The following is a 72,089-nucleotide window of genomic DNA, read 5'->3' on the forward strand; positions in this document are numbered from 1 at the left end:
TCTTACGGTAATAATTATACAAGCCATACACTGACGTATTTTTCCGCCGTAGCCATAAAATTTCATGCGCTAGTCTTGTTAGCAGCTGTCAATACGTTAGTGTATGGGGTCTGGCGTACGTTTACGTACCGAATTTTTATACGCTGGAAAAGTCTGGCTGCTTTTAACTTCGAGCGTAAATACGGTGTAATGTACCATTACAGTTGAAAGTAATGGCAATTTTTTTTACGCACCCTGTACCTAGTAATTTTTTTTAATTCAATCTCGGTTTAGTTACACAATTTATTTACTTTCTTTACTTCGAATTAAATATAATGAATCGAAAGGTTTCATTAGTAACCATATTCCCAACTGAATAATATATTTATTTATATTTTGATTAAGTGTAAATCCCATTTTCGCATATATAAGTTGAATAGTTACAAGGTTTACCATTCTGACGTCATACCGAAACATAGTTCCGTCATTGGATATAAATTTTCTTAATTTCAGACCAATGTAGAATTTAGTCAGGTACCTAAACTTTCCCTCACCCCCTCTCACTAGTCCATAGTCACTTTCAGATCCGGTTATATCTGGATTTGCCAAATTTCTATTTGTTTTGTAATTTCCGCGGCTAAAGTTTTCGTTCTGATTGGAGGAATTCTCCTACCTCTGGCTTTTTCGGCGCAATGTTATCAGAATAATAAAAGACGATTCTACGAGCACAGCCGTGAACAGCATCTACTCTATATTTGCTGGTAAGGACTTAAATTTTTAGTGAAAATCCATTAAAAATCAGATTAAATGCCGTAGTAAACGCCATAAGATTATATAGGAGCCTGTAAACCTATACTTTAGCTGAAAGAACTGCAAAACCAAGGAGAAATAACAAATTCCGGATTTCTGTTTACTAGGAAGCCATGTTTGCTGCCCAGCTAGAATAGACAGAGTGAAATAGTGACTTTACTTTTTTTTTTCTTTCAAACCATAGATTCAGTTAGGGATTAGGGGAAATACGACCTGGTTTCGTATATTCTATAGTGTATATTTTAAATGTGATTTTTTTTTTTAGTAAGTGTCTGTATGTAGTAGGTTTTGTAACACTAACTATCATAATGGCAGCTTAAGCTAGCGTAAAAGGGCTCCTATCCCCTTTTCCAAATTGAACCATTTCTAGCGGGGGAATGGGTTAGTTATTGTTTGTTTTAGGGCCTTTTCCCCTTTCAGGGGAAGGGTCCCTTAATAAATCTCGTTAAGGTGCCCCCAGGGCATCAATCTTTAGCAATCATTATGTAAACAATTGGTCAGGTCAATCGGACCTAGGGTTACCTTTCTCATTTTGCCCCCCTAAATTAAATAGAGCCAACTCTATATACCAGAAAGGAGTACTTTTCTTCAATATGCATGTAATTCAATGGTGTTTGTTTAGTTAATAGTATTTATGTGTAGTATTTATAGTGGTGTGTAGTTCGTAGTTCTGTATGAGTGCGTGATTTTACCGTATGGACAGTGTATAAATATGCAGTAGCTTAATACCATTTGTCTAACTCAAAGCACACTAAACCAGAGTAAATATTATAGATTTGATTAGCAAGTGTAAGGCTATATTTTAGTACACGGTAAATTATGCCTCCACTACAGCGCCATTGCGTCCGGTTTCGGTAATCAGTTGTTTGTTGACATTACGACATCGCATGACTTAGTGATCTAGATTGTTTGATTTTGGCCATTTATTTCTAAATTACATCCCGTGGACATAGTTTTCGGTTCAGATGAGTATACCTTCATATGAGATAGCATGAGATCTTACTGTTCTGAAAATTTCAGCTTGCTAGGTCCAGTAGTAATTGAAATATCCACTGAAACAAAGAATGCCTATTTTCTTAATAGAAGTAAAGCCCATATGGTGTTACTGTTTGTTTCAAAATGTAGTATTAAATTCTCTTTTCCCGTGGCTGTAGAAAAATTCCATTGTCGCTTTAGTTTTATCAACAAATCAGAAATAGATTAATCGTTGACAATTTAACCTTCAGTGAATACGCACGTATGATTTTTTTTTAACTGCGAAGTAAATACAATTTGGGTGTTTCGAAACAAAGAGTACATGGTTCGATGAATGTTGTCGTGTAGTAGTTTGAGCGTGATAGATTGTGATAATTATATATTTATTAGTGTGTAATATAAATATGTGTATGGCCTGCGTGTAAAATGTATGAAATAGGGTGTCTGTAAAATATTTCTTCGTGTGGAAATGAGTAAATAATAATTAAATGTAACGATATAATAATAATACGATTATAATGTGAAGTGAATGAGATGATATGACACCTATATTTAAATGGATAGGCCTAGTGTATGTTATATAGTGAAAATATGAATACGTTTACTAAAAAAAAAATCTCTCGCGTTTTGACTTCTACACCAGTACATTCATCCAACCGAGTTTGCTACTTGGATAGTAAATTGTAGTTGGAAATTGTGTGTTACTTCGCATTTAAGTACCTCATAATAACAGCCCCGGATCTTAAGCCTTTCAATAGATAGGGTAGCATCATGTGGGAATTACTCCTAAAGGTTGACAGAAATGATAATTAAGAAAACTAACTGCTATATTCTGTGATCTTCGAAAAGTACAGGTTCGGTCATTTGTACCTTTAACATTCATTACCTCTCCGAGATTTTTTTTTCTTCGTTGCTTACCTTATTTATTTATTATGCAGTGCTCATATAACTCAGTTCGGACTATCCGATTAAATCAACTGCTACTAGATTAATATTTATGTCATTTCCGTACCCGGGCATCGACCCCTCCCCCCTTGAATATTTTCGTTTTCTTTTCTTAGTTTTTTAACTAGATAGTGATGGAAATTAATCGATGCCTCAGAATTTAGCGCATTCTGCGAAGGGGAGCTATCGGTGAAGTTTGGCAATAGAAATCACCGATCCAAAATTCAGTTTATTTAATATTTTTTTTTATTTTGGCAAATTCTCATTAGGGATATCTTAGCTATTACTCTAATTTCATTACTATTCTGGAATCTTCTAGTTTCTTAGAAGTCGGATGATTTTTTTTCTCTTGAAATTCTAAATTAACGCCGTCTCTAACCTTCCGGAGGATTCTGGAATCTGCAAGGGTGTTGACCGGATACGGTGAGTGGTGGGATTTCCCTAAAGCCTTTGTCTTTCCGAAAATCCCATCGGGGACACAGACTTGTCTCATTTTTGCAGAGATCTTTTATCGGCTATTTATTTGGTAAGCCGAACCCTTTTTGGCATAAAAGAGAATATTTGGTTCTAGTATGTTGTATACGTAAATTCGACCACTTATCTTTCGTAGTTGTAGTGTTCTGTCTTCTCTCTCTTTACCTATTCTTCTTCTACTTCTCCTCTAGATTTATTTTTTTTAATTTCAACCTCACCCCCCCCGGTTTCTGAAACTCATTAAAAACATACAATATTCATATCACTTATTTCGATCGTATGTACTAACTGAGACATCGAGGGATGCAATTCGTGGAGGTATTGCAGCACAACTCAGGACCATTTTTGCGATATTCAATCCACCACGGGAGAAACTGACGAGAAGGTACACTATGCTTTCAGATTCCTAGAAACTTATTTGTTATTCATTGATCGAACAAATTATATCCATTGATTACTGACTTCTGGTTTTTCTTTCTATTGATTGGTCATATAGTGTGTATGTATTAGTAGTTTGGGCCCACTAGTTTCGAATAACATTGATTTTTTTCCCTTTCTCTGTATATACATCTATATATATGTACTTACATAGTTTGAAAAGTTACGTGCCTGCTCTATTTGTTGTATTTCCACCTCTTATGTCAACTTATTAAATAACACCAACTATTTCTTTATACGCGGATCTTTAGTAAATTGAGAATGATTATTGATTATCGGGTTTACATATAAAGTACAATGTTGCAACCTTATGAGGGAAAAAAGTGAATTTTGATAGTCAGGGTTTTTGTTTATTTTGAGCCAATAAAATATGAATACTTATCGAATATAAAAAGGTTATGTAGAATTTAAATGTCGACGAAATACTAAGATGGATATTAAAGTGAAATTTATTATATTGAGTAATATGAATATATATATATATGCGAGTATGTATGTGAAGGGCTCGGTATTTACCCTGGTTGTGTTAGGTTGCCATAGACTTTTGACACCCGATATTGACCAACTATTTGTGATATATAGTATTACCGCGTAAATTGTAATAAATGACATTTTGTTGAGTTGTTATTGATGTTTGTGACTATTAAAGTTGAATATCATATTAAATACTGCATGTAAATAAAACAAGTAGCAGGTCGTAAGAAAAGTAAAACTAACCCTAATCCTTATCCAAATTTATTTTGCGAGATCATAGTGAAATTAGTAAGCTACGAAACAGTGTGCCCCACCAACGAATCTTCTATCAGTAAACTATGAAACAAATCCTTCCCCTACGATCGGAAACCTAACTATTCAGTGACTAGAATCTTTTGACTACAAGATCTATACTATAAAAAAAAATAGTGATCTTAAATTCAATGAACTGAAATTTGGTTAATAATTTAATGTGAATACATGAATATGGAAATATGTTCCCAATGTTTGGGACTGGACTCGATATTTTAAATCTCGATAAACTTTGAAATTTTATATCAAGTGCGTCAAGTGACGAAATGAGAAAAATATATATATATATATATATATAATTTGAAGCAACTATTTGTCTGTAATTAAAACCAAAACGACTAAATACTCTCATGGACACAAATCATAGTGAATAAAGAGAGTTGAAAAAGGAGTTATTATCGACGTGAGAACAAAGACTCATAAAATTGTCGAAATGTCTCCTCTTGGGACAGAGACTCAATAAAATGCTACTAAAGTGTTTTTTTTTTTTAAAAAGGATGATTAACCAATTATAATTTTTTCTTTCTTTTTTCCGCAATGATATGTATTCATTGCACTGAATCTTAAATATATTGACCTTTGAATTTTCTTCTTTTTTTCTTTTATTTTTGTCTTTCGTCTTTTGTCGAATTTTTTTTATGTAATCCAACTTTTAATATCTCTAGAAAGAGAAATGTGTTATTTGATCTTGTTGAAAGTAGCGGATTTCTGTGCATGCTTATGAAACATTCTTTTCATGTATTAAATTTTTTCCTGTTATGTCAAACTAAGTTTTCTTTTATTGAAATGTAATAAATGTCTATAGAAATGTAGTTAGGTTAGTTTAATTCAACTAAATACAACCTGAAGTATACATTGTCCTGTATGAATGTGTGTGTGAGTGAAATGTAGGTTTAGTATTAAGTGCACCGATTATTTTGACATATATGTGTGACTTATTATAATTAATGGTAGTTGGCAATTAAAGTCATTGAATGTCAATACTAACTTAATATAAGTTGGCTCTATGAAGGAAGCAAAAAGGACGGAAATAGCCGGAACGAATGATCATCATGGGAAAACTGTGAAAGTCAAAATCTTCGACAAATATGTGATACTCTGATTTTTTTTTCCTCTGTGGTCGATTCTAACATGCCATCAACTTCGTCGTTTTGTTTTTTCAAATATTGGATATTAGTCTAGAACTTCTGGAAATATTGAATAAACGGTTAAATTAAACTTTCTCATCTATCTCAGAGCTAGATTGGGATAATTCGGTAGTTGGGGTTAAATGGATCTAGGTCTGGGATGTATGGGTTAACATGTGTCTACCTTTGATCACCTTAATACCAAACATTCACCCAATAGCTATCGGAAATAATCCCCATTCGATAATTATTCACTTTCCCTTTACCATATTTCTCAAAATATCCAGTAACAGTTTCCTCTTTATCACTTTCTTACTTTACCTCTTTCCTCTTCTATCTTCCTTTTCCTTTCTTCATCTTCTTCTTCTATTTTTAATAAAGCTGAAAAGGGGGTCGTGACTGAGAATTCTATATGTAATAAACACGGTCATGTATTTATTTTTATTTTCTTTAGAAGTCCGATAAAAAGTTTTCTCATTTCGATCGAACCTAGTATGTTCGAAATTAAGAAATGGATATTATATTCCAATATAATTAGACATAAGCTGATAGCTTCATGAATATCCCCACCAGGGGTGAAGGGTTCCCACTCACGACTTATTCCATGCATCTCATTTGTTACAGAGCTTTCTTTCTTTTCTTCTTTCTTGCCCTTTATCAGTTTTAGATTGGAAAACGTGACAGGATTCGTTGTTATGGAAACGGTGGTTTCTATGGCAACGGCCTCTCTTTTCAACGGCGCGTAAAAACGGCTCAGATGAAAGGGTTTTCGAGCAGCAGGTGGTCTCTTGCCCTTTTCACGGCCTTCTCCCTGGTCTGGTCTTATTGTTTTCAGAAGAGAAAACCTGTTCTTGTGTTGTCCTCGCGAATCGTTGCTGAGGTTTGCTGGTAGACTCACCAGAAATCATCATTCCAATCTAGTTTCAGTCTTTCCATACAAGATACGATTTCGGCTAAACTAATATTTCCTATTGCACAAAACGAGACATTATTTCCTAATTAAAATTCATAATTAATTTTGAGTGCACAGAGAAAAAGGTATTTAAATCCAATACTTCCTAATCTGAATTCGCAAATTATGAGAGCTCCTCCGTGGCTATGTAGTCAGCGTACCCGTCCTCTGTGCGGGGCGCCCTGTTCGATTCTAGGCGGGAGCTCATGCAGTTCGGGTTCTACTTCTCATATAGGCTCGCTAAACTTATCGAACCTCATGCTTTCGACTAGGAATTTAAGATTTAATTTAATATTTGGACATTAGATTTTTTTTTCACACAGGTAAAGGCGCATATAAAGATGAAGTCACACCTTCAGAGTTACCCACGTTGTGATACTGAAATGAAATCTTTGAGTTTAACTTCCCACGATTATGCCATTTAGAATAAAGAATACAATAATTAAGGCAAGTGAATGATGATGAGAGAATTGGTGGAATGAAATTTGGGAGGAAACGAGAGTACCCTGAAGAAAACCCACGGACATGATGTTGCCCACACAAAGTTATTTGCACGGGGATTGAACCAGGGACCCCACGCACCAGAGATAAGTGCTTTAGCACTGAGCCGCTGTGGCCTCTGAGCCGTTGTGATATTAAAGAAAAAAAAGCATGACTGTCAATAGCATTTGGCCAATTCTTGCCGAATTGAAAATTATCTATAAATCATATGTTGCTCCCACTATTGAGTATTGTTCCCCTATCTGGTCTATGGCCTGCCCTACTCATTTAAAAAATTAAATTCCGTAATTAATTTCTTTTTAGCTATTGTATCCTACCGAGTACCTCACCTCGGGAACATTCCAAAAAATAACGTTTTAAAATCCCTCAATATCAAACCTCCCCTAGTGAGAAACAAAATTTCTGACCTAATATTTTTCCAAAAAATTATAAATGGCCACATATCATATGAACAGTTTTTAAGTCAGATCAATTTTCGCGTACCCGCGAGAACAACACGGTCTAGTGATCTCTTTTACACTCGAGCTGTGAGAGTTAATATTATCCAAAGGTCTCTTCTAAACAAAATTAGACCAGTACCTATAATCAATTACCAGAAACTGTAGACGTTTTTTCAAGTGAGTATTATTTCAGATCATCTATAAATAAGCTATTTTTGTAATGTCGCTGTTGTCTTGTACCATCTTGACCTCAAATTGTTATTAAATTGTTATCAAATTGTTAAAATGTTTCAGGGTAAAATGGTCTAGTGCTGTATCTGTAAGTTTAAATAGTAGTAATCCTTACCTTGAACAAGATACTATCCGATATTTCCCTGATAACACGGAGCAAATAATTGAGTTTGAATATCGAAATTCGATGACGATTCTTGCTATTTTGACAATGTGCTGCTTGTTATTTTAAATACTTTCTCAACTTTACAAGAATTTATAGCGAAATAGGTTCAGAAAGTAACTATTTTTTCACGCGATGTTGATATTACTCGTAAAAAAATTCAATAAACCACGATATATAATGTTTCTTTCTTCGTATATTGTTCCAAACCTCAGTTTGTGCAAATATTTAAATCTAATAATAATCCTATTTCATCATTAATGCTTATATACTAAGTCAAATAGCAAATCGTTGTACAGTTTTTTTTTCTGTATGGTTGCTTCCCAGCCGTAAAAGTTCTGGTTCAATTCGAGGTGCCGGCCATGTTGAATATTTTTCAACATTGTATTATATCTCATCATGATGGGGATATGTTTACGAACACTTACCTGAAAAGTACAATAGATGTAAGCCCAAAAGAGATAATAACAAAGACCACAATTGAAAATTACACCCATTTACAGGAAATACACTCATAAATTTATATTAACTTATTAAAGCATTTCTCAATCTCAGTGTTGGGAGTACTATCAAACCTTCCTAGATAAAGTCAACTTAAGGTATAGTGCCATAAAATATTATGTAACACTCAATACTTGTCATTTAAATAATTTATTTCACGAACAACTCAATCGTTTTACCATGTTTGTAAGTAGTATATGCATCATTATTAGGATAATTGACATAATTGACGCAATCTGCTACTTAATAGTGTATATTTTTCATAGACATTACATATTGAACATAGTAGAAACTCGTCTTCAAGACTGCTTCGTGTGGATGTTTCCATATTGATTAAACATTTATTTATGAAATATGAACTATCACCTAAGGCGTTTTTCAGAAATTCGAAAAAAATTCTCCCTCAAGAGTAAACTACCCGTTGTGGATCTTTTCAGGGAAAATTAGTTACGTCATATTGTCCGGTTATTAATAAACCATTTATTTATCAATTACGAACAAAATTAACTGACTCGTGCTTGAGAAAATATCTCGAAAAAACTCATAGGCATGAGTAAACTAACCTTTTTGTATTTTTACCACAGAAATAACTTATGCCAAATAGTAAAAGTGGTAATGAAATATTGATGTACGAGAAGAATCGTTAGTCATTTTCGATAAAATCGTGTTTATCTTTTTATTTTCATCTATCAGTGAACTTCCTTTATTTTGGGGGATAGGAAGAAAATTCGAAAACCTTCCCTTGGAAATCTGATAAAGGTATTAAGTTTAGAAATTTATCACTCGAATTTAAAGAAAATTGTCCGATGTTGAGTTCGCCCTTACTACGCTCAATTGATTTGTATGTATATGTGGAAACCCTCAAGTTCGGGTGGATTTTACCCTCATGTCACATACCCGACAGCAAGAACGAAGAAAAAAGTCATTAAGTTTAAAACATTTTTTTTAATACAGTAAATTACTAAAGACTACATTTAAAGAAACCATGAAAATAAACAGTGATAAACTGGCAATAAACGAAAACCAGAGTAGAACTGAATTTAACCTGACCCCGCATGCTAACACCGGGCGACGGTAATTTTGTCACAGGAAAATTCGTCACAGTAATTTCGTCACCGAAAATAATGTCACGATAATTTCATCACCAGTGTCTTTTAGAACATAATACAAGTACAATGAATGAACTCGAAAAAGTTTTTGAAATTGTTTTCTTTAATCTTCAACTGCCAAAACTATGCAGCATAATCAAAATATATTATTATTATTAAATAAAGAGTTACATATTTTAGATATTGTATTTGAGACAAGATATAAAAGTTTCCAGTAATTCTATCACAGAAATATTGTCATATAGGAAATTTTGTCACGGTTATTTCTTCACCTTTGTTGAATTAAATAGAGACAAAGCAAACGATCAAACAGCTTACGTTATTTTAATAAACTTAGAAAACAATTCAGTTGGTGTTGAACTCTGCAAAATTGAAGTTTCTGTTACTCGAAGCAAGAACAAACACCAGTAGAAGAAAATAATGTCTGCTTGAGCAAATGTTAAAAGCACAGGCAACATGGGGCACTAATGGGTTCATTATTCACTATTTAGAAATATTAAATTTCGCGAATATCAAAATTTCAGAACAGAAAATAATAAACAAATATGGGAAGATACGCCAATCTGTTAATTTTCCCGCAGAATAGACGAAAATTTTCATCGTTCTAGTACCGTTCTCTGAGCCCAAACTCTTGGACCTTCCAAGTTAACAGAGTCATTTGAAAAGAGTGGCTTTTTTTTAGGAGCTATTAAAAGAATTATATTATATTTCAACTCTGAGTAAACATTAGCAAATTGTTATTGGATATAACTTATGTGGAGTTCAAATTTCTATAAAGGAAGAAAAACGTATAAATATTTCCGGATGTTTCCTTTAAATATAGCCTTATGAAGCTATTAAAAAGTGAAACATGGATGGTGAACGCCAACTTTTCAATGGCGAAAAAAAAAAAGTATATGTTATTTGAGGTGAGACTTCCTTTACTAGGTATACGCCCTAATGTAAACCAAGACACAAAATTCATATAAAGAACTGTTTCGTGCGGTGGTGCATCAGTGCAGTGAATTTAGTGAATATCCGGACCTGTAACTATGGTAATGGATTTTGATATAGCGTAAATGCTGGCTGTAAATGCAACTTTTGGAGATTCAACTCGTTTATAGCGTTACTTTTTTCACCTGACTCAGTCAACATGGAGGAAGGTCCAAGAGCTTGGACTCTTAGAACGGTACAAAAGCAATGAAAATTTTCGTCTATTTTGCGAGAAAATAAACAGATTTGCATTTCTTCCAATAGCAGATGTGCATCGATTAATACAAGTGACTTCGTAGGAAAAGCTGGAACTTCTGGACTATTTTGATAGCACTTAGGTGTCAAACACGTATCGCCCTGTTAAAGCTCGGTCTGGGAATATTTGTTTGCGTAATGTGCCCCGTCTATATCCCCCAGACAATTGGAACGTTCACCAGGCTACCTTTAGCAGCAATTCTAGGATAATTAATATTTGTGAATTGTGGAACTAGAAGTTTCATCATCTAGTAGGAATGTCCCACGCAACTATTTGGAAGCTTATTCATGAAATTCAACAAGTTGAAGCAACGGTTTCAGCTGTGCTTCATCAAGATGCTGTGGGGCAACCACCCAAACAGCAAACTAGAAGAGTGTTTCAGATCTTTTAGAAACGGCTCTAGTCTTTGTGCTTAACGTATAACACTGGAACTAAATGTTTCAACAAAAAATTGCTTGTTGTTTCCTATAGTAGAATGAACATGTAAACCATTTATTGCATTAATACAAGTTATATTTTGTTTGCTAATTTTCTGTTCTGAAATTTTAATATTGCCAAAACTTATATTTGTAAATAGTGATATATAAATCCATTACTGGCCCATTTTGCCTGTGCTTTTAACATTTGCTGAAACTGACATTATGCTATTTTACTGCTGTTTGTTCTTGCTTCGAGTATCCGAAACTTTGATTTTCCAGAGTCGAACACTAACTGAATTGTTTTCCAACTTTGATTAAAATAAGGTCAGCTGTTTCGGTCGTTTACTTTGTCTCTACTTAGTTCAACAAAGATGAAAAAATGACCATGATAAAATTTCCTGCATGCTAATATTTTGGTGACAAAATTACAAGTGACGAAATTACTATGTCGAAATTTCCGGTAACGAAATAGCCTACATGCTAATATTTTGGTGACAAAATTACCGGTGACGAAAATTCCGGTGATGAAATTACCCAAGTCCGCTAACACCCAACCTTTCAATAAATAAATATTTAAATGATTTTTAACAACTAGATAAAAACTAAATGGCAAGATAAACTTTGAAATAAAAAAAAGGTAGGTGGAAGCAGCGGGGAGGATCCCTTCAACTTACAAAAGCCGAGGTAACAAGGATCAAACTATTTCTAAGGAATGGGGCTGGACAGCGGCGTAGCGAGCGTTACAAGATTTGGAAGGGGGGGGGTAAGAAATGAAACTTGAAATTGCCAAGTCTTGATAAAAAAAATGCCACACTTACCAACCCTGTGGAAAACTTTACAGCAACCTTATTTTCATATTCGTCCCATTTCATGCCCCATCTGAGATATGAATACGAATAACCCCCCGGTTTCGAGTCCAATTTCACAGCTCAATTCAGGATCATTATCATCACCCATGATGCACAACTGTTAATTTGACAACTCATGGTTATCATAGTTTAGGTAATCCCCGCCAGCCAATCCTTACGAGAAGTGCGCAGAGCTTTTTTTTCTGTCCTCCAGTCTCCTCCCACTTCGATATCATGATTTCGCATTCTGATGAAAAGTATTAAATACCGGCAGGAAAAATACTAATATTTAACCTCCCTTTTAGGCGCCCCACCAGTCACACGCCCGGGGCACGTGAATTGCTTTCTTCCCCATAGTTGCGGCCCTGTGAACTACGTAACATGCAATGGTTACGTAATGCTTTGACTTATAAATACGTACTATAAAGAAAGGAAGAACTTCAATTTTTGTTTAACTTTCCGAAAGAAGCAACTACGGGATTAAAAATAAGGTAGGAATGACAACTCATCTGTATGAAAATAAAGTGAAAGACACGCCGGTCTATGCTTTCACCCAGCAGACGTATTGTTTGGCCCTCCAGAATGTGACTTTTGGAATCATGCACTTAGGTTTACAAAATGACTCGACTCATCCATTGTAGCTTCCCCCCATCGAACGCCTGAGAAACCTACTGTGGCCCCCCAGTGCCGTGCCATGGAAATCAGCGCCTGGGGCGAGGGTATACGACGGCGCCCACGTACAATATGAGTGAGGTCGAAATAGCAACCGCGAAGCGCCATCATGGTTTGCGCGAAGCGTAAGAAAATTTTCAAAACTAAACCTTGCTTTTCCTTGATTTTGAGCACTTTTTATTACTTTTTCCTTCCATTTTATACATGTGCGCATATATTTTCCTCGGGGCGAGAGTACACGATGGCGCCCCCGTACATATGAGTGAGATCGACATACCAACCGCGAAGCGCCATCATGGTTGCTAGGGATGGTACCGAGACCGAGACTAGTCTCGGTCTCGTCTCGGTATTGTCTCGAATTATCGAGACGAGACCGAGACCGAGACGGCCTTTTATATACCGAGACGAGACCAAGACCGAGACGGTCTTTTATCTACCGAGACGAGACCGAGTACAACGACTCACCAAAGGTAGTCGTCAACCTGGTTCGGCTAATAATATAAGTAGATCTTGAGTGGTAGTATTTGTTTACACATTAAAATATCTTCCGTGATTACATTTACTAGTATTCTCACCTTTTATATTGAAATTACAAAACGATGATACGTTTTAAACAATTTTATTCGTTGATTCTCTTTGAACGAATATGTACATAGACTGTATTGCAATCGTACATGTTTGTTAGGTATCTATCAACAACTACATAGCAACTAATTATACAATAATGTATATATCTTATATATTTTGAAAACATTCTTCTTTTGTTATTTTTAAATTAACATTATATTTGGTATAGTGCTTATGTAGAAGCACTTTCTGCCCGATAAATACAAGTAATTATCAATTTATACAAAGTATCTCGTTGTACGAGACCGAGACGGAGCTCTATAAATCGAGACGAGACCGAGACGAGACTTAGGTCAGTCTCGAAAGTCTCGGTCTCGTCTCGAATATTGATATAGACAACTATTAAGATTGACCTTTACTCAAAATTTCTTTCGTTGCTGTATTACGTAATATGGGAACGGTTGACTAATGTTCAGTGGCGTATTTAGGGGACGGCTATCGGACTGAAGCCCCTCCCGAAATAGAATTGTCATCATTTTTTCGCATTGCACGTACAATACAAATATTTCTTACTCGTTCTCAAGCCTCTCCCGAAACAAAATCCACTGCTGATGTGTATAGTCATCTCTGTCTCTCTCTCCCTCTCTCAACACACACACACACACACACACACATATATATATATATATATATATATATATATATATATATATATATATATATATATATATATACCAGCGGATCCAGGATATGATCGAGGGAGGGGCTAAACCATAGTTTGACATTTTATCCAGTGTAAAGAAAGAAGTAGGATTGAAGCCCAATTTATAGTGTGTAGCTGAGCGTCAAGAGGAGGTATAACTCCTTTAACACTCCCCTTGGATCCTCGCCTGTATATCATATCTAATATAAGTAAAAGGAAGAGTTTGTTTGTCTCTGTGTGTCTACGTGACTGTCTTTCTGATTGCCTGTGTGCGGCCTGGGGACCAGACGAGAGTACAAGAGTTATGAAATTTGGGTGACAAGTATCATGTCCCAGGCCTCAGACCAAGAAGAAGCCTTTAAAAAAAAAATTGAATCAGGAGAGGCGTTTACCGGGACATGTAAAAGTAGTAGAAAATGACCGATATTAGTGTCGAATACATAGTTTTTGCAGTCGGTGATATCAATGGTGTCACTTCCATTAGCGATGACTTTCAAATTCAGCTACCAGTGCATGCGGGCCGGGGTTCACCTGCTGGGGACGGGGTACCGAGACGTAAAAATAATACAAAATGACCGATATTAGTGTCAAATACATTAATTTCGCGGTTGCTGAGATAGTGATACTCCCACAGGCCTTGACTTCCAAATACTGGTCCCATGCGAAAAATGGGTATTTCATCTAGTTATATATAATAGTTATATATATTTAAAATGCTGAATTTTTATAACATGCTGTGTGAAATATGGAAGGGAAAATTCTTCTAGATATTCTGCAATACCACTAGATAAACAAGCAATGTTGCCAACGCAACATAAAGTTGTAATTTCTCAAATTGCACTACGTTTGATATTACATATTTCTGTTCAGTTAATTTAGTTTAGTGCGTGGGTTTTCTCGGGGTTCTCCCGTTTCCTCCTACTTTCTTCAATACACCATTTCATTCATCTCTCATCATCACAGTCTCCTTTAGCCTAACTGGCATAACCATGGGATGTAAAACTCAAAAATTTCATTTCATTTTTTAATTGAGTTTAACGCCTCTTTCAGCAGCGAGGTTATGAGACTGAACCTACTGATTAACGTTGAATCTAAACCACATGAGCTCCCGCCGGGAACCTAACCCGGGTCTCTCACGCCATAGGCTAACTGCTTAGCCACGAAAGAGCTCTACATATTTCTAATTTAGATATTAAATTAAACCACAAAAGCACATATATTATTCAGTGTAACAAAAGACAATACATATCACTAACACCAACATTTTGGAGATCTCTAATAACTCAAATGGCAGGAACATTATAACATTAGTGTTCAGTAGTTTTAATTATAAGTCGCAGTTACATTATTTTAAGCAGTGTTGCGAACTTAAATAAATTGCTAAATATTATTATAAATATAGTGCAAATAACGTAGCTAAAGTGCAAAATATTTTAAAATTACTCGTAATTTGTTTTATGGTGCAAGAATGTTTCCAAAACACGATGTTTTTCATAGTCTTTGGGCTACTTACAATGTTAATGTCAAAGTTTTCGTTCCAGAATACATGTAAAAGCAAATTGTAACTGAAATTAAACGTAACTGACAACTTTTCAGTAGCACTAGTTGTTCTCCCTAAGCCTTAGGCCTGGTGTATTTTTTTTTTTTAGATTAAAACACTGCTTTATTAAAATTTTAATTACACCCTAACTGCATTTCATTTGTTATATTTGACCACCGACCACCTCAAACTCGATCCATACCATATAGCTATATGCAATTATTCAAAGACTTACTGTTAGTAATATACATTGTGTTGATTTTTGGTTTGTTTTGTTTTAGTTTAACGTCTCACGATTATGCTAGGGCGGCTAAAGGAGACGTGGAGTTACTGATCATAGTGGAATCCGATAAACTTCGGTCGTTGAAAATTACCACCACCAAGAATCGAACTCGGGACCATGCGAACCAAAATCAAGCGTACTAGCCATTACAGCAAATGGAGGTTCTTACATTGTGTTGATTTAAATAATTGAGTCAGTGTTGCCAGATCCGAAGATCAAAAAGTAGCGTGTCTGTGCTCCAAAAGCAGAGGATATGAACTATTTGTAGCCCAAATATATAGAAATGAATTATTTGGCAACTAACGACTGGTACTAATGAAATAATGTTTAAAATAGACCGGAAAATGTGATGGACATATTGCAAGACGAAATTATGATCGATAGACGAAAACAATTTTAGATTGGATACCACGTGACAAAAACAGCCTAGGAAATATCCGCGTACAAGAAATTGTGACAAAATCAGGAACCACTTGGGAGTAACCTGGAAAGGAATTACCCAAGATAGATAGTTGTAGAGAAAACTTGGGAAAACTTCATTCAGCAATGGATTGATAATGCTTGATTATGATGATGATTATGATTTTATATCGAGACCTCAGAGGTAAATTAAACCAAGTCGTAATTTCGTAATTTTACAGGAGAAGCGAAAAACCGGTTCCTTAACTAAGATTTATAATACTGTTTTTCAAACTATACTAAGTAGTTACAAAGTAATAAGATGGCTTTAGACTTACATTATTACATTACTAGAAAGAACATAGTCTATTAAAAAAAAGTATTCTAACTCAATTTGACCAAAAAGTGACTTAACATAGTCTACCACTAATGTTCAGATATATATATATATATATATATATATATATATATATAAGGATAAAATTGGATCTAAAATTTAACGAAAGTCATACAGCGAAAATATATATATATAGGCCTATATATATTTTTGACTATTTAATACTTCATGTTGCTGCAAAACTACGAAAATGAGTACCGGTACAAAAGAAAACTAGAAAGTTAAGAATTACTTGTTTTGGCGAGAGAGAGAAAATAGATACAGCTAGCTCGAATTACCTATATACTTATATAATATGTATGTTCATGTTTCGCAAGTAATTTTCAATCAATATAAAATTTCAACGTAATGAACGCACGATTGGTTTTCTCGAATAAAGATCACATGCACCGGTAAGAGCTCAGGAATAAGCTTAATCTATGTTACCGCAGTGGATATACGTATGCGTATGTAATGCATTACAACTTTAGGAACTAGTATAAGAAACAGAATGTACTTAAATTTAGACGCGAACTATGCGAAATATCTGACTTTGAATTTAATTTGTTTCGTGATGCAACCCGAGGCCACACATAGCAAAGATGAGTGCTATAGCTCCCACCACAAAGTTCAGGAATTTCAAGGTGTCAAATAAACACGTAGCTGTGAAACGGTAATAAATCATTTGATCAATTTTAAACAAAATATATTGTAGTAATAATTTACCCTATTTGTTCAGATAATGAACGTTATATTATGTTTTTTAAAATGACAGTCAAAACAGAATGTATTGGATAATAAATGAGAAATTGTAAAATTTCAATTTCGGTACGATTAAATACATTTATGCTGCTATGTGTTGGGTTATCCGTTAGAATGTATTGAATAATTCTTATTCTAAGAAAGGAAATAAACTACTGTATAGTACTGAAGTTAATTTAATAGAGTTTAATTGTATAGGCAGTACTGAGGCCATATGAGAAAGTTTTTTGCTGAAAGTAAATATGGGTTACTATTAGAATTTTATCCCAGATATGATATACCCACTGATGATTGAAACTGGAACACACGCATGGAAGGCATCAGCGCTAGCAAATTAGCTCTGAAGAAGTACACCATACTATAATTCTAAGTCAAGAATAAGGCCAAAAATAAGAAGCAGAAACGACAGACTTTACAATAATAATACTTTTACAATTTTAATTACATCTATTTATTTCGAGACTTTCGAGACTAGACCGAGACGAGACCGAGATTTCGCCCTCGAGACCGAGACCGAGATCGAGACAAGCATATGTTAACCGAGACGAGACCGAGACCGAGACGGCGATTTTTGACTCGAGACGAGACCGAGACCGAGACAGCTATTTTTAAACCGAGACGAGACAGAGACTGTACAAAGTCTCGTCTCGTCTCGTCTCGATACCATCCCTATGGTTGACACGAAGCGTAAGAAAATTTTCAGAAATAAACCCTGATTTTCCTTGATTTTGAGCAAATTTTGTTACTTTTTCCCTTCCATTTTATATATGTGCACATATATTTTCCTAACATGAGTAACATTATAGGACCACCTCCTAAAGCAGAAAGAGGATTTAAGTACATACTAGTAATATTCCTCTAATTTTTCATTTCTTTCTTTTTTCTTTCGTTCTCTTCTTTTTCTATCCCAATTTTGCGCCCCCTTACTTCGGCGCCCGGGGCTATCGCCCCGCTCTCCCCCTTATACAAGGCACTGGCTATACCATTCCCAAAACACACTTCTGTTCAGTTCTCCCTACTAGATAAGCCCTGTGAATAGAAAGTCTTACTGCAAAACAGAACTGAAATAAAAAGTTTATACTAACCAGTCACTGCCTTGTTCTTGTTTTATTAATATCAATTCTTATTAGTTTCATTAATCTCCACAATATGCCTGTTGTCTTGTATACGCTCTTGTATCAAATGCTTTTGTCTCCAATATAACTGCCACCGAAAAGCCTCTTCTATCTGTCTTTGTTTTAATTTTGTACGCCACCTCTATTGTGCTTTTGTCAGTGGTACAATTTCTCGATTTTTTTATTGAAGATTCTTCAAAATGTTTAGGAATATAAAATGAACAAAAGTGAAGTGTGATCACATGCAATAAGTAAAGGAGCTTTAAACGAATATATCAATTTATTTCAAGATAGGAAACTACACAAAATTTATGCCAAATCTATAAAAGAACTGATAAGTTACAGCAACTGGGTATCTAAGAAAATGTTAAACCAAATAAGTCAATTGAACAAAACGGCATTCTTCAAGTTGCCAACTAGGTATTTTAATTTGCCAACTTGTCAAGAAATTGGAAACTTTGAGGGGGGAGGCTCCCCCCTTAACAACGCCCCTGGGGCTGGAGGTAGTTGTATAAGTCATGTTTTTCCTTTCTGGCCTATTTTGAGCTGTGGACAACATAATAAAAATTGGTATCCCGTGAGGGGATAATTTATTCTATTTGTTACTACTATATTCTTCGTTAATTTTGTAAGAAAAAAAAACGAAAGCTGCAACCATTAATAAATCATATTTTCTTTAAATTGAATTTATCATTCAGTAGCCCACTTTTTAACCACCAAAGTCAACAGTCTAAAACATTGTATAACAAAAAAATCAATCAATTATTCAACTATCGGAACACTCCTTTACTCCCTTATTCTTTGTAAACTGCAGTTCCAAACAATAGGCTTATTTCGGAAGGTAAGAGGAAACCACACATCAAGCTCGTTCAGATTGTATTAAATCATCATTGTGTCTGTTTAGAAATTTAAATGTTTGCAATTTACATCGTAAAAAAATGAATATAACTTTTTCCCTGTCCTGTGTCCTCCTCCTTCGAAGTACGATTTATATAAATATTTAGTGATCTCAGATCACTAAGTACAATGATGTAAGATTGTACCAACACTAGGCCAAGTGGATTGAGCTGCTTGGACGTAATATAGATAAATGTGAATTTTTAATCCCCTTCGGCGTGGCTCCCAGTCTGTTTCTTCTATGCTTTCTTTTTATTTTTTTTACTTAACAACACAATGTTTATAGCTCCTGCACTTAAAGCCATGGCCTCAGATAGATCCATCTTGTTCAAGCAACTTGAGTAAACTGGAAAACGACCATGTGCTCAAACAACAGGCAAGAGGAAGAGCGAAAAATGACCGCTTCTTTTTCTTCTTCTTTTACGCGCCTATTTTTACGCTAGGTGTATGGGCCAACTTACGGACCGAAATTTACGACATCATTTTACGGACCGAAAATGCGCGCTGAAAATACGCTAGTGTATGTTGGCCTTTAGAGATTTTAACATTAATCAATTCGCGATTCAGCTACCTAATATAAACATAAGCACATGTCTGAAGAACCTTGTCATTAGCTGCTGAGCCTAATTAGCTTTCTTATCTTCTGTCGTAGAGGAAAATACAGTTCCCTTCCTAATTGATTAACTCATTGGAATTCAGCATCGAGGCTATATGAAACGGAATCTGCAGCTTCCATGCAATCTGAATCACTACTTGAGTTCATATTCGAGATAAGTAACTCGCCCTGATTGAGAATCGAATCCAATACCATTTACACGGAAATCACACTCGTGTGCCATTTAGTCAGGAAAGCGCTTCACTATTTATTGTAAAAAAAAAAATTATTTTTTTAATCTATCAAATGTTACACTGGTATAATTAGAGAACAAAATTACGTACGTATACATGTTTACTTATTGTGATACATTGTAGTTTGACTCGTTTGAATGTAAAAATACCTAAGCGACTCCATAGAAAGCTACGAAGAGGTTGTTTTAATAATGTGTTTACAAATAGTAATCTATTCACTGTTAATAATTTAGCGGTAATTTGACGGTTTTAATTATTGCATTTTATCCAATGAGCGTTATTTCTATGCAATCGATATATATAAAATCAAGATACGTTTATGAAATCATCTTTTGAAACCGTAAAATATGAAGTAGCATTTGAGCAAGAGTTTAAAACCTTTATTTTTACTTAAGTAAAAACATTTAAAAAAGTAACTTTCATTTTCCTAATTTACTTTTCTAAATTGTAATCGTATTTAAAGTTTTACAGGCAGAATGTTTTCTTTTAAGCGTTACACTTTATTGTTTCTGTACATCTAAGGTGAATAAAATTTTAACTTACAAAAACGAGACGCATATCAATGGTGGAAAGCGGAGGGAGGGAGTGGAAGGTGTAAGATTCCCACATTCCATTTTGGGCGCCAGTAGTATTTTCAAGTTACAAAATACAGAAGTAAAGAAGATAACTCAGCGTTCTTTAAGTGATACTCAAGTAGGCCTATTGCAAGTCTCAGGCATAACCTAGATATTCCCAATAAGTGTTCATGCCAAAATAGCTCTATACACAGTCATTTTAACTAAAGAGTGTAGAATTTGTCTAATAATGTATATTTGGAGTAATAATTATGGGACATTTTATTTATTTATTTATAGTTAAAATGACTGCGTATAGAGCTATTTTGGCATCAACACTTATTGGGAATCTTTAGGCTTGTTCATATTTTCTCAAAAATAAGATATTTAGGCGTCCCGTTTGAGAATCAGAAAGAAACATGACAACAGTTGAAAAAAAGGGAATGTCTCGGCCAGGGAGGCACGCATGGGGGGGACCACGGGTCTGGATCCTCCCCGCTCCCCAAAAAAGAACTTCCTAACTCAACATACAGTTTCTTAATAAAAGGGTACTTGCTAAACAGAGAAATGATTGATGTTGCATAAACATTTGATTTTACATTTCATCTGTACTCTTTCTCTTATTAAAACAATCTGTTCTATCTTTTTTTCTGAAATTATAGGGGGAAGTATTTTACAATTACTTATCGAATGCAGAATAATATCTGTTTAATACTAAATAGACGTAGTGACTTGTAATATTGGACTCTCCCACCAAAGCTTGTACCATCCCTCCAATAAAAATTTCTGGGTGAACGCTTGGTCCCGGCTATACGTCTACCGAAAGTGGAGATTGTAGCAGTAATGCGCCATAACGGGTACACTGCTATTCTCGAAAGGGTTTAATGTAATCTCCTTTGATGCGGAACTGAAGGCAAATGATTTAGTGAGCAAAAAGTATTCAGCAAATTTCAATATAATTAACAATTTATTTCCAATATATGTAACAACTAGAATAATAGCAACAACTAAATATATATTTTTAACACTTAACAAACAACACTTAAATTGAAATCTTCCCCTTTCAATTCTTTTGATAGCGGTGTGAACAATTCCACAATTTAACGCCCATGAATTATTTCTGTCCAAATAATATTTTAAAGCTTTCAATATTAAATCCAAAAATATTTCAAGTAATTTATAGGTTAATTTCAATATAACTAAAGAAATAGTTACGTGTGATTCGATGAACATATCCCCCGGAATCGAAGTATTAATCGGTCCAAAATGGCGCAAAAATAAAAAGGATAGAATTTAGAACATACTTACGGTTCCGTTGAACATGCCAATCAAACACACTTACAATATGATTATATAATTATTCACATTTCAGGCTTTACTTTCACACCACTTCACAAGCGGATCTTAAATTAATATCCAACACTATTCACAAAATTTTCTTCTAATTCCATTTAACAAACCCATTACGATTTCTAATTTGTATTCTTATTTCCAAAGAGTAATTTTAGATCCGTCGACGATTACCTTTTCTTCTGTTCTGACGCTAATCGCGGGTTGACATTTCAACCACAGTTCATAGGTGGCGCTGTTAACTCTCGATGAACAAACGAAGCACAATGTTCATTGAACCTGACCTACTAACATAGATCATAGTTGCTAACTGTATGCGGAAGTAACTAATCAGCTGTTTCAGTGTCCAGACTAAAGTCTTTTTTTTTTTCTTGGAGAAATGTTACATATAAAATTCCCCCACGGTCAAGTTTTTTTTTTTATAAACTGGTTATAGAAATTTCGAAAAGAAAAAAAATATTGTTTATCTTAATCACAGCATGCAGAAGAATTGGAACAAACTCACCACGAAATTCACCAACGTCTTTCACAAGTAGATGTCAACAGGAGCTCCATTTTCCATTTGATGAATTCAGATGACAAGTGTCCATCCATTACTGAAGAGATGACAAATAACCAGTATGTTGCGCATACAGAGCTTTTCCATCCACCTTATGGCTCAGGTCGGGCGTCAGACAGGAATGAAAGGGTTTGACATGACGAGGGTCTCGACGTACACAAGGACGTTCACAGCCATGGCATGACCTTGCCAATTCTGAACCTGCAGAATTGAACAACAAGCACAGTATACAACAAACACAACGAGATTACATTTATAAATTTAACACAATATTTAATGACAAGTTCTTTCCTTAAAATTTTCATGTTACAAAGTCAGAGTGATTACTATTATTGTTGTTACTATTTATTTCACAGCTATTATTAGCGTTACAATTTTCAGAACCAAAATTATCAAGCTGTCTTCGATAGTTAATATTACTAAAATTGCAAGAAATGTTAGAGTTATTAGTATTGCTAGGATAATATTTCTTAATGAAACTAACATGCCTTTTGATCTTAATATTCTTATCCGCTACTAACTGTAACCAGACGGTGTTCCTTGTTGGGTAAGAAAGGATTTCAAATGGGCCATGGTACTGACTGCTTAACTTTGGTTGAAACCTCTTTTCAAGAGAAGCCTTCATTATTCTCTTTACAAGTACTTTCTCCCCTACTGGCAAATCTATGTCCCTATGTTTCTTTGAATAAATCTTCTCTTTTCTTTTCCAGGCCTTTTCAATGTTTTCTACAATAATTTCATTTAATTCTTCTTTATTTTGCGAAGTTTCAAGAATTCCTAAGTCTAAAATCCAATTAATGTCCAAAGGATTAAACATTTTGCGTCCTAAAAATAATTCACTCGCTGTCTTCCTCGTTTCACTATTCTCACTAGTGTTTAAAGTATATTGCACCTGATATATATACTTTGACCATTGAGTTTGGTTTTTATGTACATAACATTTTATTATTTGTTTTATGTTTTTATTTTGACGCTCCGTCAAATTACTGGACATGGAGTAAGGAGACGTATGAATACGTTTAATGCCTAGACTAAATAAGTAACTCTTGAAATATTCGCTTTGAAAATAACTTGCATTGTCACATATAATTTTATTTGGATATCCATAAGAGTAGAATATCTTATCTAATTTTAAACAGATAGATTTTGCATTTAAATTTCTAAGAGGTTCGATAATTACAAATCGTGAATAACCATCTGTTAATACCAAAACATATTTAAAACCATTACTAACAGGCCAGGGACCCATTACATCTAAATATACGGAGTTGTTCGGATATCTTTCTTTATGTGAGTAGTAAGTACCATATTGAGTGGTATTCCTGTCTTTACAAAATTGACAAATTTGACATTTTTGTATAAACTCTCGAATACTTGGAAATAAATCTTTACAAGTATATCTACTAGCTATCTTAGCAATCGTACGTTGCGAACCACTGTGGCCACCACCCACAGGGTCTTCGTGATGATATTTAATAATGCTATATTTAAGTGATTCAGGAATAACAGCTCTTAAGCCACCATATTGTTTTCCCTTAGTTTTCTTTAACAATACACCATCTTTAATCAAATAAGGATGTTTATTCTTACCACTCTCAATTTCTTGGATAATAGTACCCAAAGATGGATCCTCTCGCTGATGCTCACTCAAAGGTCTATGGAAAAATGGATTTCTCCAAAAATTTACAAAATTTAAATGTACATCCTTCCCATCTACTTTCTCAATTTCCATAATGTCCTTCGAAGGAGGGGTAAAATCGATATAATTATTCATGCGAGAAATATAATCCGCTAAATTATTGTGTCCACTACGCAAATAAACTATATCAAACTGATATTTACTAACCTTTTCTATAAGGGAACCATATTTCTTTTGACGCTTATGATTTCGCAAAATCCACGTCAAAGCTGAATTGTCACAATAGACCGTGAACCTTTTATGTAAATACATATCGAATTTATCAAGAGCGTGAACTAAACTTCTCAATTCTAGTTCAAAAATGCTCTTGGACCAGTCTGATGGGGGTATACGTTTACTAAGAAAATAAACAGGTCTTAATTTACCTTCTCCATCATATTGACTTAATATGGCCCCATAATTTTTAGTCGAAGCATCGACATGAATTACAAAGGGAGCATCCATATCTGGAACTCTAAGAATCACGTGATTTATGATAGCTTCCTTAATTTTCTCTAAAAGTTCATCCTCCTCCTTTCCCCAGACAAATGGAACTGAGGGAGACCTCATTGCATTTAATGGAGTCAACAAATCAGCATAATCTTTAAGAAATCTGAGATAGTAATTCAAAAATCCTAACATCTTATTTAAAGCACGCTTGTTCTTTGGTTTAGGTAAATCTCTAATTACCTTGACTCTATCTTCATCTATTTTCATTTCCCCATTACTAAATTCATATCCTAAGATTTTAATTTTTGATTTCAAAATTTTTGCTTTATGAGGACTGATAGTAATCCCCCATTCACGAAGACGTTTAAGTACTTTTTCTAATATTTCTTTATGCTTTTCTATTGAATCTGTGTGAATAATCAAATCGTCACAATAAATATCTAAATAGTCACCTTCGAGATCTCTAAAGATTTTATGCATTAAGCTAGAAAGAATAAATGGGCTAACAGCTAGACCCATCGGGAGCTTAACCATTTGTAATAGCCTATTAGGTGTTGCAAAGGCAGTTATTTTCCTACATTCTGGCTTAATATTTACTTGGAAAAAAGAACTTTTTAAATCGACCGTTGTATACAGAGTATGACGTCCAATATTAGAAATAATGCCCTCTAAATTAGGTGACGGATAAGCTGTCAATAACAACTTTTTGTTGACAGAAAAATAATTTATGACAAGTCTCTTAGAATTGTCCTTATTCGTCACCAAGAAACATGGAGAAATGTAAGGACTACTATCAATCTCTTCAACTACACCAGATTCTATTAATTTATCTATATACTGATTAATTTCTTTCAATTTATGCTTAGGAACTGAATAAGGCTGAGTTATGCTAGGAGAAGGATCTGTTAACTGAATTTCATACTGATAGTCCTTAACCTGACCTAAATTTTCCGTTATAACGTCTTGAAATTCTATAGCTAAATTTTTCACATAGTCAATTAAATTTTCATTAACAATATTCTCAAAATCATTAATACCTTTTGATTTTATTTCGGCCTCCTCCATTGAGATATCTTTATACGTAGGATTGGAAACCCTGGAGCCAGCTGGTTCTCCCACATTCTCATGCGCCGTCGATGTTCCTGGCGACATCAGCCCCACGCACGAAGTTTCCAATGGAACCTTTTCTCCTCTCTGCCTCCTTCCTCTACCATTGCTGGTCTGGCTCTTTTTCCCAAAACTCCTTGGCTGTGGTGAATTTTGAATTTTTGCTCGGCCTGATGCATGTTGTGGAAAATCAGGTCTGTTATTTCCGTAGGACTCCCAGGCTGTGGCGCCAAGTTGCCTGGGGGCATTCCGGACAGACCTGAAAATATATGGAGAATCGCACAGCTTACTGTTCATAACACAAGATTCCCAATCTAAAGGTTTTAATCCCACTTTAAGATTCACTTTCTCAAACCAAAGTTCTTGAGCATTAACGTTAATATGTGCAAAATTTTCGCGAAGAAAGTTTATACCGATTAACAGTTTAAGTTTTGGATGTTTTACTACACCAAACCAGGCCGAAAATCGAACACCATTAATGAAAAATATAATTTGTACCAGTTCACGCACTACTAGTTCCTTGTCTTGCATTATAGTGACGGAATAATTTACTTGTTTCACCACAGGTTGACATTTTGTTCGAATTGCCTCTAAAACCTTTTCCTCGACGAAATTTAAACTTGATCCCGTGTCAATGATACAGGGAAACAACGTATGACAAATGCTAACAGGTAACTGTAATAATGTTCCATCATTACCGTCTTCCTTGATTGAGTTTGAAGCACTATGAAATCCTAAAGCGTGATTTGATTTCGAAAAATTTCCTCTATGCTTAAATGTTCTATTCTCTAATGTTTGGCGAGTGTTCATACTCCTTAGAGGGGCTTTAAATCTCGGGGGAGGCATATGGTCATTCCTCATAACCCTTTTATAATCTTGACTATACTTTTCATTAATTTCAAAACTCTCAGCGAAATCTACATACTCATGTATAGTTTTCGGAACACTTACAATTAATAACAAATTTCTAATTTCCGGAGTTACTAAATTACTAATCATTTTACAAATTTCCTCCTCACACATTTCCATTTCCAAAATATTCAAAGTACTAAACTTCTCTTGAATGAAATTCAATAAATTCTCATCTTCCCGCATAACTCTATATAAAACCGATTTCATAAATTCAGTATTTACCAAAGGAGTTACAAACTTAACCAATAACGAATGGCAAATATGTTCCCAATCTGTAGTGATAGATAATAAACGTTGTAATTCCTCGTAAGCTTGTTTTCTACATTTCTGAAGACTTGAAACCAAGATAGCTTCTACAGGAGCTATTTCCTTAACAATTAACATGTCAAGCTTTAATAGGAAATGACAAACCAGTAACCCATCCGTTCCATCTATTTCCGGTACTTCACTAATTTGTTTTTCTAAAGAGCGAAAAATACTTTGAGAAAATTGCTTCTGGAAATTACAAACTATGGGAGCTCGCAACACTGGTTGATTCCAATGTCTCTCTATGTTAGCCGCAACTGGCTGTCTTTCTCTCCCCTCCTCATGATTTTCGTTATCAAAAACTATAAGGGGTGGGTCTGCCACCGGAACGTAAGGTGCTGTCGCACGCCGTAATTGGTTAACTCGTAACCCTCTCTGCGCATTATAAATACTCATTTTCTTTTTTTTCTAGTTATCTGCCTAAACCAAACACAAAGAATATTATCCAGCATATATTTCCTACTAAATCAAGTTGTTTGCCTTCAATACAGTCAGATTCGATTCCCTCACGCATCAAAGTTAGTTACCGAGAACAGAAGAAAAGGTAACTTTTAATTTATATGTAGCAGTAATGCGCCATAACGGGTACACTGCTATTCTCGAAAGGGTTTAATGTAATCTCCTTTGATGCGGAACTGAAGGCAAATGATTTAGTGAGCAAAAAGTATTCAGCAAATTTCAATATAATTAACAATTTATTTCCAATATATGTAACAACTAGAATAATAGCAACAACTAAATATATATTTTTAACACTTAACAAACAACACTTAAATTGAAATCTTCCCCTTTCAATTCTTTTGATAGCGGTGTGAACAATTCCACAATTTAACGCCCATGAATTATTTCTGTCCAAATAATATTTTAAAGCTTTCAATATTAAATCCAAAAATATTTCAAGTAATTTATAGGTTAATTTCAATATAACTAAAGAAATAGTTACGTGTGATTCGATGAACATATCCCCCGGAATCGAAGTATTAATCGGTCCAAAATGGCGCAAAAATAAAAAGGATAGAATTTAGAACATACTTACGGTTCCGTTGAACATGCCAATCAAACACACTTACAATATGATTATATAATTATTCACATTTCAGGCTTTACTTTCACACCACTTCACAAGCGGATCTTAAATTAATATCCAACACTATTCACAAAATTTTCTTCTAATTCCATTTAACAAACCCATTACGATTTCTAATTTGTATTCTTATTTCCAAAGAGTAATTTTAGATCCGTCGACGATTACCTTTTCTTCTGTTCTGACGCTAATCGCGGGTTGACATTTCAACCACAGTTCATAGGTGGCGCTGTTAACTCTCGATGAACAAACGAAGCACAATGTTCATTGAACCTGACCTACTAACATAGATCATAGTTGCTAACTGTATGCGGAAGTAACTAATCAGCTGTTTCAGTGTCCAGACTAAAGTCTTTTTTTTTTTCTTGGAGAAATGTTACAAGATTCAGTGTATATCACTTTTAATCTTTTTATTTAATTTAAAATGTACGCTCCAGAGAGCACCACAGTACATAACTATAAAGAACACAGAACGTATGTGCTGCCATCTAGCGACGAGTAGAGTACTACTTGAAACACTAAAGAAACCAAGCAAAACCTGCTAAATCCATTTTTCAATTTTGTCAGGAAACGAAAAACAAAGTGACTCCCTTATGTTTCAGAATTGTTAAACAATTGTTTTTTTCTTTACTGGTAGATTTCATTCATCTGCATTAAGTAGTGACCACTACACAAAAAAAATTGTTCAGCGATTCTGAAACATGAGGGAGTCATATTCGTTTCGTCTCCTGACAAAATTGAAAAATGGATTTAGCAGCTTAAGGTGTAGACTTTTAAGAAACTAGAAGAAATGCACGTTTTCCTCAAGGAAAGAATAACTTTATAGAAAATATTTGAAAGGTATAAACCCCCTTTTCCCCCTTTAATGCATATTTAAATCGAAATGAAATGAAAACTCACATGGACAAAAGTGCAATGTTCAAAAATGACAGACAGTGCAGCCGTTATTCTTTACAAAGTGTTTGAACCTCAATTCCCCGTAAGGATAGGTCTACTTATTTCAGTTAAAGTGAAGTGATACAAACTAAACCCAGGTTAGCCCATCTTTCTTCAATATTTCAATATGAATTGCTCAAACGTTTCCTCACTTAAGCTATTTTATGAATACAAAACAGCAAATTAAGATATTTTACAAACTGACCCTTTCCTTCTTAGTAGCGGAATTTCGGAAAACGCTGAGGTATGTGACCTTTTATTTTTAAAAATTAAGGAGTTTGTATACCTAGTTACATCTCACTAATACGTACGTATTATATGCTCGTAGAATAACCTATTTTTGGAGAACAATTTATAAATCTCATTTCCCTAATTAGAACATGCATTTTAATGAAAGTGACGTAACAAAAAACGAACCTGACTCGTGCTAACCATGCCACGAAATTCATTTTAAATCATTGATCCATTATTTCGTGCTGGATGAGACAAACAACGTAGAAACATTTTAGAAATTGCCCCCTTTCCCCTTTAGAAGCGGAGATTTCAAAAACGCTGGAGCGCGTTTTAAGTTATTTTTAAGCAAGAGTTTATTTACCGAACTTAACGAGTTAATCTCCCTAAGAAGAGAGGCTCGTGAAATACTCAACTTTTAGCGTACACTTTTCACTGTCGTCCCGACTCAGGATAGGTATTTTATTGAACTTGACTTGATGAAAACCCTCCCCGAGCTAAATATATTCAAAAACTTCATTTCAAACGATTTAGCCGATATCTCTTAGTGATGAGCGCAAGAGTCTTGGTCTTGTAGTTTTGACAAGAGTTTTGCATGCAAGACCAAGACCAAGACCAAGACCAAAACCAAGACCAGCAATCCTGATGCAAGACCAAGACAAAGACCAAAGGGTGCAAGACCAAGATCATTATCAATGTAGAATCCATGGTTTCCGAGGTCATTGAGATGAACAGTGACACTTCCGATGCCGTGCCTCGCAACATGGGGGAGGAGGAGATATGTAAATTTATTGAAAATGACCGACATTTACCAATGCCGAATCCATAGTCTTCGGGGGTTCTGAGATTAACAGTGACACTTCTGATGCCTTTTAAATCCAAATTCAGCTCCGCAACTTTGGGAGCAGGAGGGGAGAGAAATATATAAATGATCGAAAATGACCGATCTCAGGGAGCGCTTTAGTAATAGTAAAAAGTGGCTGACCAACGAAACATATTATTATTTTTTAAAAAAATTAACCTAACGCAAGTGGGTAATTGATGCTTGTAATTCATATTCACAAGTGAGACTGATTTTGTACAGTTATTTCAAATAACTTGGAGTTTGATGCCATTATTTTGTATTTCTAATATAGGTCAAAAGTATTCATATGAATTGAGTTTACACGAGAGACATAGACAATTGAGTCGTTTTCAGTTTTTACTCGAATTATTCTAAAATATTAAGAGGTTTGGTTCTAATAATTATTTTAATTTTTTTCTCTTTTTTGGATAATAGTGCTAAACATATCTCCATCATCATAGCTATTCTACCATTATTAGCAATACTTGCTCCAACTGAGAAGCTTTGATGTACGAGGGGGAGTCAAATAAAAAACATAATTATTTTTTAAATATTATTTATTGGTCACACAGGGTACAGAAGTAAATCACTTTTCAACATAGTCCCCTCCTCGTTCAATGCAAGTCCGCCAGCGCTTCGGAAGAGCCTGAATACCTGCAGAAAAAAAAGTCTTTTGGGCGACGGCGCAACCACTCGTGCACCGCGTTGCGTACCTCTTCATCGGAGTGGAACTTCCTGCCGCCCATTGCTTCTTTGAGCGGACCAAACAGATGGAAATCGCTCGGTGCGAGGTCTGGTGAGTAAGGGGGATGTGGGAGGCATTCAAATTTCAGGTCTGTGATGGTCGTAACCGTTGCACGCGCCGTATGGGGCCGTGCATTGTTGTGTTGCAGCAGCACACCGGCTCACAGCAATCCACGTCGTTTCGTTTTGATGGCAGGCCGGAGATGATTTTTTTAGGAGGTCCGAGTACGTAGCACTCGTCACAGAGGTTCCTCGTGGCGTGTAGTGTTCCAAGATGATGCCCTTTTCGTCCCAAAAGAGGGTCAGCATAACCTTCCCTGCAGACGGCTGTGTCCGAAACTTTTTGGGTTTCGGTGATGAGGAGTGGCGCCACTCCTTGCTCGCTCGCTTTGTTTCAGGCTGATGGTAATGCACCCATGTTTCGTCACCAGTGACGATTCGTGACAGGAAGGCATTACCGTCACGTTCAGCACGCCACAAAAGGTCTTCGCATGCATCAACACGCCGCTGTTTCAGTTCAGGCGTCAGTTGTCGGGGCACCCATCTTGCAGACACTTTATGAAACTGGAGAACATCATTCACAATATGATGTGCCGATCCATGACTCATATGTACACATGCTGCAATTTCGTCTATTGTCACACGGCGGTTTTCCAAAACGATGGCTTCAACGGCTGCAATGGTCTCTGGAGTCACTACGCGCCGAGCCTGGCCGGGGCGTGGAGCATCGGCCACAGACGTAACACCATTTGCAAATTTCCGGCACCATTCATAGATTTGTGGCTGTGACAAACACGCATCTCCATACTGAACCTTCATTCGCCTAAAAATGTAAATTGGTTTCACACCTTCACTTCGCAAAAACCGAATCACAGAACGCTGCTCCTCGCTGGTGCATGTGGCTAGTGGGGCTGCCATTTTGGAACTGTTGTTGCGCCGGTGTTTGTCCATCTGCCGGCTGCTGCCACCTAGGAGACATCCGGCATACTATCGTAAACAGGCATGCCAACTTACAGCTCACTGGCGCCATATGCGGATTTTTATTTCTACTTTTATGGTTTTCAGTTGACTTACCCTCGTATATATGATGGTCCTTAGCTAGTCTCTTCGTCTTGAAGTAGCAATTTTCTGTTTTAACACCTTCCTTAAACTACAGTCTCTTTCGCTCCCTCTCTTTCTTTCCTTCCACCATACCCTCTAGCACGTCCCTCATAATACAGTTCCTCCTCAGCCAATATCCCAACCAGTTTCTCTTCCTCCTCTTGACAATATCTAAAATTCTTCTTTTTCCCCTACTCTTAATATTTCTAACACCTTCTCATTCGTTTTCCGTTCAACGCAGCTAATTCTCTCCTTTTTTTCTCACCGTCTACATTTCGAAAGCCTGCAATTTTTTTCATCGCTTTTGCGTAATGTTCATGTTTCTGCCCCATAGAGTAATATTGGAATCAGTAAAACAAAATCTTAGTATTTAATTGGAAGTTTGTCCAATACAAGGATTAGCTAATCATGGTTGAAAAAAAAAGTATGACGCCTTTAGAGTGTAAAAATAATTTTGCAATTTATGGTATTTGAATAATCTGTGCCGTCTTGATTTTGGGAACCCAGTTTGGGAACCAATGGAGTGTTGAATCTATTAAAAAAAATATAAAAAGATTACGAAACCTTGTGATTTATCTTATAAGTAATGAGGTGTGGGCATCCATTAAAAAAAATAAAGGTCATCACCTATGTTGTCATCATACGTACACGAAGGTAAACTATATTACATTTAGCAACAGTACATTGCATTTCCGTTACTATTGGTGAATTGTAGAGTTTATTATCCCTCATATCCAGAGTAAAATTTACTTATGAAAAGCATAAGATTTCTTAAAAGCAAAACTTGCAAGACTCTTGCAAGCAAGACCAAGACCAAGACTGGCTGTGCAAGACCAAGACCACCCGGGTATTGGTCTTGGTCTTGCATTTGCTCATCACTACCCATGATGATCCAAATATAACCTCAACCTCATTTCTATACATTGAGGAAAATATTCAAATTACCCCTTTTAGAAGCTGAATTTTCGGAAACGCCAGGACACATGTCCGCGTACTTTAAATGAGGGGTTGATATACAGAGTTGCATTTCCCCTTTTTTATTTCATTTATTTTTTCTGGTATATATTTTCAACCACGTCTTCCTCCTCCTTTATTATACAAAGTTGTATAATAAAAACCGAGTGCGACGTAGGTGCCCAAAAACTCATTTCAAACAGTTTAGTATTTTTCGTGTACCATTGTACGTTCGCAATCTTCTTGCGCACGTTGCGTTTCGAATTTGTTCCATTGTCACAAGCCAGTACAATTTTTTAGTCTGAAGATGCCATATACCCTTAACACACACACACACTCACAAAAGAGTTGATCTAATATAATTATTGTCCTGTGGAAGAGCTAGGTGGGTCAACAGGGAAATGACGGCCAAATTCAGTAGTAAACATCCAGAAATCATAAGTTATGGTGCTAATGAAAAGTTAATATTAAAAATTAGCAAAAGAGGATCAGTATACTAACTGCAGTGCGTGTCAAGTTTTATACCAGTTCTACAAAATTTTTGACGTGCAAGATAATCGTAATCAGATTTTCCCGTAATATGATGCAGAAAATTGAAAAAAAATATTTTTTTTCCACATAAGTTAGAGATTTTGATTTTCTAATGGAAGATGGCTATGACAATGTGCAAATGATTCCGTATAGAGGCCTATAAATTTAATTGAGACACCTGGAAAATTTGTAGTTTCATAGATAAATATTATGTTCGATCACCTTTCGTCCTTAGAAGAGCTCTGATGTGATGTCGAATGGAGTCATAAAGGTCGTGGGTGGTAGCAAGTGAAATATTAGACAATCCCACGTGCAGCGCATCACTCCATTCCGTGAGGGATGATGGAGAAAGAAAAAATGAAATAAAATGAAATCTTTGAGTTTTACGTCCCACGGTTATGCCAGTTAGGCTAAAGGAGACGGTGATGATGAGTAATGAATGAAATGGTGGAATGATGAAAGTGGGAGGAAACGGGAGAACCCCGAGAAAACCCACGCACACGGTGTTTGTCCACCACAAAGTTCACTTGGCGGGGGCTGGGATCGAACCCGGGACCCCTAGCACCAGAGGTGAACGCTCTACCAGATGGAGAAAGAAATGTGTGCCGGTTACGTAGCTGCAGAATGAACCACAGATCTTCAGTTATCTTTAGATCCAGTGATCAGATGGACCAGAGATGAATTCAACATAATTTTGATGTTTTTCAGACCAGGCAGCAACAGCTCCAGCTATGTAAATGATCACATTCAGGAGTATGGTCTTATTGCCTGTAAACAATATATGTACCATAGAATGCACATGGTTCCATAAAATTGCAAAATAATCACGGACAGGACGCGACGGATAATATTGTCAGCACAGAACCTACTGAATACCAAGATATTATGACTCTCAGCATCCCGTCTCCATGTTTCACGGTCGGATAGAAACACTGCGAATCATAAGCTTCTTTTCGGACGTCCACCACACGTAAACATTGCCTGACATTTAAAGTATAATAAATGATGGCTCACCCGTCCATGTTACACATTTCCAGCCATCAGCCATCCGTGTTTCATTAACATAACATTATTGGCGCTGTGCGAAGCCATTATGATCCCTTAATGGTTTTCGCCCGAGCAACCCGACCTTCTATGTCTGTATCATGTAACTCACGGTGGACAGTGATTGTCTACATAGGTTGTGGAAGATGCTGTTTGAGTTCCTTTTTTCACTTGCGCCGCAGTCGCAAGAAGATTCTATTAACAATCCACTCGGTGGGACATATCACAGAAGGTTTCCTTCCGATCACTGTTCCTCTTCGTCGATGTGACTTTGCCGTGAGTTTTGTAGGCCGTCCTCACCTTGGATAATGTTTCTCGCGACACTCTCAACCCAATACACATGCCACTTTCGTCATGTTCGCACCACACAGCCGAGCGCTAACAATTTGCGTTTTTGAAATCAAATAGGTCATCCATTTTACACTATCACTATATGCTCAATTCGCTGGTCACTGCCGTACTACTGCTCCTCACGCAGTACAAAATTTTCCCTAACACATTACCACCAACTATCTGTCGCTGCGATTGCCGCCTAACTGTTACCAACAAAGACATTTGAGATGTTTCCAACTCTAAGTGTTGTCATTCAATTGATAACCCTTTGTACATATTTCTTGGATGAAGTTAAGTTCTCCTACAAGGAGAATTTTTTTTACCATGAAAGTGAAAAGCAAAGCAATTACAGAAATTGAGGGTGAGTTGATCAAGAGTCTTCTTCTTGGTTCCAGACTTGCGGAAGTTCTACTTTTCCCGCCATGACAAAATATCTAGAAGATTTTTGTCGAAATGTATTTTATTATGATCAGATTTATTTTACGGAATAAAGACAATATCAGAAATTATATCGTACAAAATCATACAAAAACAAACTTTTCTTCTCAAATAAAGTCAGAAATACTTACATATTGACTTTTAGAGGATATAAAATTATTATTCCTTTATTCAAACTTCGTAGTCCAGTAAAGATAGGATTGAGAAAGGAACAAATTAGTAACAAGCTGAAAATTGGTATGGAAGTAGGGGGATGTGTCAGGAATAACATACTAAAAGTCCCCTAAAATCCCACTGTAGCTTTTCCCGCAATTTTGAAAAATGTCCGCCATCTTTAGACGACGACAAGGAATTTATGGAAATCGTCACCCTTTATGTTTATTCCTCTAGCCACCGTTCTAATTATCACAAAGCCATGAATCATATATGGTTGGAAAGCTTGTAAGACAGAAAACCTAAGTAAATAACATATATGCCCATCGTGCTAAATTTCTAGAAGAAGAGGAAAAAGAAAACAGCTTTTTTATTTTAAAAAGATATATTTTCAGAAATCGTGAGAAGTTTGCAACACTGACAGTTATTGCACACCAACGAAACACCACCAACAGATGACCTTGATATTTATCTCAATCATACAGTAGCCAACAATGACACAAATCGGTGCAATACAAGCCGAGAAAAAATATAACTTATGTTACTTTCTGACCTCTTTGTACAAAAGTGCATAAGGTGACATACAGTGACTAGCAGAATTATTCGGACACTATAGTGTTTGAACAAAAGACGGGATTTATTTCAAAGAAAAAGCAAATGCAAATAATATGCTATCATTTTCTCTGACATCCAACATACATAAATAATTTTACACTTCGAAAATAAAATAACTTAACAATCAATGTAAAGTAGCGAGATCAAAACAAACACAATACGAATTTGGGTATTGCAAAATTATTCGGACACCTCACCAGATATGACACTTATCGAGTAAAAAATATAAAACTCAATATCTAGTAGGCAGTCCTTTCTCCTTAAGAACTGCACGTAGTCTATTTGGCATACAATTCACAAGTTTGCGAGTGTATGCAACAATAATCTTGGCCCATTCTTGACGAAGCAGTCCTTCAGATGCGCCTTCGAAGTTTATCACACATTTCGAACTTGCTTGTCTAGTTTATAACACATTTCTAACTTGTTTCTCTAGTTTATAACACATTTCGAACTTGTTTCTCTAGTTTATCCCACAAATGTTTAATGGGGTTCATATCGGGAGACTGGAGAGGGGGACGGAATGTCTTTGGGCAATTGTATAGTAATCACAGATTTAGAATATGAGCTGTGTTTCGGGTAGAATTTGAATGTATCTAGTATCTACATTTTTCTGCCTTCTTCTTTAAATTATCTGTGATGTTCAATGAACACCAACTCATCTACTCCAGACGCTGACATGCAGCCCTATACCATTACGCTCCCTCCTTTGTATTTTACTGACGGCTGCAAATTTTGTTCCTCCAGCTCGGTATTGTTTCTTCTCCACACCATTAGTAGTAGGCCCCGGCGTATGGCCAGCCGAGTCAGCAAAATTTTCTCGATTCTGATTGGCTGAGAGAGGTCACGTGACGTTAGGCCCCGCCCACGCGGGAAATTCAAATTTTCAGGTCACGTGGTATGACGTCATGAGTCACCCTGCGGGGAAATCCCTCACCCTGGATTTTTGAAAATTGTTCCCTTTTATGGGTAAGATGAGTGCTTTGATACCTCATTCTGATTGGTTGACAGCTGTCACATGATCTTAGACCCAGGGATATTTGAAAATTCGTTCCCTTTTACGGGTAAGATGAATCCTTTGGTACCACGATGATAGAGGTCACGTGATCTTAAGCCCTGTGACTTTTGAAATTCGTTCCCTTTTACGAGTAAGATGAGTGCTTTGATACCTGATTCTGATTGGTTGACAGAAGTCACGTGATCTTAGACCCATGGATATTTGAAATTCGTTCCCTTTTATGGGTAACATGAATGCTTTGGTACCACGAAGCTGATTGGTTGACAGAGGTCACGTGATCTTAGGCCCTGGGATTTTTAAAATTCGTTCCCTTTTATGAGTAAGATGAATCCTTTTGGTACCCCAATGCTGATTGGTTGATAGAGGTCACGTGATCTTAAGCCCTGTGACTTTTGAAATTCGTTCCCTTTTTACGAGTAAGATGAGTGTTTTGGTACCTCGATTCTGATTTGCCGACAGAGGTCACATGATCTTAGACCCCCCACCAGTCCATGAGGGAAATACAGAGCGATATGACGGCGATCCATCCTAGACCTGGATTTTAGAATTTTGTCCCTTTTTTATGGTTATCCTTAAAGTTCCCATGGAGGGTTCAACCTCCTCCTTAAATAACCCTTTTTGGTATCATGATATTGTACTGAAGTTTACATTAAATATTATCGTTCTTTTTGACAGATAAGATGATTCTTACCTTGATGGAGATCATGTCCTTGAATTAGTTGCCTATGTCTCTGGAAGTAACAATGGTGAAAGAGGGGTGTCGCTTGTAGATTTCTTATAACACATTGTTGTGAGTTTCAGCGATTTATTGCTCAGTAAGCGCTTCATTAATGGAAACAGTGTTGCCAGATTTTTCTTACCTAAACTGCTCCGATTCTTTTCGAAACGGTTCCGCAGAGTGCAAGAATTTTCAAACTAAAAATTTTTCGAACTAAAAAAATTTGTAACTAAAAAATTTTAAACAAAAATTTTCAAACAAAAAATTTTCGAACTAAAAATTTTGAAACAAAAATTTCAAAAAAATTCGAACTAAAAAATTTAAACTAAAAACTTTCGAACTAAATTTTCAAATCAAAAAATTTTCGAACAAAAAATTTTCGAACCCAAAAAAAATTCGAACTAAAAAAATTAAAAATTTTTCGAAAAATATTTTAAACTAAAAACTTTCGAACTAAATTTTCAAATCAAAATTTTTCGAACTAAAAATTTAAACAAAAAATTTCGAACCAATTTTTAAAAACAAGTTTCGTACTAAAGTTGTAAACCACATTTGAAAGTTTTCAAATCCAAATTTTTTTCGAACTAAATTAAAAACCAAATTTTGGACACTAAAAAATTCTGTAATTATTTTTTCGAACAAAATCATGTAAACCAAATCTTGGATATATTTTCCACCTTAAATTTTCAAGATTACCATTTATTTGAAAACAAGTGTTCAGGGTTTCAAGAAATAATAAAACATATTTTTTTCAACTTGTTGTATTTTAACGAAAAGTATGTGGTCTTCCTATACATGTTTATTAACATAATAAATACAGGATCTAGTTAATGAATATGTTGGACGTGTCATCATCTTCGAATGTTGTAGCCGTATCCTGTAAAGAAAAAGAAGAAACGACGGATTACTTTAAGAATTTCTTTTTTCTGAAACAATAAAAATGAGTCAATATTGATAAGAGAGAAATAAAACTTACTCGTAAATGATGGATCTGTTTAGGCTCATCTTCCTCCTCGGGTACGAGATAACACCATTTCATCCACTGATGGATGTTTACGAACTTTTTCTGGGTACTGCATTTTTCTTGGTGTTGCAGCTTTATGGTCAAGGTTCCTCCTTGGATACGAGATGACTGCATTTCTTCCACTGATGGTGATGCTGATGATTTATGAACTCTTGTGGGTACTTCATTTTCTTCTTGGTGTTGCTGCTTTGTGGTTAAGGAAGGGAAAGAAGAAAAGGAAAAGGAAAAAAGAAATGGCGGCCTTATTGGGTATTTACAGTTTTTTCTTCTTCATCTTCTTTTTCCAGTTCCATCTTCTGTTTTTTAACGTACCCGTACGGAACCGTATCATAAGAATTGAATTCTTTAAATCGACGTTTTGTGTACTGGATACTGTACATTTTTTCTTCTTTGCGTGTGACGATGGTATGGTCTTTGGTCCTGCATATCTTATGGGGGATAGTGATGGTGACTTGTCCACGGCATTGATTTGTAATCATTTCTTTTAGCGTATTGAAATTTAATTGTTGTCCTGCATTGTAATTTAATGTAAATTCTCTAATTTTGCATATGTAGCTGGTGACGTTGGTATCCGGATTGTATATTTCTAGGCTGTAATTTTTTGGTCCTCCACTGACAAATGTTTTGATGTATGCTCGTGGTCCGTAAGACTCCATCTCATTCGATAAGCATCCCAAGTATGTTGAAGGTTCAATGGTTGGCTCCCCGGGCTTCTCCGTAAATATTACAGAATCCGTGTCGAAATATAAAACACGTTCCTGCAACATTTCCAGGTACTTGTACAGTTCCAGGCGTGCCTGACATGTTGTAAATGCACCTAACACGACATTGGTGTTTCGGTTTTGAACAGGCACATGTTCATTGTACTCCCAGAACGCATACAACATCGTATCATTGATGGGTACAATTTGATGGAGTTTAATGTCGGGGAAGTGAGTTTTTCATAAAATTCTTCCGGCCGGTCAATAATTGTGGTCTGGCTAAAGTTTGATCTTTGGCAAAGCTTTCCCCATAGAGAGTTCACACAAAGCTTAGATAAACTTCTTCGTGCAGGATTATTTTCAATTTTGGACGGATCCAATGCAATACCTTCACGCTCCAGGACGGTTTGTATGAATTTTGATTTGTCTTCTTCGGTCACACAGGAACTGGGCCAGCCAGACGCTTCCATTTTTGATTTCAAAAACGTATTGATATATTCCGTGAACAAGCCACCTGTTTTCGTGATGGGATCATATTGTTCAATGTCATAATCCCAAATTTCAAAAATTTCCACTGGTTGATATCCTAATTCTACTGCTTTCTGGATTTCATATGATACCCATGTTCCAGTGAGGCATCGCTCCTGATCGTTGTGTGTACACGTTGCTGTAGGGTCTGGGTTCATTTCTTCGGCACAAGCAGCACACAGTGGAAAGAGTAGTTTCTTGTTGCATCGGTAAGGCAGGAGACCATGATAAAGATGGCGACTTGGTAATATCGACATTTTGATTAGACCATTGACTTTATTTATTGGTGGTATATTTTCATCACCCTGTAGATAAATTCGTGGATGCCCTACAGGGTATTTAGCACACTTATTTACATAGGGATAAAGCGAGACAATATCGAAATATTTTATTACTTCCCCCGCTTTTTCATCGACTTGGTGGTACAATTTCACGCAATTGGTCCTTCCTCCAAAAAAGCTATCTCTTGGATTTAATGGTCTGCGGTTCATGTACGGGTGATTCTTCAGATACGTCGCCATTGCAGGATTTTGTTTTAAGAACTGATTAAATTCGCACTCCCACATTTCATGTACAATGTACCCCAATTCACGCAGTCTTGCATTTTTGCGTTGCGTTCGTTCATAACGGAATTCCATGGTGTCTTCTGGATTGCTGTAGATGGGCTGATTACGGCCTGTAGTAAAACATACTTTACACCCGTGGTAAAAGCAGCCGGCATGCTCGTAGACGTGCTCCTCTAACGTCTCAGGATCTTGGTAGTAACCATCAACATGGAATCCCGCAATAAACACTTCTTTTTGTCGGGCCGCATGTAAGATTTGTTTTTCTTCGGTTTTTTTAATGTAGGCCAGCCATTGCATTGCAGCGATCGATTGGGTACTTCTCCATCGATAGCCTTGTGCCGGTAGAATTCCAATGGTGTTGGGTTTAAGGAAATTCCGGCGAAATACTAAATTGGAAGCACTGGCAATCGTGATCGTCTCCAAGAAGGGATTCACTTTGGTTTCTGTTTCAAATGACGTCATAAACGAAACGCATGCTTGTCGCAGTACATTGACATCTTGAATACAATACTTGAGAATTTCTTTCTGGAAATCAAACGTGTCATTACGATGATCGTTGTACCAATGCATGAACTTGTTCCTGTCTTCGACGGCCATTTCATTTGCACCATAATACTTTGTTTCTGGAAGTGATCCAATATACGATTGATTCTCCTTGGTGTTGAAGAAATGCGGGAAGTAGCCTTTGGTTGTGGGTAAATTGAACGCTTTTGACAATTTACTTAATGCCATAGGTAGGAAGTTCAACGAGTCAATGAACGTCAGATTATTCAACGTTAAACTCAATATCTTGGTCCCATTTAATATGACGTCAGGTCTCCATTGGCATTGTTCTACCATAGCCTTTAGGATGAAATGTCCATCGTACCCCTTAGCGTTGTGCGCGACACAGAAAATCCTATTTATATTGGGACGACGTTCCCGCAAGTACTGGAGAAAATCATAAACTGGATCCTCTCCTTGGAAAATATGCTGGCGCTGACCACACGTACTGCAAGACTGCTGGATATTATCGTTTTCAACACATGCATAACATACTTGTTCTGCAACCAATAAATTTGGAATGTGTACATACGTATTATCGCCAATATTCGTGTCCTGCATAGATTCTATATCGTAAAAAATCAATAATGCTTTCTTTGCGTGCATGAGTGAAGGAACACCAGGTTTCAAGCATTGTCGATCAGGAAGCATAAAACATTGATGCGATCCCGGAACAATCTTCTTACAAACATTGCAAAAGATCTCATTGCAATCATGAAGGCGTTCTCCACTTCGTACAAAGGAATATACTCTGTAACATCTAGTACATTGCTTCACCATTTTGCATACAGGTTCCCCTTGATGATATGGAGCATTACGATGATTGTTAAAACATTCTTCGCCGTAAAATTGACGATTGCAGTCGTTACACAATATCGGTGTTTGAGTCTTGTCGCATAGAGGTCTCTGTAAACATTTGGAGCATGTTACAGGACAATTTTTCACATGTTCATTACGTTTACTATACTTTTTATGGCACGCTTCACAGTAGAAATTGGTTGCAAAACAAGCAGTTAAAGATTGAATGATATCAAAATGGCCAGCCAAACAAATCAAATTTATGGGAGTGCGATTTTCATCGTTGGGCCCCTCGTACATGATATCATGGCCTGAGAAACTGGTATACACAGTAATTTTATATTCTTTGAGGTATGACTGGAATTGTCGTATTTCATTTACACTGGCACCATGATCCAAATTGACTCCTGCATTTGAACATAACGCATCGACTTCTTCATCCACAATACATTTTGATTGATGTTTATATTGCTTATGTCGTTTCATATCTGTATTCTTGTATTTTTTCAGGCCAATAGCAATAACAAGGGCGTACGCCAGACACCTTGAATCTTGATTTTTTACTCGTACAATCCCACGCTTGCAACGTAACAATTCTTCATTTTGAAGTACTCCTTGCCGCAAACCGCCGCCGTAGCCACGTGGAATATCCACACGATGGAAATGAACGGTGAATGGTTCGTGCAGGAGAAATGCATTGTTACTTTGTAAAACTCTTTCAAAGGAGGCCCACATCGTTTCCAGTGTCAAGTTTCGGGCTTGGCGAAAACTCACCCAAAATGGTTTATTCGTGTTCCGTGGCGATATTACCGATAAACCAACCATCGCCTCATCGTCGACATTGGCTAATAAATGGTCCAGCATTCCTTGGAAACTGTTATGTACATACTGTATGATATCGGTTCCTACGGGCGGTGCGTTGAATTGAATTTCGAGCATTCTGCCCTCAATGTTAAATCGTCTATAATGACGAGTGATTTCATTGCGAACAGTAAAACCCGATTCGGCCATGGTTAAAAATGAAAACAAACAAACAGGTACGGTAAAACAAATATGTAATGTGGGGGAAAAAGGAATTGAGCAGCGTGAATTTACTACAAAAGAAAGAAGAAAGAAAAATCTTAATCACCTGATAAACAGGAAATCATAACATTCATGATAAATTCTTAACTAAGCAATTCATGTAAAGGTCCTGAGTTTGATTCCTGGCGGTGACGTTCAGAATCTCATTATGAAAGCATATGTACTAGAAATCAAAGTTTTTTTTTAAAATAATTATGTTACTGAAATGAGTGTTTTATTGCTGTCAAACTCGAGAGCATTACATCAGCATGTAACTGACCTACCATTCTATAGTGATAAAAAGAATGCATGAATGAATGTTTCATCAGTGCTGAGATGTGATAAAGTACGCGTAAGCATTTTTTCTACTCACAACGACCTTTAAATGATGCGTTTGCAAGTTGAAGAGACTCATCGAACATTAACGATACACATACGTAATTGTCGAAACAAAATCTGTATAGCGTATTTTTTTTATTATTATTGTGACTAAGCGGTTAGCGTACATGGTTCGGACGTGGAAGGTCCTGGTTCAAGCCTCGGTGGGTTTGCTTTCCACGTCGGGGCATGTCAAGCCTTTTCTGTAATTTAATATTCTCACGCGTTATCATACATTCTTTTCAAAACTAAGCTAAATGGTTGACGTACACCTCATAATACATAAACGTACATAAATCGTCTATAATGACGAGTGATTTCATTGCGAACAGTAAAACCCGATTGGACCATGATTAAAAATGAAAACAACAAACAGGTACGGTAAAACAAATATGTAATGGGAAAAAAGGAATTGAGCAGCGTGAATTTGAGTTGATTTTTTGATTTTTAGTTTAGCGTCCCTTTCAGTAGCGAGGCTATATGAGACGTGGACCTACTGATTAACGTGGAATCCGAACCACATGAGCTCCCCGCCGGGAATCTCCCACGCCAAAGGTACGTATGCTAACCGCTTAGTTCGGGAAATCATAATATTCATGATAAATTCTTAACTAAGCAATTCATGTAAAGGTCCTGAGTTTGATTCCTGGCGGTGACGTTCAGAATCTCATTATGAAAGCACGTGTACTAAAAATCAAAGTTTTTTAAAAAATAATTATGTTACTGAAATGTGTGTTTTATTGCTGTCAAACTCGAAACCATTACATCAGCATGTAACTGACCTACCATTCTATAGTGATAAAAAAAGAATGCATGAATGAATGTTTCAACAGTACTGAGATGTGACAAAGTACGCGTAAGCATTTTTTCTACTCACAACGACCTTTAAATGATGCGTTTGCAAGTTGAAGAGATTCACCAACCATTAACGTTATACATACGTAATTGTCAAAACAAAATCTGTATAGCGTAAATCTTTTAACCAAATATTCATGCACTCTTTTTTATTTAAGCGGTTAGCGTACATGCTTCTAACGTGGAAGGTCCTGGTTCAATCCTCGGTGGGTTTGCTTTCCACATCGGATCGCTGTCAAGTCTTTTCTGAAATTTAATATTCTCATGCGTTATCATACATTCTTTTCAAAACTAAGCTAAATGGTTGACGTACACGCCTCTGGCCTTGGTTCAATCCCAGGTGATTGCTCGAATATCACGTTAAGCTGAAGGGGCCGCTAATGCTTTTAAAGGGAATCGAACCATATTATTCTCAGACATAGTTTCTGAAATTTTGTAATGCATTCTTTTCAAAACTAAGCGCACACATTTTTCTGGCCATGGTTCAATTCCCGACGGGTGCTCGCTGAAGGGACGCTAAACCATATCGTTTATCGTGCTTACTTTTAATGTGTGGAGGTTCCTGATTCGTACTCCCACTTTCCCATTCCACTAATTTCTTCATAGTCTAAATATTTCGTACTAAAAGTAAAACAGTGTATTCGTGATCCGCCCACAAATATAAAATAAAAATGATTTTCGAATCTTGTGTGAAAAATAAAATCTCACTGAACTTACCTCAAATTCAATGAACACAAAGTCGGTGCAGTAAAGCTTCTTAAATAAAGACACTTTTCAAGAACAAACCTTCTCACACGATAGTTGAGAGCGATGTAGGATTTGAAAAATGAAATTTAGATTTTTATTTAGGTCGCTGCGAAAACGATGTCACCGTCAGCCAATCAGAAACGAGGAAATTTATAAAATGACATCACAACGAACCAATCAAAACGCTCGCTGCTTTTGTCATGAATCACGAACCAAAACGATGTGTAACAATCGATCGTGACGTCATTCACGTTTCTCAATAGTTACAACATCTAGTATCGCAATTCCGATGCCAATTCCCTTCTGCCAGGATCATGTCACTACTTGTCGTAACTGTGACGACATTTCATTTTCCTCATATTCCATACGAGAATGTCAATGGGTGATATCAATAAAAATAAGTAACTACTCCTGAGAAGTCCTGCTCGAGAATCGGAGTAACTACACCTGGAGTAATCTCCTCCCTCAATTTCGTATCAATAAAACAAGCCACTACTCAGGTCTAGTCTGCTCCAGATTTATGAACGTTTACTCGCGCTTCCTCTGCACGTAGCACTGAGTCGTATCAATAAAAGAAGTGATTACTCATTTCTCCCATTCATCGCGCAGTCATTTCGTTGTTTTTAACCTATGGCGTAGTATCTTAAAAGCCATGAAACGGGCAAGTAGCAACGATAGCTTCAATCAAAGTGCATTTGTGGATATTGTAAAAGAGTTTCCAGTGGTACTTTCAAAGCCACAGCTACCAGAAAGTAAACGAAGGAAAGCCGAAACTTTGAAGGTAATTATAGTGAAATGCAACGAATATCAAATACATCTACGACTGAGACACAAATTCAAAAGAGAATCTTTAATATTCGAGCGAGAATAAAACAAAAATAAAAAAGAAGAAAAAATAAAATAAAAAAACGGGAAAGAAGAAAGTAATACTGAAACCATGGGAATGAACCTATTTGAGCTGATGGATGTTGATTGGAATCCAGCAATATCAAGATTAACACGACAAGCGCATATCACGTGTTGTCCAAGGTCTTTGTAGATTGTTTGGCTTTAAGAACGAAATCAGACACTTGGCTCCTTTGTTTTCTTTTTTAAAAAGTCCAGCCACCCACGTCATAAATCACGTCCATTTGATTGCATTTTCCACACCATACGTGTCCCCTTTCGCCTTGACATAAACAATATACATTCTCATGTATACACCCTTTCTATCAACGTTGAGTTGAGTTTATTATTAGTTTAACGTCCTTTTCAGTAGCGTGCCTATAATGACAGAACCCACTGATTAACGTGGAATCCAAACCACGTAAGCTACTGCCGGGAATCGAACGCGGGTCTCCTATGCCAAAGGCATGTACACTAACCGCTTATTCACGAAATAGCTCTTCCTATTAACGTATTACTCTCCAAAATACTAGGTTTCTTTAATGCCACTTGTGTATAGTCAAGTGCTCCGATAGCACCCGGAAATGTATATTGTTCTTGCCACTCTGTCTTTGCTGTGTGTATATTACCCACACTTCCGGAAACAATCCATTTTCATAGACAGTACTTTGAGCCACACCAGAATCCCCTGACATTCCGACCTGGAATCCCGGATCACTCACGTAACGCAAGAAAACCAAGGGCACCGATTTCTCTGTAAATTTGGGGGGAGGGCATTCAGATGCAGAAGGTATATATATCAGGATTTTAAGACAAATTGCACTCTAATTATGCCAAATATTGTATATTCATAAATACAATAGGGGGCCCACATGAGCTTTGGGGGGCCCGGGCCCGCACAGGATCGGCGCCCTTGAAGAAAACCCGCATCTTTTCATCATTACGTAGTCCACCACCCAGAATTTCGGTTGATTCTCCTTTAAAAATGTTGTGCTAATCACTACATTTTCTTTCATAAACTTATAATGCTTTTTGTAATCTCCATTTCCAACATTTCTATGCAGTTTATAAGTTTTTCTACGTAATAAAACAATCATATACTCTGCCATATTTCGCACGGAGTCACCTATTTAGCTTGCTCCACAAATTTGGAGAAGTTACTAGCATCACAGAGGAGTCTTTGATTTTTATTGATATCAAACGCGTAGTAGTTACTCGGCTCGAGAATAGAGGTGTGGTTACTTCAAAAGGGCGGGGCTTCTCCGAGGTCAGCCGAGACGACTAGTGCTCAGTTCTCTTTTTATTGATACCAATGCGAGTAACTACTTCAAAATTGGGCGTAATGAGTAACTTCTCCGTTTTATTGATATCACCCAATGTTTGCTTTTTTTCCATGAATCATGCTGACACGTTCGTAGTAAAACAAAAAGTAATGCGATCCGCTGACGTTTGCATTTTTTCAATCATATGTGCTTCTATGTCGTCACACAAAGAAGTCTATCAGCATTTTATTTTAATCCACGAACGAAAGCGTTACACTGTCAGATTTATTTTCTTAAAGTGTATGTGTATCCTTTTCAAGGACCATGGTTCGAAACCCACCAAGCATAATTAAATCCGAATTCATTCATAGCTAAGCGGTTAGGATACACATCTTTGGTTTGAAAGACCTGAGTTCGATTCCTGGAGAAACATTTCTTAGGATTTTTCTAAACTTGGTTTCAATTTCTAGTTCGAAAATTTTAAAAGTTTAGTTCGATAAAAAGTTTGATTTGAGAAGCGTTACACTGTCAGATTTATTTTCTTAAAGTATATGTGTATCCTTTTCAAGGACCATGGTTCGAAACCCACCAAGCATAATTAAATCCGAATTCATTCATAGCTAAGCGGTTAGGATACACATCTTTGGTTTGAAAGACCTGAGTTCGATTCCTGGAGAAACATTTCTTAGGATTTTTCTAAACTTGGTTTCAATTTCTAGTTCGAAAATTTTAAAAGTTTAGTTCGATAAAAAGTTTGATTTGAGAAGCGTTACACTGTCAGATTTATTTTCTTAAAGTATATGTGTATCCTTTTCAAGGACCATGGTTCGAAACCCACCAAGCATGATTAAATCCGAATTCATTCATAGCTAAGCGGTTAGGATACACATCTTTGGTTTGAAAGACCTGAGTTCGATTCCTGGAGAAACATTTCTTAGGATTTTTCTAAAACTTGGTTTCAATTTCTAGTTCGAAAATTTTAAAAGTTTAGTTCGATAAAAAGTTTGATTTGAGAAGCGTTACACTGTCAGATTTATTTTCTTAAAGTATATGTGTATCCTTTTCAAGGACCATGGTTCGAAACCCACCAAGATCGATTAAAACCGAATTCATTTAAGCGGTTAGCATACACATCTTTGGTTTGAAAGACCTGAGTTCGATTCCTGGAGAAACATTTCTTAGGATTTTTCTAAAACTTGGTTTAAATTTCTAGTTCGAAAATTTTAAAAGTTTAGTTCGATAAAAAGTTTGATTTGAGAAGCGTTACACTGTCAGATTTATTTTCTTAAAGTATATGTGTATCCTTTTCAAGGACCATGGTTCGAAACCCACCAAGATCGATTAAAACCGAATTCATTTAAGCGGTTAGCATACACATCTTTGGTTTGAAAGACCTGAGTTCGATTCCTGGAGAAACATTTCTTAGGATTTTTCTAAAACTTGGTTTAAATTTCTAGTTCGAAAATTTTAAAAGTTTAGTTCGATAAAAAGTTTGATTTGAAAATTTTTAGATGTGATTTACATCTTTAGTTCGAAACTTTTGTTTTAAAAAATGTTTTAGTTCGACAAAATTTTGTTTCAATTTTTTAGTTCGAAATTTTTTTTGGGTTCGAAAATTTTTTGTTTGAAACTTTTTTGTTTCAAAATTTTTAGTTCGAAAATTTTTTGTTTGAAAATTTTTTAGTTACAATTTTTTTTAGTTCGAAAAAATTTTTAGTTTAAAATTTCTTGTACTCTGCGGAACCGTTTCGAAAAGAATCGGAGCAGTTTAGGTAAAAAAAATCTGGCAACACTGTTTCCATTAATGAAGCGCTTACTGAGCGTTTAAAAAATCGCTTAAACTCACAACAATGTGTTATAAGAAATCTACAAGCGACACCTCTCTTTCACCATTGTTACTTCCAGAGACATAGACTACTAATTCAAGGACAGAATCTCCATCAAGGTAAAAAAGCTGGTAATCATCTTATCTGTCAAAGAGAACGATAATATTTAATGTAAACTTCAGTACAATATCATGATACCAAAAAAGGGTTATTTAAGGAGGAGGTTGAACCCTTCATGGGAACTTTACGCATAACCATTAAAAAAAAAAAAATCCCGGTCTAGGATGGATCGCTGTCATATCGCTCTGTATTTCCCTCATGAACTGGGGGGGTAAGATCATGTGACTTCTATCCACCAATCAAAATTGAGGTACCAAAACACGCATCTTACACATAAAATAAAACAAATAAGTAAGGGGTTTTCCCATGTAATCTGTTCATCGTGTGGCGGGTCTAAAATCATGTGACCTCTATCAACCAATCAGAATCGAGATACCAAAGTATACATCAGAAAGGACACCCTAATTTCAAAAATCCTAGGACCTAAAATCACGTGATCTCTATCATCCAATCAGAATCAAGGTACCAAAAGCACTTATCTTATCCGTAAAAGGGAACGAATTTTTTTAAAAATCCAGAGCCTAAGATCACGTGACCTCTGTCAACCAATCAGCTTCGTGGTACCAAAGCATTCATGTTACCCATAAAAGGGAACGAATTTCAAATATCCATGGGTCTAAGATCACGTGACTTCTGTCAACCAATCAGAATCAGGTATCAAAGCACTCATCTTACTCGTAAAAGGGAACGAATTTCAAAAGTCACAGGGCTTAAGATCACGTGACCTCTATCATCGTGGTACCAAAGGATTCATCTTACCCGTAAAAGGGAACGAATTTTCAAATATCCCTGGGTCTAAGATCATGTGACAGCTGTCAACCAATCAGAATGAGGTATCAAAGCACTCATCTTACCCATAAAAGGGAACAATTTTCAAAAATCCAGGGTGAGGGATTTCCCCGCAGGGTGACTCATGACGTCATACCACGTGACCTGAAAATTTGAATTTCCCGCGTGGGCGGGGCCTAACGTCACGTGACCTCTCTCAGCCAATCAGAATCGAGAAAATTTTGCTGACTCGGCTGGCCATACGCCGGGGCCTACTACTCCATTACCTTCCCATCAGAACAGAAGATATTGAACTTACTTTTATCAGAAAAAATCACGTAGTTCCACCAGTTGGCACCCATATACTGGTATTATTTCGCAAAACTAGTCATTTCTTCCTTTTTGTTTTATTGATATGAGGCTTTCTGCATGCTACATGGCCATGAAAACTAGTTCTTCTCAGGACTCTTCTAATTGTATCGGGACTCACGTCGATCCCCATTTATTCTCCAACCTCGGCAGCGATTTTTGAAGCTGATTGATTCTTTTTTACTGATCCTTTCGTTGATCCTTGATTCGTTGATCCTTTTTTTCGGACTATTGCGGATTCCCGTCTCTCCGAAAATGTCTTTGGACGTCCCGTGTTGGGGAGGAAATCAACTCTATCCTCAACCTTCTATCGCTTGATAATATCACATACTGTACTTTTTTCATTTGCGACATCTCTGCAATTTTTCTGCAGCTTTTATCTTTTTCATAATGAAAAATTGCTAATTGCCGCTTTTCAAACGTCGTGTTCTTTCCTCTTTGACCCATTCTTCGTGTTGACAACGAATTGTTGTATCTAACTGCCACGATAACGACTACAGTACTTAACACAACCCTCAGCACTAGCGCCACGTCTCATAGTGCTCACATTATTTCACAAATGTCGTACTGTCCGAATAATTTTGCTGGGGAAAATTTGGGTATGATTTTCATTGCGATTAATTATATCCGTTCTGTTGAGAGCAACTACACGCTTCATTGTGTTTTTCAGGTATGCGTATATAGCTCCTTTTTCTTATGTATTGTTGTGTACAAAATATGTTTTCATTTCGGAGCCATAGCCCGTTATATGTATTTCATTGGATCTGTCCGAATAATTCTGCTAGTCACTGTACACTTTCACGGTTCTAGGCACCTTCTTTTATCACATAGGACCAAGAGTTATATATCATTGGAAACCTTAAGAAACGTAAATTCGAACGAGGTAGCACTTATACTAATCAAGCCCAATTTGTGGAAGAAGCGCAAAACTCAAAATTTCGGGATAAAACGTGATTTTCGCAATAAATTCTTTAAAACTTGCAACACTGACAATTATCGTATGTTAACAAAACTCAGTTACCGTTTTCACTATCATCATTATTAATTTACTCTTAAAATGGCCAACGTTTTTCCCAATGGAGTAAGCTTTTATGATACATAGTTTTACATCACTTAAATATAGCACAAAAATAATTTATTGACAGCATTAGATAGTAGCAGAAATTGGTAGTTTCCTATTCATAGGAAAATCGTAATTCACACACTAAAAATAACTCTCAATACAATAGTCATTTGAATGTAATTTTTTAAAAATGTCTTGTTTATAACTAGAATGCAATTTTCCTCCTAGTATTCTTCAAATCAACTTAATATTTACATTACACGTTGGTATGCACTTTAAGAACATTTGGACTTATTTTATTAGAAATCGATGAGGTTATCATTATCTCGTTCATCTCTATGGTCTTCATCATTTGGTTTTGCATTCATGCATCCAATTCCTCGACACTGACATAAATTAGAGCACACAATTCCTGCTTTTCGACAACCGTACATGCTTTCACAGCCCTTTTTACAGTTACAGGATATTACACGGAACGGGTTTCTTGGTTATTCTTGCTGGTACGAGGATACGTCCTAATGTTGTCCATTCATATTCAGTCGCTCGCATATCATTGAGCAATACCTGGGCTCAAAAAACGTACACTGTCAAAGAATGAGTGGAATATACCACTTTTAACGTACACACGCAAAGGTAATGGCCTTTCGGATTTAATCATTGGAGATATAAGATACCTTCGTGTTCTGAATATCCAAACTGAAATCCACCTTCTGTACGATGTAACATGGATGATTCTCAAGTGGTTGAAGACACCAACTTGCCCGAATTGGAATGGATTTATGCAGCTGGTGACAAGCAACAACCATAAGTATCAAGCATATAAAGTAGTAATTCAACCTTTCATCAATCTTCAGCCAATAAGCATGGATGCTGTATACTCGGTGCTTATGTTTGCCAGCAAAGAATGTGCAGAAAAGAAGCAAAAAAGCGTGCTTAGTCACGTTGGGTCAACCTTTGTACTCTAAAGCATATGACATTGTAGCAGTATGTAGAAATTCTGGTGAATTACCGTCAGTGATTGTTAGACTTGGGGGGTTTTCCACACTATAATGTCATTTATGGAAACAGTTGCATATATAATGAAAGGTAGAGGCATTGAAGAACTTTGGTCTTGTGTGTATGCTAGTAACTCCATGCCACAGATAAAGCCATGTCATTCTTATTGCTCGTGCTTTGCGAGCTAATTTTTTAAAACACAGTTAGCAATTGCAATATATACTGTTTATTTAATGAATCAGACGCCACTGAGGAGTTTGAGCGTCAATTCCGAGATGTTTGTATTCCTCTGATGACTGAAGAAGATATCGATACTGATGTAGTGGTTCAACATTCAAACATAGTCAATCAAGATTGCAAATGACCTGAAGTTATTCATTGACGCTGCTGCAGAAACAAACCGTATCTCTAAGTTATTCGCTCTGTACTCTCAGCTTGTAGAAATTATGCGTCTTTTAGTTCGAAAGAACTGGAGACTTGAATCTTCATCTTCACTGCATGTGAGAAATGTTACCATACTTCTATGCAGCTGAGCATCTTTTGTATGCCAAGTACGCACATCTGTACTTACAAGAAATGTTGCGGCTGGAGGATGAAATGGATCTTCATGAGTTCCAGCTATTTACAGGAGACGGTTAGTTCACTATTCGTAGAAAAGATATGTTTGGAATGCCACATAATCTGATATGACAATTGAGCAGGTTTTAGCGAGAGCAATGAAGAGCAGCAGTGGACTGACCCATAGGAGAGGAATAACTGAAAACATAATATCTAGGTGTGTGTCAAGTATGCCAGCAGCGTGCCACTTACGAGAATGTCTTGAAAAATTATGAAACAAAGATAGGCAAGAACTTCACACTGGTCGGCATGTGGACCTGTACTAAAGCAGTCACTCGCGTGATATATTACATCTAAAGAAATTCTTGCGTTGGTTTTGCCAGCATTCTCCATCCCCTTCATATCCAGAGCTCGCGTCCCTAAGCACTGGCATGGTAGGTAATGAAATGGTCAACTGATAAATCTAAGGAAATCGGATTGGCTGCTATGGAAGGAATGTTTGGACGGACTTTTGGAAATGTGAAACTTAAACAAAAAGATGCGTATCCGTAATGAGCCACTGGCTGTAAACACCATACTTCAACTGAATCATATGAGTAGAAGTCCGAAAAAGAACTCCAGCAGTGTTTTGCTTACGAGCTTGCACCCTATTCACTTTCTCTTTTCACAGAAATGTCCATGACAAAAACGAAAAAGTCCGCTTTGTACGACATGTTTGAATATCGGACAAATTTTAAAACTCAATTTGAAAACACTGTGTACGTTATAGATGGAGGCTGGCTTGTACATCATGTTGTTTGGTCACAATATGGAACATACCTTGACGTGCACAACTCGTATATGCCCTATGTACTCACAAACTCAGGAACGAAAGCAACAGTTATTTTTTTTATGGCTATTACACTGAAAACTGTACAAAAGCCGCTGAGCGGGAGCAACGTGAGTCAAAGGTTCAATCAGCTTTGGTGTTATTCACAAATGAAACCACATTATTAACAAAAAAAGATAAATTCTTAGGTAATTTCAAAAATAAGGATTGTTTCTCCCGTGAGTTGTTGGTTCATTTGACACAAACTGGAATTCAAACCCAGCAAGCAAGAAAAGATGCTGACGCACTTATAGCTAAACCTGCTGTAGCCAAGTCTTTAAATCCTTATAAGCACGTCGTGATAATGTTGACATGTTGACGCGAGGATGTTGACATTTTAATCATTTTGCTTAAACAAGGTAATAATCAGTACGACATCACATTTCGAAAGCTTGGACGTCTACAAGACGTGAGTAAAGAATTTAGTACTAAGAAGTTGTAAGATACACAGGCAAATATACTAACTGGTTTGCTCAGCTACCATGCTTTAACTAGATGCGACACATCATGTGGTTTGTATCGACAGGGAAAGAAAAAGCCATTCCGATTACTTCAAAAACGGGAAGATTTATTTCGATCACTTGAAGTTATGCACCATGATAATGCTAGTGTACAATCTATGAAGCAGGCACATTATTTCTACTAACACACTACGATTCTTCAGCAATAGTAACCCTACTGGATGAATTCCAGTATCATTCATACATCCTTGCAGCAAGTCGCTCCCCATTCAGAACGAAAAATAATTGGCAAAATTGCCACCCACCACTCCACCAGTGATGCTGCGAAACACCATATCATCAAGTTCAATTGTACCGTGGAAATGATTTGCGAGCGACTGAATATGAATGGACAACATTAGGAGGTATTCTCGTACCAGCAAGAATGACCAAGAAACCCGTTCCGTGTAATATCCTGTAACTGTAAAAAGGGCTGTGAAAGCATGTACGGTTGTCGAAAAGCAGGAATTGTGTGCCCTAATTTATGTCAGTGTCGAGGAATTGGATGCATGAATGCAAAACCAAATGATGAAGACCATAGAGATGAACGAGATAATGATAACCTCATTGATTTCTAATAAAATAAGTCCAAATGTTCTTAAAGTGCATACCAACGTGTAATGTAAATATTAAGTTGATTTGAAGAATACTAGGAGGAAAATTGCATTCTAGTTATAAACAAGACATTTTTAAAAAATTACATTCAAATGACTATTGTATTGAGAGTTATTTTTAGTGTGTGAATTACGATTTTCCTATGAATAGGAGACTACCAATTTCTGCTACTATCTAATGCTGTCAATAAATTATTTTTGTGCTATATTTAAGTGATGTAAAACTATGTATCATAAAAGCTTACTCCATTGGGAAAAACGTTGGCCATTTTAAGAGTAAATTAATAATGATGATAGTGAAAACGGTAACTGAGTTTTGTTAACATACGATAATTGTCAGTGTTGCAAGTTTTAAAGAATTTATTGCGAAAATCACGTTTTGTCCCGAAATTTTGAGTTTTGCGCTTCTTCCACAAATTGGGCTTGATTAGTATAAGTGCTACCTCGTTCGAATTTACGTTTCTTAAGATTTCCAATGATATATAACTCTTGGTCCTATGTGATAAAAGAAGGTGCCTAGAACCGTGAAAGTGTATGTCACCTTATGCACTTTTGTACAAAGAGGTCAGAAAGTAACATAAGTTATATTTTTTCTCGGCTTGTATTGCACCGATTTGTGTCATTGTTGGCTACTGTATGATTGAGATAAATATCAAGGACATCTGTTGGTGGTGTTTCGTTGGTGTGCAATAACTGTCAGTGTTGCAAACTTCTCACGATTTCTGAAAGTATATCTTTTTTAAATAAAAAAGCTGTTTTCTTCTTCCTCTTCTTCTAGAAATTTAGCACGATTGGTATATATGTTATTTACTTAGATTTTCTGTCTTACAAGCTTTCCAACCATATATGATTCATGGCTTTGTGATAATTAGAACGGTGGCTAGAGGAATAAACATAAAGGGTGACGATTTCCATAAATTCCTTGTCGTCGTCTAAAGATGGCGGACATTTTTCAAAATTGCGGGAAAAGCTACAGTGGGATTTTAGGGGACTTTTAGTATGTTATTCCTGACACATCCCCCTACTTCCATACCAATTTTCAGCTTGTTACTAATTTGTTCCTTTCTTGGCAGAAAAATGGGCTATATTTACTGGACTATCGGTCTGAAAGCTCTTAACAATCACACATTTTATCTTCTTGAAAGTAATATACGTTTAATGGCAAGTCTAATATTCATATTGATAAATCAAAGAGAATAAATATTGTAAACATAAGAAATTGCTTATAAAAACATGATATTTCAAGAAACAGAACGTTTTGTCTCAAGTACAGTGAGAAGTAGTACCATACTTAAGCTATATTGTGAATATTGAAACATTTTCTGAGTCAATAAAAGACAACATAGGCCTACATGGTCAACTCCAGAATAGTAGGAAAACATTTTTTTTAACCTAAATTTGTATATTAAGAATTCTGGTTTTAGTTATTATAGTTGCACACGTTTATGAAATCAGCACAGAATACCGCTTTAATACAATAAACTATTAGATTTTAAATTATTAGGTTGGTGCGAATGAAGCATCCATTTTGACATCTGGTGGGAAACTGAGCAATACAACACAGACACAGACTAAGCTAATTCATTTAACGTCACAATCTTTGTACTGTACACTTCCAGAGAATCGGCGAGTTATCTAGGTAGTCAGGAGATAGTGAATTGTTAAAAAGGGTCATATAAAAGTGTATCATGGAGTACACAATTGTGAGTGTTTTTCTTTACATATTCAAATTGTGACATTATGTACAGCAAACCGAAGAAAACATTGATAGTGTATTTGGAATATGAACGGCCAATAAATGCACCGTTCGCCATTGCTTTGTCAAACTTCTGTTCGGTGACATAGCATTGTAAAATAAACTCTGTACACACCGATCAACATCATGTTCGTATGAGCTCCTAAGGAACACCGTGGAAGAGGACTCTCGAAAAATTGGTCCTGCCATTGTAGATCACGTAGAACGTAGCATTGTCTTTCAGCACTTCCGTGCAATTGTTAAGAGAAAAATATACTTATGGATGTCACATGAGTTGACACCAGCCAACAAAAATCCCTGTCTGGAGGTATGCAGTTCTCTGAGTGTAAGGAATAAACGAGAAAGTTAAGTCCATCGGGTTGTCATTTGAGATGGAAAATGGATCTATTATGACAATCGTAAACTTTGGATTTTGAATTCGAGTTGAGTTTAGCATCCCTTGCAGCAGCGAGTCTATATGAGGCGTGGGACTACAGCTTAATATGAGATCCGAACCCATGAGCTACCGCCGGAAATCGAATTCGGGTTTCCCGTGCCAAAGACGTGTACGCTATTCACATAGCCACGAAGTAGCTCGACAACCGTAAACATTCAGAATAGTGGTTTTATCGTGATCAACGTCCAGGATGGTTTCCTAAACCACCTCTCTACCCACAGAAGGTTTCGTTGCTGGAATGGTGGTCTTTGGCAGGAACAATTCATCATATCTTTCTCTGACGAGTTAAAATCATTAATGAGATCGTTATAGTATTGAACTCCATTAAATGCAAATTTGTCTTACCATCCAGGAATGATCAACAGACATAGCCTCCTTATGTTGTACGACAATACTGTCGCGCAAAGGACGGTGCAAGTTCTCCATGAGTTTCTGTATCCCCTTCCTGATGTATCATTTTCTCTCGGTAGCCATCACCTCTTCGAGCAACTCACCACTTCTTTGGACGGAAGACCTTCCCTGATGATCAGACCATGGAACGTGCAATTGAGGACTTCTTCTCTTCATAGACTCTAGATTCTTTAGCCACGGAATCCAATCGTAGACTGAGCGTTATCAAAAGTATGTTGTTGTAGATGGTGGCTATTTTGATTAACCAGGTATTGTAGTTTTTCAGTTTTTTTTTCATTTGTAAATGACGATCCTGGCTTGGACAATTTATTCGCACCAACTTGATAGTCTAAAAAATATTGAAATTTTTGCCTACGAGATGTTGTTAGTGTTCTAAATCTTAGGCTATGTGAGTCGCAGAAAGTCAAGCACAATATTATTTGACAGTTTACAGTTCAAGTTAGTAAATACGCAAAAGATGTTGCAATTATTTTAATCAGTCTAAAGTATTGCTCCGAACTTTCCGCAAAACTGCGTTATATTTTAGAAATTTATTTCGATAAAGACGCAAATGCTCCCCAGGCCCGTGAAGAAATTTCTGCTGTTCATGAGGAAGATACGTTATCAAAATCAAGAGCCAAAAGCTGGTTCAGGCACTCTCTTTCTGGAAATTTCCATGTCAAGATGCTTCCCTCAGTGGGCGACTAATCACATAAAAAGTAGATTACATTCTGGCAAAATTCGACCGAGACAGATGTGTAAGCATTTATGACATCGCCAATGACCTAAACATCCATCACCAAACAGTATTAAACCATTTGGAGAAAGCTGACTACTACGAAAGAGCTCTGTTTTGGTCCCACATGATCTGACTCAAATACATTTACTCGATCGAATTTCTGTCTAGTAATCTCTACTGACACGTAACGAACTTCAGCCATTTCTGAAGCAGTAAATCATGAGTGATGGAAAGTGGATAAGCTATGACAACAATGTGGTCGAAGTGAGAAGAAGCTGTTTGGTCAGTAATAAAGCCCACAATAACGGCTGAACGATAGACTTGGAGCTATATTGTCGACAATTAACGCAAGTGTACTTACTAATTCAAAAGAAGCGTTTGGAACTCAACAGAAAGGATGTAGTATGTCACAATTTTTTGGCCTGAAAGGACAAAGGGATAGGACTATGGTGTTGCCAGGAAGATAAGGTAATCTAACAAAATGGAGCAGTTGTGATTTCAGAATGTTTTCAAATCACAATACATGTATTCTCAATGTTGACATCCAAAGACTCAAGACTTTTTAGACATCCGATAGCATGATCGTTCAAGCAGGAAAAATGGATATCTTACATAGATTGATTTCTGCATTATGACTACTCCTCCGATTAGTGGATTCGATGTTATTGTTATGTGAGTTTTGTGGTAGTGGAGAGCGGTCACCTTTGAATTGCAAAGCTATCGGCCAAAGTAATCAATAGTGAGAATTAGCGCGTATGCATAATCGTCAAGGTTTATCAGGATTTCACAGAAGTCAGATCGTGGATCCCAAAAGAATGTTAGGGCAACCGTAGTCAAAGTTTATCAAGACTAGTGTCAACACAGGCAAGAAAAAGAACCGTTGGGAAATACATAGAATGATGTAAGGTTGACTTATGGAGTAAGTAACACATTCAGTGAATGATGTGAGCGCACAAGTAGAGCACAATAGAGCAGTTAACTACTCAGTACAACGGTGATCAACTCGGAAACCTAACCTATAACATGTTCTATGCACACGTACGTATAAAGGTGCTTAATGGATTTCCCACGTACGTACACTCGTATCTATTCAAGAAGGTATCTGCAGTGTTATCAGCTGAGTACCCGGGCTCAGATAAGCCAACGACTCTCCTGGTCTAAATAACATCATGTTAATTTGAAATCAGAAGATTCAAAGAAGAAGGTCTCTTGGTCTGATAAGTCACGATTTTTTTCAATCCGCGGATGGATGTGTGCATCTTTACCAGAAAGCTTATGAGGTGCTAGAATTCTCGTGCATGGTGTCAAACAATGAAAGCAAGTGGCAGCGGGTTATTATACAGAGCAAATTTACACGGAAAGTACTGGTGATTGTAGACAAACATGTGACTGTTTTTCTGACTCGCGATCTCCTAGTACACTGGGTACATCCCATCATGTTACAATTTTTTCCCTTGTGATGAGAATGTCTCCGAAAACAACTAACCTAGCAATCACTCACGATTTATGCTGGAATGGTTTGAAGATAACAATCTGGATTACTAGCATCTTCCATAACTTTACATCTCTCTGAGTCTTCTAACACCATTAAGCGCCTAGGAACGCAGTGGCAAGGCACATCCAATCTCTACAGACATTTCCTTCTCCATTTCCCCTTTGAAGATCCCATTACTCTGTAACACTCCTGCTCGGGCAAGCATCCGATGTCTTACTTGTGAGGTGCACCCGCGCTTCAATCCGTACGGTGTTTTCTGGATCCATCATATTTGCAAACCAATCATAAATATTTAATCTTCAGCTGCCGATATCGCAGGTATGCGCAACTGTCAAAATTGAAGATGCAGTGTCGTCCTTCGGGCTTAATCTCCATCCGGGAAGATGTGAGCATCTGTGGCCCAGTGCATACGACACCCCATTTTCCTAAAATGGGGAAAATTCTAGGTTCACGGTAATGATGGGAGTTGTAAAAGAAACAATCGATCACAACGCAAGGTGAGTATTCATTAAAACCTCACGTAACATAAAACAATTTGCATCAATAAATACTTGAAATAATCCTAAAATAAAATGGTTATTAAGAAATATATTAAACTATTCTAATCCAGAACATTAATGGTTACAATCTTGTTTCCACGAGATAATGGAAATATACAAAATACGGAAGACAATAGCAAGTACAGGTAATAAAACATAGTTCAATTATTTAAATTTTACATTAGGTCTTTAGATTGTAATAGAGTAGTGTAATATATGTATTTTATAGTTATGATTAACTTGCATTCTTTTCTTTACAGGATGTTTCGCTGCAACTGAGGTGTTATTCCTACACAGGTAAGTATTACGGCTCATCTTTTATCTTCATAACTTAATCAATTATATTAACCATTATTCTATATTATTTATATTTTCTTTCAGTTTACTCTTCCTTGTTTTATGTAATATTGACACCCATCTTTTATCTACGGAGTAGTATTTTGTTTATTCTATCTTCTTACATCCTTCGATTATATTTAATAAAATATTTTATTTTTCTTTGTTTTCAGGGTTCGACCGTAGCAGCAATACCAACAGCAGAGAAAACTCCTCAAATTTCATCCTGACCAAGACGACCGTCTATATCTCATTCTATTACTTGCAGATAATAGTAGTAAAACACATATACACATATATTTTACTTCCCTAGTACCTCCCTTACTTCTTTGGGTTTACTTTTTCCTGACCTGCGCATATCAAATTTAAATTTGGAAATAACTGTAACCTAGATGCATTTGTCACATAATAAAACTTGTAATTTAGAAGAAGAACATTTTGTTATTTAATGTTAATTTGGTTGATTCATGATTAATAATGTTGGTGGCAGAAGAACATGGGAGAGAGAGAGAGAGATCTCCCAACCTAAAATTTCTTAATGCTGCATGATTTTTATAATTATCTTCTTCGCCACAAACTATACTTATAATATTGTGTGAAGTAAATCACTTATTCCTCTTTTCTAAAATAATTCCTTCTGTTTCTCAAGCTTTCTCGCTTATCCTCGAAAAATTTCAAAACTCACAAACTCGCTTGCTAAATTGAGAAGAACATAATGGAAGTACATCTATCAATTCAAATTTTCTTCTTCGTTTTCTGCTGAAAATATCTTCAGATACGGATTAATGAATTTATTACCTACATTATTTAACTTTAAATATAATCTCAAATAAAAAAATTTCTAAATTCAACTGATAACATTGAACAAATAAATAAGTGTAAGAACAGATTCATATGGAATGCGTTTCGCACAGATAAAGAATAGTGGCGCATTACAATTCGCAGCTTGGTAGTCATATCAGCGAACGAATACTGACATCTCATTACAATATCTGCCCCTTCTGATCACCACTGGACGGAAGGAGAAAGGACACGTACACGCTGTCAAGAAGTAGTCGTAATTCAGTGATTGGTTGTTGTATGTACATATAGCCGTTAAAGCATGAAATTTAGTTGTTTTATAAAATAAATAATGTAGCTAACATGTACAGTACAAAACCGAATGTGTTGTTAATTATATTATATGTAAAAGTGTATTATGTAACAATAAGTTCTAGTCACTTAATGTTATTTTACAATATAGCTAGTTACTCTTCAAAGTAACTCAATTACGTACTTCAAGAGCAACGAATATATATTCTGGATTATTGTCTGTCCTAAGCAGCAGAATGTATCGTAAAATAGCAGTTTTAGGTTTGATTTTTGTTCATTTAATACAAAGTTTATATCAAACTACAAAGTCTATACATTTACACATAAGCCTATTTGGATTTAATACGAGAATTTATGTATATGTAACACTACACAGATTGATTTATATACTTTGCACGCTTTTTGTATAGTTTGTTTTATTCGATAACTACAAGTTAATAGATACGAATTGAAAAAAATACGACTGATTCTCAGATTACATACATGTTCTGCGAGAAACAAATTCTGCATGAACATTCACTATATTAGTTAACTTATCAGATATTCTATTCATCCAAAGGCCTCAAGATTTCGAAGAAAGATTCATGAATTCACTGACTCACAAATGTATTGGTAGTAAGTTCAACAAGAAAATCCAATTTTTTAAAATTATAATTGTAGTGATATTTGGTGCTTAAAAAAAGATTTCTACTACCAGAGTAATTTATTATCTAGACTATAAATTATAAACTTCTGATATTATTGTATTTATGTTCATTCATTTTTCAATAAAACTTGCTTATACGCTCTCCCACATCATAAGCAAACAAGTTTACTTATAGAATTGTGAGTTGTAAGTTAAGAATGACGTTTGATATTCTTATAGAATATGAGATGATTAAGAAAAGACGACAGAACCATGATGTGAAAGTCGAAATAGACCTACCACGGAACAAGTAATTTTACAAAGAATCCTCCTGTAAAACAAATAAAGTGGACACGTATATTAAGTAACGAAGTTAGAATTTAATTTTAAACAATTTATAGTGCAAAGTTCGACATCAATTGCAGTATGTGAACTTAACTGCATAACAGACAATTGATTTACTAACTAAACAATACAACAATAATTAATGAGTTGAATCGTAAAAAATAACCTGGATATTTAAATATGTAAATTTGTCTTCGCCTTTGAGGCTTTTCAAAATCATGTCGCATTCAAATAGATAGTTTGTTGTTTTTCTATGTCATCTTTTATCTATTGTAGATGCTGTTAACTGACCAGACAGTGGTCTTTCTTTCGACACTTGTAGTTTGTACCCAGATAGTTACTACTCAGGCACTTCTCCATCCTTACTTCCAATTTCTGAGATTTAGTTGCAGATTGAGAAGGTGATCATCTTTAGGTTGAAAGCTTAATTTTCTTATATTAGTTATAGCCCATTTTATCTTAACTAATTTACCTTTCTAATTTCGTTAAAAAGGTCATTGTAGTGTATTCTGAAGTTTATCAAATCTTAAGAAAGCCAAATGACATTTTCTGAAAAATATAGCCATAAAAAAGAAATTTTTTGAGCTCACTTTACCACAAGACTTTTGCCACCAATTAATCTTAAGTGAAACGTTAACTTATTTTATCTACTTAAAAACAGACACTGTTTTATCACCGCATATGTTGTTTTAACTATTCACAAGCGCCTTCCTGTCGACGTAGAAAATATTAACGATATATCTTATGCTTCCAAGATTTTAAGAAAGATTACTAGTTCTGACCTTGTGATTATAAAAACAATGTAATGTATGTCTTTCTTTCTACTAAACTTAATACATACACAGAGCCGTAGCTACAGATTTCGGCGCCCCCTACATTCACCTTACCAATAATTTATATATATATATATATATATATATATATATATATATATATATATATATATATATAGAAAAGAAGCTTTTCTTGTTATGCTACGCTGAATTTTTATTAATCTTTTTGGAAGACCATTGCAACAACCAAAAACGATCATTATGTATCCGTTTTCAAATAAGAGCGGTTTTCAACAGTCTTATTTTGGACTTTTTGTTAAACTTGACAAAACCACCTTTGGTTGTATACAGATGCACTAGGAGAGCAGTTATGGAAAGTTACAACTGTTTACGTTTCATACTATCGATAAGAAATAAAATTTCAATACATTAAAAACTATGTGTTTTTAAATTGTTCGAGATGGATGATAGCATTAATTTCCAGTAATAATTGTAAAATTTTTAATTTTATTCTGTATGTGACCACATCAATACCATTTTAATTTCGATCTTTCTACGGTAAAAAATATTTTGTGAAATGTAATGGAAATTCAGAAGGAGCCTTCTTTGTGAATTTCTAAATATTGATCGATGAAGATGAAGAATACGTTCAATGTTTGTACTTGAAATCCAAAATATACTTTGGCTACTACATATGTCTGAAATTATAGTAATTACTTAACTTCTTAATGAATGAAAGCTCTTAATTTAAGGTACTTATTATTTATTAACATACTAAAATGCACTAACACGTACATATTTAAAGATTGTGTGTACTTATGTTTTGTATGTACGTAGATAGATAAAAACATCACAGAACTAGACAGTATGATCAAAATAATATGCTAGCGATACAAAAAGTTGATGAAAAAATGACCCCAATAAATTCCTCCAAATTGGAAGCATTTGATATGTCAATGGAATTTAAAAGTAAATCATTGGTAGTGATTAGTGTCTGAAAAAGTCGAACTTCGTTGGGCTAAGTTCTGATCCCTTAAGCCCCTATTCTACAACTACTTGAAGTTCGAAAATGTTATTGTTCCCCTCGTTTACTTTTATTTTTAATATCCCTCTTCATTCCTCTTTATAACAGCAGCTTGAATGTTTTCTTCACTCTTCTCACTTTCATACCTTCATTCTCACCGTCGAACAGTAGGGCCAAACCAGGCAATTCTTAGCAAAAATTCGAAAAATGAAGTAAAAGATTGACTCGATATAATTTGTTATAATGAAACCTGTATGTATCGTTTTGTATATTTAGAATGTTGATGTGAGGTGTAGTCAATAATCATATTTGGAATGATGCTAATATCATTATTATATCCCTATGATAATCCCCTACTTAATATCATATTTGGAAAATGCTGTGGTACTGAAAACATATAAACTATGGTCAAACGAGAGAATGGCATTTTAGTAGAAAATATGGTACAATATGTCTGATTTTTTAATATGTCGTAGCGGAAATATTGTTCTTACTGTATGCAAAGAGAAAGCCTGCACATATTTGCACTTTTGGGGAATATAGCGCATGAAAATGTTCGAGGAAAACCGCATTCTGGATGCAATGCTGCTTTTGAATTGAGCTGGAATGAGTGTGAGAGCAACTGTTAGGTTCTTAGACATGTGATCCCCATGCACGCAGTGACAACGTTGAATATAGGTCGATTCTGGGAATTTTGTCCCCAGGCCTCGTTGGGTGCTTCGTCCCCAGGACCCATCTCGTTTCCAATATTTAGTCATACTTCTCTGACATTCACCAACAGAACTAAACTCTTGTCAAACATATTTGATTAATGGTGGCGACACTTTGAAACGCCAATGTTTGCTAAACAATCTATGGGCCATAAGGCAGAACCATATTAAAAATGGTGCTGATCAATTCAGTATTGTGTTTTTGTGACGCGTGCACAGAAGTGACTTTGGAATCGACTGTAATGAGCCTCAGCTCGCTCTAGCTCAGTGTTCCAATCAAGCCCTGAAATGAGCTCACGTAATGCACGATGCAATATATGAAACAACCTGAACAGGTTACTGATGCTTGTAAATCATAATGTTTAATATATCTGATAATATATTCATATCGAGAACTTGTGATGAGATAATTTTTATATTGAAGCGTCCTTGCATCTTCATTGTCATAACGAATCCTCCACAACTTTGAAATAATTTTGAGGAGCAAGAACTTTTCTTCAATTTTATTACTCTTCAGTTGTAAAATGAATAAGTACACTTTTTCCTTTCATGCGCAAGAATGTAAGCCAATCGTAAATAGACAAATCAAAGCATATTGCACACGCGTTTGTTTATGACAATCATGTAATCTGTTATATAATTTAGGCGCGATATAAGCAATATTTCCTTTTATGATGTAAAACTCTGTGTTTTTGATTAAATAATGTCGAAATAACATTATTGTAGCCACTGCACACACCGAACTAATTGGTTTTCTTTCAATTTTCTGCTTCATATTGCGAATTCTTATTTTTGCCAAGAATTCAGTGCTTTGGCCCCATTGTGCGTCGTGATTAATCCGATTGGGTAGAACGTTTCGAACTGAGCAAACTCATCACTGTCAAAACGCCGAGCATGACTTTGCTCATTTCTGATTTTGAAAATGCTCATTAATCGGCCCTTGCATGTCATTAAGAAGTCATCTATAAAACTCTTTAAGTAATAAATAAAAACTTCTTGTGACTTGTTTAAACTCATGGATTTTGAGCGAAGCGAGCAAGAAAAATTTTTAAGAAATCTACGTATTTCATTGCTAACCGACAGCAATATTAATCTAATAGGGCGCCAATACTTTCTGGGGGCGACTCATCTCTTACTCCTGTAGAACACCACTCTTTCTTTCTCCTTGCTCGTTCGGCGCCTCCTTGCTATCAGCGCCCGGGGCTGGCGCCCCGCTGCTTCCCCCCCTTAGCTACGGCTCTGTACTTACACGATCAGCAGTTACACAAGGTACTCAAATTTTTAAGTACCACTGCCAGTCACTCGTAATTAACACTTCTTTCAAGGAAACTAGATTTTACTTCTATATTATAAACTAGAAAAATCTGAAATTTTATATATACTTTCAGATGATGATGTAATAAGGTAGTTTGTGATATCAGGTATTCAAAAAAGTATTGGGCCTTTTCCGCATATGACCTCAGTGTTCCACAGCTCAAGCATATGAAGCGCAGCGCATTAGGCCTAACATCGGGGCCGACTTTTCAAAATTTAAGTGAGTGCTTATCAATGGTGGGACGTGTTATATGTTTCCAGGGAAGTCTCGATATTTTTTGATTGATTTCCTTTTAGTTAAAATCTTTTATGAACACTGTCATAAAGGGATGTTCTCTGATAAAGTAAAATATACCGGTACTATAAGAATAAGTTGGGGCTCCCCAGTCTCCCCCCCCCCTGGTGCATTACAATGTATACGTAATATAGCAAAGCACGTATATTAAATACCAGAAATACCAGACGAAATATCGCAACCATAGAGATGCCCCCCCTAGAAAATTTTCTTCGGACGCCTCTGACTACCGTAGCTCGTCGGTAATACGGCTGACTTAAACGCAAGAGAAACGGGCTTAATCCGAGTCTAAGGTTAAGTTACTGTAACCAATACAAATTTTAACTTGCATTTCAATGTTTTAAGTGCTTATTATTTTTGATAATGGTAAGTGAGAAATATTTATTTTGTTTCTACCAAATTAAAAATCGTGTGGGGTCGCACCCACAAGGTTATTTGTGTGGGTGATGGAGCCCTGGAGCATCCACGTAGTCCGCGCGCATGAGGCCTAATACCATTTGACAACTGACAGTTGAAACTAGTAGGCGTGCTAGTAGGTTGCAATCTTATAATGAAGCGTAAAGTATTGCACCGTGAAGATGAGTGAATTTCCGCAAAACGGCGCTATATTTTACAATTTTATTTCGATAAAGACCAAATGGTGCGCAGGCCCGTGAACAAAGGATGGGTCATAATAAGGGCCATTTTCTGCCTATCAATAGATTGTTACGAAAGTTGACACCTGTAATCTACACCATATTCCGCGTGAAAGGTCGTTTAGATTATGTGAAAATTATTTCCGGTTGTCCCTGTAAAGCGTTCGGAAGTTACTCCTGACTCCAACCTTCGAAAAGTCTAGGTGAGTGCGTGATAAACGAATTTGCGTAAAAGTGGCAACATGACGGGAAAATTCGTAATAATGTTTTGTTCCACTAATAAAAAACACATAAAATAACCAAATAGCAAAACCACAGGTTTATTTGTTATATTATGAGAACAATTTGTTTAGTGAAAAGCGTGTTCGTTGAACCTGTATTTTGTCATCAATATTCTTTTTCGGAGTTGTATTAACAATAGAGCGGGCACTCAGAACAACACCGAAGCTATGTCAAGCTGTAGTTTGATATATCTACTTGAACATACTACAAACTTAGATTGTTCTGGAAATCCGTTATATATTTAAAAAAAAAAACCTTGCACTTTAAGTCGCATGTATGATATTAATCCACAGTGAAGCAAAAAAAAAATTGTGAAAAAATAAACCATCAAAGGAAAATATGTGAAGACATCGAGGGTAAATATCATCCTGAAGAATGTTTAATCGTCTTCTGTATCGTCAGTCCAGTTATCATCCACCTTACTCTGGACATCTTCGACATAACGCTATCCATCCATAACGCCGCTTTGATATTCTGTTCTGCTCGTGCTGTTTGGGAAGAGGGAGACGTTCTTTCTGATAAGCTCATAATTGAGTATTATAAATGTCGCAAATAGGACACGTTCTACAAATGGGCAGTTGCTGTTGTTAAGAATATTGTGGTATGAAAATGTTGCTTCACGCATGCCCGTGAGGTAGATAAGAGAGTGTGCTGAACATATTTAGGTGCTGTTGCGATCGGTTAGTCTTAGTCCAAACCATGAGTCAAAAGGAAGATGGGAATAATGTCAGTGCTGTATAAGAATACAGCCTTGTGTGTGCTAGAGTTAATTATATAGTGTGGGTAGTGTAAATAGCAATTACGTTGTTCATTTTTGTTTTGTATAGACTACTAGTCAACAAAAGACCCTCTTCGTTGACTAATGTGTGTTGGAGTGTAAATGTGTGGATACTAGAACTAGCACTTAACGTAGTCATACAAAGTGTGTGTGGGTTTAATACTGTTAAGCACAATGCCCCCAAATTCGAAGACAGTGAAATGTGTACAGTACAGTAAACATTTGAAGATCGCAACACTAAGGACACATGTTACCGGAACGCATACAGCGGGATGTGGAAACAAAAGAATTCGCGTGCCTTCACTGTTACAAGGAGATACCAAATAAACCGAAAACGACTAAAATTGCTACGCAGGATACAACAACTGGCTAGCTTGCAACCTCGGTCCAAAAGAAGCCATCAGTCTGTACCGTAACGCCAAAGACAAATCATCAAGCCAACTCTAAACGTCAACCCATGATCAACCATCAGATCCACCCTCAACAATGATCAGAGACAAACCAGGGGAAGCTCACAGTAAACTGTTTACTAAACGAAGTCTCATAAAAGGCATGGATGAAGATCCAGAGTTTGTTTCAGGAGCAAATCAGAAGTATGTAAAAAGCCCAAAAACGATAACACTTCCCCTGAGGGGACCTCTTCTGCTTACAACAAACGCATTATCTGCCCAAACAGTTCACAGTTGATTTACTTCCCGCTCAGGCAAAAGCGACCTATGATGGTCATTGGCAGTGGCGGGTATGTGTTATCTATGTTGGGTCCTTACTGAGCTAAAGATTCCGATGCAGTGATTACGGACAAAATGCTCCGTGCTGATGTGTGTCTGGTTAAAAGAAAACTATGTATTCGTCGTAGACCGGGGTTTCAGAGACTTACTGCACCTACTGGAAAACCTCGGATTCCATAGTCAAATGCCGTGCTTCTTTTCAAAGACTCAGAAGCAACATACAAGAATGGAAACCAACCAGTCTCGCACGGCAACAAAAATAAGATGGATTGTCGAATCCGCCAATTCCAGGATGAAGAGATGGAAGGCCCTGGAACACATTAGGCCTAATACCCAGACTTCATTTATTGGGGACTATGTGCGGATTGTTTGTGCGCTTCGCAAAACATTTCGGCTCTTCTTTACAAAGAAAACAAACTCCAAACAACGGTAAACACAGCACAGCAAAATGAAATGGGCTTCGATGGATGCGGCAGATGCCCGAACTTTCCTGTATTGCCCGAAAGATGCTCCAAGAACTAACTCTTGGCGTATACCAGCTCAAACAAGTAAAAAGCTATATTAGAGAGATGTGAAAACTGGAGGTGACTATGAATTCTTTCTTAATCAGCAAGACGATGATGTCATTCGTGTTAAAATCCAGTCTCACCACACGGATTCCCGCACCTACACTCGGTGGATAAAGGACGATATTGGTGATACCTTGGGATGGTATTACCAGTACAAGCTCGGTGTCAGAGTGATAAGCTGCTGTGATCATGTAGCTGAGATTTTGTGGTGCCTTGCGTTTCGCAGGCACGGCCCGACCGCATCCCATGACCCTGCTTCGCATGAGGATTGCGTCGAAGATGACCGGAGTAAGATAGATAATGACTGGACTGACGTTGCAGAAGACGATAAAAACATTCTTCAGGACAATACTGAACCTCGATGTCTTCACATATTTTCCTTTGATAGTTTATTTTTTGCAAAATTGACTATTTTTGCTTCACTGTGAATTAATATCATACATGCGACTTAAAGTGCAAAGATTTTTTCTAATATATACCGGATTTCCAGAACAGTCTGAGTTTGTAGTATGTTCAAGTAGATATATCAAACTACAGCTTGACATAACTTCGGTGTTGTTCTGAGTGTCCGCTCTATTGTTAATACAACTCCGAAAACGAATATTGATGACAAAATACAGGTTCAACGAACACGCTATTTCCTAAACAAATTGCTCTCATAATGTAACAAATAAACCTGTGGTTTTGCTATTTGGTCATTTTATGTGTTTTTATCAGCGGAACAAAACATTATTACGGATTTTCCCGTCATACTGCCACTTTCCAGGCAAATCCGTTTATCACGCACCCACCTAGACTTTTCGAAGGTTGGATTCAAGGGTAACTTCCGAACGCTTTACAGGGACAACCGGAAATGATCTCAACATAATCTAAACGACCTTTCACGCGGAATATGGGGCATATTACAGATATCAACTTTCATAACAATCCATTGATAGGCAGAAAATGGCCCTTATCATGACCCATCCTTTGTGCTGTCAATGAGTAAGGTATGCCATCAAAATCAACAGCCGAAAAATGGTTCACTCGACTGATTTCGTTCTGCAAATATCAATCTCTAACATGTTCGTCGCAGTGGGTGACCAATCTCAGCAAAAGTGGATTGTATTTTGGCAGAAAATCGAGCAAGACCTGTATGCAAGAAGTCATAACATTGCCAACGATCAAAACATCCATCATAAAAACACTGTTAAACCATTTGGCTAAAACTGTCTACAAGAAGAAACTCGACGTTTGGGTGACACATGAACTGACTCAAAAACATGTACACAATCGAATTTCTATCTGTGAACCTCTACTGAAACATAAACTCGGGCCATTCCTGCAGAACTTGATCACAAATAACGAAAAGTGAATAACCCAGTGGCGTATTTAGGATTTTGTTTCGGGGAGATATCCACAACACGTGAATAAGCACTTATATTTTTCTTTTTGGGAGCCGAGAAATCAATAATGAAGTTATGTATATATCAAATTTATTTCGTGGGGGGGCTTGAGCTCGATAGCCAACCCCTAAATACACCACTGGGATAACCTATAACCATGTCCGAAAAGAATCGTGCTCGAAACGATGGAAAGCTTCACATTCCATTAGGGCTTCCAACTATGGGTGGGCCCATTCCACAACAAACATGTGACGATAGTCTTGTGCATCTTTATTTATCTGGGAGATGACTTAAAAATCGATGAACATACATGTTAACTAACACATTTGCAAAGGATAAAAAAAATATATTTTATGTTACATCGTAAATTATAAAGCTAGATTTTTAATCATTACATAATTAATTTTATGGCTATTCATATGTAACGTTTATAACACCCAAGTCTCTTATTTCCGTTTTTACAGCGTAACTGCATGAGACACTAACTTTTATGAAAAATTACTTTTCCCTGAAGACTATTATAATAATCATCATAAACATTAAAAAAATTACTTTTATATACGATGTATTCCATTTAAAAAAAACTTGAAAGTCATACTTACTAGAGTAGAAAAAATTAACAAAATATTGGTCTCGGTAAAAAAAAACCTAAGTTCTTAAAAAAATGGCTTTGTTTAAAAGAATTTTCAGTGTAAAGAAGAAAAGAAACTCCATGAATATACACAGAAAAGGCAGCAACATGAATTGTGTTTCTTACTGATAACAATTAGTGCTGACTAACAAGTAACACTTCCGAAGTGTAACACTCCGATTTCGATAAAATTTGGCAGGTAGATAATACATATGAAATAAACGAATACGTGTTTTTCTTTTTTATTTTTTGCGGAAAAACGGTTTTACCCGGCAAAAGCCCCACCCAAAACTTTGAAATTTGAAGCCCAAAAGGCAAGAAGAAGTGCACCGAATTGAATGACATTTTGCACAGATATTGTAGACATAAATATTTTCCTGGAAAAAAGCGGTTGAGTGAGGCACGGACCTTCTAAACCGTTGATTACGAAATATC

Source organism: Thermobia domestica, chromosome 11 (genome assembly GCF_964235325.1).
Source record: "Thermobia domestica chromosome 11, izTheDome1.hap1.1, whole genome shotgun sequence".
NCBI lineage: Eukaryota > Metazoa > Arthropoda > Insecta > Zygentoma > Lepismatidae > Thermobia > Thermobia domestica.